Consider the following 69,878-nt stretch of genomic DNA (forward strand, 5'->3'; position numbering starts at 1 on the left):
TGCTTTGTTCTTACTCATTCAGCTCATCATGTATTATTTGTGTATTTAGAACTTAATATCATATATATATGAGTATTATATTCCTTCACAGTAACATTCTAGACACTGTCGGTCATTTTTGAAGAGTGACAATGACGCTACGTTGTGTATATCAGAAACATTCAATGTAGTATCTTCCCTACATTCTGGATTTAATGTATTAGCGGGCTATTTACTTCATCAGTGGCATAAACTTGGTTGGTCGAAGTGGTTTTCGAGACTGACTATGGACATAGACCCCAAGGTAGAAGAGAACACTGGCGATATGAGCATACATACCAACAGTCCTCTGACCGGTTGGACACGTACAGTAGTAATTCTGTATTGGTGGTTGTTCGGTAACTGAGTACTGGATCCATATGTTGTATTTCGTTTGCGATTTATGACGAGATCGGATTTGACATCGAATCAGGTCAGAAGAGTGTTGGTATGCCATGACTTCATAATCTCCATCTGCTGTCAAATGTTCCGATATGTATCCGGGGGCCAAATTCACATGGTACGTCCCACATCCCAGAGTTTCTAGATATTCTTGGTCAAGACGTGGGAACTCGAGCTGGGCTGCCTCTAGCTTCTGCCATTGGGATTTGGCTCTCCGTGATAGGTCTGGCTCTTTCTCAACACGCTCTGCTAGGATGTTGGACTTGTTTAGAAGCGACTTCATTTCCAGAGCAAATTTTTCATCTTCGGCTGCTTTTGTTGATGAAGGCTGATATATGGGTCCACGTAGCCAATTCAGACATGCCGTGACACTTTTCAGAAGACCTTCGAGATTTTTGATGAAGTAGTTTGATGTGAGTTCAGTTTAAAAAAAAATCTGAATTGCTTGAAACGAGAGTGATAACTTTCGACCACCAATCTTGTTTTAGTGATACACCTGTCTGTGTTTGCCTTTATACCATCATGCTGACTCTGTCCAGGTTTGAGAAATGTCGGCATGTGAGTCTCGTATCCCTCGTCTGATAGTTTGCTCAAAATGTCTCGGAAACCCCTGTCTACAATTACCGGATCATCTTCCTCTAGGATACCTGACAGACTTTGTAATGAGGTAAGTATCTTGTCAGTGATTTTGGCGTCATTATCACTACCAAGAAATGGGCCGACAGTGTCTAGAACGTAACCGTTAGGGAACACAATACTCATAAACTTCACGTAGTTGCGGTTTTTTTTTTGACCGCAGTAACTTTTCCACTGAAACTCATGTTCTTCACTTTTGCCGATATATATATATATGTACCATCCAATATTACAGTGACTTTGTTGCCGAAGAATGTTTTTGTGAAAACGGTATTGTGATCCAACGCTTGCGCCCTAGACACGTGATCCGGACCAAGATGTGTGGGAACTACGGCTTGATTTAGAGCATCTGTAACGATCTGGAAAATTCTGCTGACGCTCGATTTGTGAATGCGGAAAAGAGAAGCCAACTGAGTGAAAGATATGTCTGTTTTGAGTTTAACACAAAACAGCAGAAGGGCATTCTTAGATGACAATGCTTTTGTACCAGTAATATGTTCGGAACATGCATCGTGTATTTGATTGAATTGATTACAATCCCAGCCTGTCCAAGCTTGGCAATCTTCATCATCCATGTTGTCGAAGTTTAATACAAGCGGTGACAAGTTATTGGACATGTTCTGTATGATTTTGAGTAAATCGTTGATAACAGCTGGTGACTTGGTGACTAAGTGATTAACAAGTTTATCCCTCCCTGTCAAAACCGGCTCAATGTCAGGACTGATATCCTTACCAAGAAGATGACTTGAACACACCCTGGAATTCTCAGGCATGTACAGTTTGATAAGCAGCTGGTGTCTTGCTTTCTCACTGATGCAGCTAGAACTCTTCATGTTGTAAGTTCGACAAATGCTACATTTTCTGTTCGAAGAAGGGGCATAGTATAAATTATCTACAGAAAGATACCCGTCCAGAGTGTCAGATTCGTCAACAGAATCATCATTGTCTACGGAAGCTTTTTTCCGTTCCGGTTCATTGGCATTCTCGGATGCAGGACGTTTCTTGAGGTATCTGAGAAAGCATTTTGGACACATCTTTGCTTCTGTTGATTCAGAAAGTATGACACCTTCAGAAAGGTGAACACCTGATTTTTTCGGGGATTTTTACCATCGCCAACCTGGTTGTACTTGAACTTAACTTTACATCCCAACCCAACGCAGGAGTTCTCCATTTTCCTATTTGAGACAAAGACAACTTTACCACAGAATAACTGAACTACATAGAATTGTAAAACGTAACAGCAATTATAACAACACGCCGAGCACCATTCGCGGTGAGTAGTCAAAAGACCAAGTGGCAAAGGGAACTTTTGTGTGGCACACTCCAACGGAGGAGAAGCTTTGAAGAAGTACTGAAGACGAAGATGGTTAAGTGAGAAAAATTATGAATCATACGTAATACGGAACTACTATAAGTATGTTAAACATAGTAGAACATAATACATTGCCATGGACATTGTATCAAATCATTTTCATAATAAATCAATACGTTGTATTATTGTGTACAAGGACCACTTGTACCGCCCGTGCATTTTTTCCACATACATTTTTCAACATTGAATTACTGCCCTTATCCAGTGATTCGGCACGACTTTCTTTTGCTGGTATACAGGGATAGTCAAATATGTTTTTAAAACACTAACATCGATAGTACTCGCATATTATCGTGCCGAATTTGCCGCTTGATTTTAAAAATGGTATTTTGAATTTGATGAAACTTTTCGAATTTTGGTTTTCTACGTCATCTTGTACTAAACTCGTTTGTTTTTTCATGGTCAAGCTGCCCCCATTGCATGATCGTAAGAGGCGACTAAATTTGGGATCTTATCTTTTCTCTTCTTTCTTAACAGCTTTCTTCTTCCTAATGTCTCCCTTGACAATGCCTCACTTTTGGCCTTTAGTTGAGCGTTCGCCTCTGTGAGGAAGGCTTTGGGTTCTGTCCCCTAGCCGAGACATACCAGAGTCTTTAAAAATGGTAGTTGCTACTCCTGCTAAACGCTCAGCATACTTGGAGTGGGACGACTGGTTCGCCCGTTGTCAGTATAATGTGACCGGGTGGGTTGTCTTCGGCAGTATGCTTCAGTGAGGTAGCACTATAAATCGGCAAAAGTTCCGGCCTATCACAAGGAGACTTAACACGAACATACCGCAGCCTCCAAAAACACACATACGCACTCACCACACGCATGCATGTCGCACGCACGGGAGGCCGTCCTTAAATGACCTTAGCTGTTAATAGGACGTTAAACAAAATAAACCAAACCAAACCAAACCAGCTAAGCAGGAGTAGCAACTACCATTTTTAAAGACTCCGGTATGTCTCGGCCAGCGGACAGAACCCAAAGCCTTCCTCACATCGGCGAACGCTCAACTAAAGGCCAAAAGTGAGGCATTGTCAAGGGAGACATTAGGAAGAAGAAAGTTGTTCAGAAAGAATAGAAAAGATAAGATCCCAAGTTTAGTCGCCTCTTACGGTCATGCAATGGGGGCAGCAGGTACAATTCTTACGCCCTACCTGCAGGGCAGCTCCGGTCAGTGGTGGTAAATAAGATAGATGAAGGACTGAGTCGGCCTGTTGTCAAACTATGCAGGAGAATGGTAGGCGCCGAGTAATGACCGTTATATCAAGACTATGATGATGATGATGATGATGATGATGATGATATAGTGATGACGATGATGATGATGATCTAGTTCCGATTTCCTATATATTCCTCCTCCATTCCAACTGTAGAGGAATCTCAGATGCTCAGGTCAAAATTATTCCGGAAATAGTTTTGTAACAAAAGTTTACCAAAATTCCCAGCGGAATCGGCTTGGCACCTGATGCCCCGAAGCACATCATCACTAAGCGCAATTCGTCAGGAACTCCCGACTCCAGCCTGTTATTGTCATCTGGTCCTGCAATATCCATGGACATGGACATGGGTGGCATGGCAGCGTCCAGACGATGCAATATATCCAGTGTCTTGTCTTCCTTGGCCTCTTCAATGTACTTATGCCTTGCAAAATGTTTTCATCGTTGGATCACTGCGGCAATCATCTCGAAAAGTTACACGCCGAAAAGGTGTTAACGAAGGTGTATCTTGTCTTCGATGATTATGAGGTGGCACTTTGTCATCAGCAGGTGGTAATATGTCACTGGTAGGAGGCACCAGGTTATTTGCATGTTGCACCAGGTCATCTGCAGATGGCACTACGTAATTAACAGGTCGCACCATTAGGTAATTGGGTGGCTCCAATGTTGCCATTCTTGGTGGGGACCCTCTCGAAATGACTAGGGCTAGTGGCTTTCCCTGGTTAAGGTAAAAAAAAAAATCACGGTATCAATATAAGATTTGCAACTGTACAATTAGTGAAAAGGGGCAAAAGCAACCGTAAATCGCCGGGGTCCTTATTAGACATAGTCGAAATTTTGACAAACCATTACATATGTAAATTATCAATGCCGTTTTTTGTGTTCATTACACTAATACGAATATTAAAAATATAACTCAAGAATAATCTGTAATACTACATACGAAAAACCTCTGTGTATATAGTACATGTACATGTACATTTCATTAAAACTGTCAATGTTCCAACCGAACAAATATATAGCACGAAGAAAGAGGTTGTTAAAAAGCATAACATTTTACACAGGAGAAACGGAATTATGAAATATATTAGTTATCTCATACAGTTTGCCCATAATAGATCGGCTAGCGCTAGGCAAATTCTCTCAGACTCTGTTCCCTTAAGATAATACAACATTGCTGTGACGTATCCTGGTTCGGGCTCCACACTACACACACAAAATTACAAAGTTATGACGATTAAAAAAACACTATGATATTCAAAACGTCAGAAACGCCATAATTGACGTTAATTTGAGTATGCCATGATATACATAATTTGTAATCGACGATAAAAATATATATGAAAAAAAATGTTTAAATTTACCACATGAAGTCCCGGTAGAGAACAAGGAGCTGGTGCATGGCACTCATTGTTGCCACATTCATAAGAAAAAACTGCTATCCATCTCATTGTTTGTCCCATTTGGAGATAATCTATCAGCAGAATACCGTCTGCATCCCAGAAAACCGTGGCCATAACCTTACCGACAGTCTTTGCTTTCTTTGGCGGGGAGAGCCAGGATGCTCTCATTGTTTCGATTGTTGTTTGGCCTCTGGGGTAAAATGATGGACCCATGCTTCGTCTCATGACAAATCTCTGAACAAAGTTGGCAGGATCTTCCTCAAAAAGGTTAAGATTAACACGCGCCTGGTATGCTTCTGATCAACTGTCAGAGGTCTCGATACCCATCGGGCCGAAATCTTTCTCATTGCAAGATCCTCGGTCAGGATGGAATGAACGTTTTCTTGGGAAATACCAACTCTACTGGTTATATATCTTTCTGTGACTCGTCTGTCAGTCATAACAATATCATGAACTTTATAGACCATTTCTGGGGTTGCAACATTGACAGGCCTTCCAGGACGGGGGGTCATCCTCAAGGCTCTGTCGGCCGCACTAAAATTCCGCCACACACCTTTTCTCTGTAGCATATGAAGGTGCATCTTCCCTAGTGCTCAGCTACCATATCATTATGGATATCCTTAGGTGTTAAACCTTTTTAATGCAAATATTGGATCACTGCTCTTTCACCGATTTTGTCCATTTTGCAAAAGCCACTTGTCTTGCTTACTTTAGAGTGCTACCTCGTCGACATAAACTAACCAAATGAGACCTATCCTATATAGTCATAGAAGAGTAAGACTTAAAAAGAACATCATTGAGTACTTCCTTCGATATGAGACTCACAACATATCAATCATCCCTTGTAAATTTGTTTGTCGGAAATGTAAGAAAGATATATGTCATTTAAAATTCCATTTTATATTGATTAACATCGCCGTCGCTACAATGCTCAACGAAAGACAACTCTTGTTGCAATGGGCTGTTTTCATGCCGTATCTGCTGTATTGCATTTGGATATGTAATAAAACTTGAAACCCAATTATATATGGAAATCACAGAAATCGACCCATGTGTCGGTGGTCGACAGGACCACAATTTTGTATCGACCATTACGAAGCTTAATTAATTGTGATCATGATTGTCACAGGGACTTGACACTCAAAACTGACGATCTATGAGTGTGTCAAGAACCTGTGACGCCTTATTCAACGTATGTAATCCCAGACCAATGTTTGGTTGATTGACACACACGATGATACTGTGCATTCATAGATTTATTTACCGCAATGTGAACGCTCCACGACTATATGACTAAAGATACAAAAAACAGTCCATCTATTAAAGATATGTCACAGTGTTGTAGGTAGATAAGTAGCACATGTAATTGTCTCATGCATGTACTGCATCTAACCACAGGTGCCTGACTCGTTTTGTAAAATAATAACATATAAGAGTACATACATCTCTAATATGTACTCATATGTTATTATTATTTTATAAAACGAGTCAGGCACCTGTGATCTGACGGGGGGGGGGGGGGGTTACATGTAGTGTTACACATGTCCGTCCCGTCCCCGTCCCGATCCAATGTAACTAGCTAATCTCTACTGAGCTTTCGCCACGTTGTCAAGTGGCAGCGGGGGCATTTATGTCTTACAGACATTTCTAGTTTAATATGAACTTGCAATTAGTATTTATTTTCACAACTACAAAATTATATTATTCTGGAAATAAGCTCTATGTTTGGTTTAGTTTAGTTTAGTTTAAACATTATTTTATTGCCTTCTGTGCAATCGGGATTGGGCACAAGTTATACAACTTATCTAAAGCCCTCTCCCTTAAATATTACAATCATAAATTACACAAATAACAAGATGGCATAAAATATCGCAATCACACAATTACATGTACAGAGCATTTGGAAAGAAAGAAATCGATATATAGGCTTACATATTTATTTATTCTATGCGTGCTTGCGACGATCTTTACCAATACCGGCGGCAAAAGTTGAAGCTTTCCACTGTTCAAAACTCACTGCTTATACTAATGTCCATATAATCCAATCCATGGTGAGCGTTCTCCTGGTCATTCCTTTCTTTCTTTGAAATACGTTTCTCTTATGCCGTCGGTATTGGAAAAGATATAACCATACACTTGAAATAAGTAATTTGTACAAAAGTCGTAATTTAAAAGGGATATAAGGAAGATCAAAAGGAGGGGGGAGGGGTGGAGTTAGAATCTATTTGAATCCTGAATGAATTGCTGAGTTTGCATGAAAATGAGTTCGTTTTCTCGATCAGACAAGTTAGAATCTCCAGAGAGCAATAGATTTACGGTAAGGGGAATATATGTATTGAGATTACGAAATAGTGTTATTCTTTGTTCAATATAGGAATTACAAGAAAAAAAGAAATGATAGGTGTCTTCAATAGGAAATCCACAGTGACAGTGTTGGTCTACAACTAAATTGGCCCTAAATAAGTGATTTCTTAATGTACTGGCACGGTTCCTTAAACGAGTATGTAAAATGTTATGTTTCCTTTCGCTATAGAAGAAATAGTTCTGTAATTTATGTATATCTGTGTTGCGAATGGCATGTTTAAAGGCTGAAAGTGAAACAGTATGTCTTATGTTAAGGGGGAGCTGATTCCATTGTCTGATTGTAGAAGGAAAAAAGGATTGATTGGAAGATTCTAGTCTGTTGTTTGGCAAAACATAGTTTTCGGAATTTCGGAGATTGTGTGTGGAGTTATCAGAAACAAGACTAGGGAGTAGAGTGTTAAGGTAGCTAGGAGTAAAGTGATTATGTATTTTGTAAAACAGTAGTAGTTTTCTACTCCATGTTTAAGGTCACAACTGGTCGTGCGTGCTTCTACGGGTGATCTATTGCATGACACGCAACGACAAAAACCACCCGTAACACGCACGGAATCTGTTGGGCAGTGGATTCAAGATTCACTTATTTCTCGTCCAACTTAATGGCACAGAGATAATACATTAACATAATATAATATACATATATTTGTGTGTTCAGAACAGCATATATACTGTATTTTGGATTTTGGAGAGGACTTGTATGGGCTTGCCTGCTGTCCAATCCATTTGTTTTATAGCAATAAAATTTGTTGAAATGAAATGAAACATACTGTGTTGTAGCTTTTGGTTTACACATAAGAACAGACTTTGTCATTAATACATTTCATAAACTTACATCAATTTCTGAGCTTTCTTATACTTGAACAGTTCATAACAGAAGAACATTTCAAAATATTAACTCTTTCATAGTAGCATTTACCAAGTAAATTTCAAGTAAAATTGTATATTAAATTCTGTACACGACGCACGAATCACACTAAGGAAAACAACGTACTTGCCTAATAATTAAGGGTGTCGGTTAGGTTGTGCGTCCTATAAAAGGAGTGCACGTGTTACAGTTCTTGGCTTCATTCTTTAGATAAATGACACAAGAGTCTGGGTGGGTTCTCTCGACGTTTTATTCCATGCTACCATAGAAATGTACAGAAAATCCACCTGCAGCTATGGAGCAGAGAGGTTCCCGAAACATGGGTCCATATAATAGACATTTCTAACATAGCCTCGGACGCGAACACCGAGACCGACTTCGACTGTTTGTGGGGTCATCTCAAAATGCTCAAACGACGAATACGTTTTTTTTTTATCTTCAATTGAAATTATAATATTTGTGTATTTCTTCCAATCCGCCTTTTGATGCAACTCCAAGTGTTCCAAGCATACCCAATAGGGTTCTGTTAAACCTCTCGCACACCCCATTTCCCATGGGGTGATACGGGGTGATCCTTGATTTCTCTATTCCTGTGATCCTGCACAATTCCTGAATCAATTTTCCAACGAAATTAGCTCCCTGGTCCGTATGAATCCTCTTAGGAAATCCATAATTCACGAAAAAGTTGTTAAATAATATCTCTGCGGTGGTCCTTGCTGACTGATTACGCGTCGGATATGCTTGCGCATATCGGGTAAAATGGTCTGTCGCTGAGTAATGGGCGTTTTCTCCGGATCACCTGGAACAATTCTGAACCCAGGTTTCCACATCCTTCGAAATCCCTTGCAAAAAGAACCGGTCCAGCACTAGAGATAGATAACGGTCCCTCCCAGGGTGGCCAACGTCGTTGTGAAGTGATTCTAATACACGTTGTATCATGGATGCGCTGGCAACAGCCGTTGTTTGATGGTTTCTCCAATCCCGACAAGACAATTGTTCCAATCCCTCTATATCATCATCCAGATCATGCATAGTAAACTGCTCTCTGGTTGCCCTGGATACTCGTGCAGACAGCTTTCACAGATTCCTCATCCACCTCCAATGTGGTTTCCTCAGGTAAACGGGACAATGCATCAGCATCCTTATTATTGCGTCCTGCTGTATATTTAATTGTGAAGTCAAATGAAGCAAGGGGAGCCAACCATCTATGCCCTGTTGCATCTAATATAGCGGTTGTCAGAACATAGGTGAGTGGATTTTTATCAGTGATGACAACAAAGCGAGATCCACCAAGGTAATCTTCAAACTTGTCTGTAATGGCCCATTTCAATCCAAGAAACTCCAGTTTGTGAGCTGGGTATTTCCTTTCAGCTTTGCTTAGACCTCTACTGGCATAACTGATTACTCGCTTAAGTCCACCCTGCTCTTGATAAAGGATTGCGCCTAGTCCTCGTCCACTAGCATCAATGTGAACCTCGAATGGTTTGGTTGGGTTAGGGTATCCCAGTATTGGTGGTTTTGTCAACACATCTTTCAGTTGCTGGAATGCCTCCCTTTGGTCCCTATCCCATCTCCATTCAGTAGGTATCACTGGTGTCTTCTTTTTATATGACTTCCGAGAAATTGTCGTAGCTCATCCGAGTTCCCCGATGTTTTCCAGTTTTGTATCTTTTCAATCTTGTCTGGATCAGCCTGAACACTGTCCTCCAAAACAATGAATCCAAGGTATTTCACTTTTGTCTGGAAACGAAAACACTTCTTCGGAGAGAGCTTCAGTCCATTTTCACGAAGACTTTGCATCACCTTCTCCAGGCGTTCAAGATGTTCTTCAAAAGTACTGGAAAAAATAATCAGATCATCTAGGTAGATAACACATATGGATCCTACATAATCTCCCAAGCAATCCTCCATCAGTCTTTGATAGGTTGCAGGGGCATTGATGAGACCAAATGGTACCCTGTTGAACTTACACAATCCTAGAGGACCCACTGTAAACGCTGTCCTTTCTTTGTGTTCTTCGAACACCTCCACTTGGTGGTAGCCGCTTTTCATGTCTAGGACTGTAAAGTGCTTTGACCCATGGAGAGAATCCAATATATCTTCAATCCTAGGAAGGCCATAAGCGTCTCGCATGGTCTTCTGATTCATTTGTCGATAATCAATACACATTCGTAGTGAATTATCCTTCTTGCGAGCTAATACCACACATGATGACCATGGCGAGTGAGAACGTCTGATCACTCCACAGGCTGCCAGTTGTCTCAAATGGTCACGTACCTCCTCAAACATGGCCGGGGGTATTCTTCTGAAACGTTGACGAAATGGAATAGGATCTGACAACTCTATCCGATGTTGAGTAGAGGTGCAATGGCCTAAGTCCAAGTCGCCGGATGAGAATACATCTGCGAAGCTCTGTAATATCTACTCAGTCTGTTGTTGTTGATCCTTAGTCAAAGTAGCGACATCTAGCTTCAATAAATCTTTGAAGTTTGACTTAGCCTCTGGAACTCTGTAATCTTCCAATGTACCTTCCACAGATACTGGGTGTAATTCTGCAATAATGGCTTTCGATGGCAATGTAATATTTCGTACGCTGACATTGGAAATTGTAATAGGCACCAACTGTCTAGACTCCTGGTAATCATAGTGTACTAATACAGGCGTTATGTCCAAATCCTGTGTTAGAGTTGAATTAGTTGGTTGTAATAGGGCACAAGTGGGGGATATAATTGACAGCTTTATCAATAAAACCATTAATAGTCATCTTTGAGTTCGAAGGTATAATGGTTGTATCCATCTCTGCTATTTTCGCCACTCCAAGACACCAATTTCTCCTTTGCAACTCCTTAGTTCGCAGCTTTAGACAGCGAAATGTCAAGTACCAAGGTGTTGATGTCTTTGTGTCCTGAAGGAAACGAGATCCATAATTACGTCGGCTTCCATTTAATGCCTCAATCAGAAGATTAGTGCCTAGAAGTAATGGTACTGTCCTGTTGTACCTACTGTCTGGTACTATAAGAAATAATCCTGTTGTCTCCTGTAGTCCTGGAAGGTTACTTACCACCGCCTCCACACAGCCTATATAAGGTAGAGATGTACCTCCTGCACATTCTATATCTAAAATATCTGTAATCGGTTGAAGTTCTAAGTGTCCCAGTTGCGTCCTATAGAAGGTTTCACTAATGGTAGACACAGTTGATCCTGTGTCCAACAATCCCATAGCTTCTACTCCATTGATAGTTACAGGCGACTCATTTGACTCGCCAATCAAATGTGTAGACGTTGACATAATTTTGGGTCGAAAAGTATCTACGCAGTCTACGGTTGACCTGTCCCCGAAGGCTGATTGTTGTTTAAATGTTTCTTCGAATGGTCCAATCTAACTCGACATCCTAACTTGAAATGTCCAGTTTGACCACATCTCCAACACACAGGTTCCGGACGATCCTCGTCTTACTTCTTTTGTTGGTTACCTCTTTGTCTGCTATGATTAGAATTATTAGCACCACTTCTTTGGTTTCTGTCTCGTTGATTTTTCAGTTTAGCGACATCTGTGGGGCCGCGGTGGCCGAGTGGTTAAGGTGTCCCGACACTTTAACACTAGCCCTCCACCTCTGGGTTACGAGTTCGAAACCTATGTGGGGCAGTTACCAGGTACTGACCGTAGGTCGTTGGTTTTTCTCCGGGTACTCCAGCTTTCCTCCACCTCTATCAATGAACAACGCATTAGAAAGGCAATCATTTGTTCCGACTCTCTATCTGTCCTTCAGAATTTAAAGTTACGAGATCCAAAAAATATACTCATACAAAACCTTGTTTTACGAATATCTCGTATCTTAAAAAAATGCAAAATAGCATTACTTTGGATTCCGAGCCATGTCGGAATTAAAGGCAACGAACTTGTTGACCGCCAAGCAAAACATGCTCTAAATCTGCAACAAACAAATATCAAAATACCATATACAGATTTCAAACCTGTAATTAGTTCTGCCATTCGGAGTAAATGGCAGCAACGCTGGTCTCTCGAGACAAGCAACAAACTTTTTAAAGTACAACCGAAACTTAAAACATCAACACCAAGTCGTAAGGTTCGTAGAGAGGAAATAGTCCTCTCTCGGCTCCGTACCGGGCACACATATCCTACTCATTCGTTCCTTTTTAAACGAGAGGATCCACCGGTGTGTTATGCATGTGATGCTCAATTCACAGTGGAGCATGTTTTAATAGAATGTTCCGATTTCAAGCACATTCGTGATAAATACTTTCGAGTCCCGGATATGAAAACCCTTTTCAGTTCCGTGGATTCGAAAACAATATTTAGCTACTTGAAAGAAATCGATCTATTTTATAGACTTTGATGTCTTTGCGTTGCTCTCTTTCACGTTCTATTTATATCACAAAGTTCACATAATCTATTCGTACATGTATATATTTTGCCATTTTTAACCAACTTTTTTGTCATGGTGATCTAGATATACAGTTCGAATGCTTTTAAGACTGACGGATTGTGTCTGATTTTAACGTTAGAAATAGGAAAAACGATAGTATATTGTTTGGCCCTGAGCAACAAAAAGCACGCCAAACTTTCATAGGTTTTATTAGGTCATCTGACCCAAAGGGTCAGGATGACCTATAGTCATCGTGCTTCGTCCGTCGTCGTCCGCCGTGCGCCGTGCGCCGTCCGTAAACTTTTTCTTTCAAAACGCTACTCCTCCTTAACGCTTCGGTGGATTACTTCCAAATTTAGTTTGAAGCATCATTGGGGGAGGGCAATCATATTTTATATAAATGAGGCTGGTCTGACCCCTGGGGCCAGAAAGGCGGGGCCCCAAAAAGGGAACTTAGGTGAATATTGCTATAAAATCCTACTCCTCCTTTACCCTTGGGTGGATTACAACTAAATTTGGTGTGAAACATCATTGGGGGAGGGCGGTCATATTTTATATAAATGAAGTTGGTGTGACCCCTGGGGCCTGAGGGGCGGGGCCCCAAAAGGGGAACTTTGATGAAATTTTGCTATAAAATCCTACTCCTCCTTAACCCTTTAGTGGATTTCAACCAGATATGTTGTGAAACATCATTTGGGGAGGGCGGTCATATTTTATATAAATGAGGCTAGTGTGACCCCTGGGGCCTGAGGGGTGGGGCCCCAAATGGGGAACTTTGATGAAATTTTGCTATAAAATCCTACTCCTCCTTAACCCTTTAGTAGATTTCAACCAGATATGTTGTGAAACATCATTGGGGGAGGGTGGTCATATTTTATATAAATGAGGCTGGTGTGACCACTAGGGCCTGAGGGGCGGGGCCCCAAATGGGGAACTCTGATGAAATTTTGCTATAAAATCCTACTCCTCCTTAACCCTTTAGTGGATTTCAACCAGATATGTTGTGAAACATCATTTGGGGAGGGCGGTCATATTTTATATAAATGAGGCTAGTGTGACCCCTGGGGCCTGAGGGGTGGGGCCCCAAATGGGGAACTTTGATGAAATTTTGCTATAAAATCCTACTCCTCCTTAACCCTTTAGTAGATTTCAACCAGATATGTTGTGAAACATCATTGGGGGAGGGTGGTCATATTTTATATAAATGAGGCTGGTGTGAGCCCTGGGGCCAGAGTGACGGGCCCAAAAAAGGGAACTTTGATGAAATTTTGCTATAAAATCCTACTCCTCCTAACACCCATAGTGAATTATTACCAAATTTGGTGTGAAACATCATTGGAGGAGGACAATCATATTTTATATAAATGAGGCTGGTTTGACCCCTAGGGCCAGAGGGGCGGGGCCCCAAAAGGGGAACTTTGGTGAATTTTTGCTATAAATCCTACTTCTCTCTAACCCTTGGGTGGATTAATACGAAATATGGTGTGAAACATCCTTTGGGAAGGGTGGTCATATTTTATATAAACGAGGCTAGTGTGACCCCTGGGGCCTGAGGGGCAGGGCCCCAAAAGGGGAACTTTGGTGAATATTTGCTGTTAAATCCTAATCCTCCCTAACCTTTTGGTGGATTACAACCAAATTTGATGTGAAACATAAGGTGACGGCAATCATATTTTTTAATGAGACAGGTTTGACCCCTGGGGAAAAAAAGATGGGGCAAAAGGAGCGCTTAGGTTAAACATTTCTTAAAAATGCAATTCCTCCTTAATGCCGTAATTGATTACAACCATATTTAGTATGAAACATCATTGGGGAAAGGCAATCCTAATTGATATAAATGAGTCTTGTCTGACCCATTGGGACAGAGGGGCATGCCCCAAAAATGGGAACTTGGCTAAAATTTTGCTTTATGGTGCCGCTCTTCCTGGACAAGCTAAATGGATAAAAACCAAATTTGATCTAAAACATAACTGGCTGCGATAAATAATTTATGGTAATAATGCTGGATTGGGGTGTGTGTCCTTGCTGTAAGTGTAAGTGTTTGTCAGATGACCGTTAAGGCCCATGGGCCTCTTGTTTAGATCTATAGGATTTTTTTTATGGATCGATTGATTTCTTATGCAAATGGCATATGGATTGGCGATAACTATAGATCATATAAAATATCGGTCTGTCTCGGAGGAGAGTAATGAAGACGTCAAATGTTTTATCGATATAATACAAATATCCAGAGGGCGTTTGAGTTCCGCTAACCCCTGTTCTAAACTCCGCAACGTAACAAAGAGGTATGGTCGTTTTCCGCTTATCCTGACCTAGGCCACGCGCAGCGATAGTCTGGGCTAAAAATACAGGTAAAATATCACGTGACCCTAGTGATGCCCACACTACCAAAATAGATCGTCATGGTCCATTGGCGCGATGTGCGTTGTGAACGAATTAGATCGTATGTAGTCAATAAATACCATATTGGTTTGGTGTTATTTGTTTAACGTCCTATTAACAGCTAGGGTCATTTAAGGACGGCCTCCCGTGCGTGTGACATGCATGTGTCGGTGAGTGCGTATGTGTGTTTTAGTAGGCTGCGGTATGTTCGTGTTGGGTCTCCTTGTGATAGGCCGGAACTTTTGCCGATTTATAGTGCTACCTCACTGAAGCATACTGCCGAAGACACCCAGCAGCACACCCCACCCGGTCACATTATACTGACAACGGGCGAACCAGTCTCCCACTCCTACTATGCTGAGCGCTAAGCAGGAGCAGCAACTACCATGTTTAAAGACTCTGGTATGTCTCGGCTAGGGGACAGAACCCAAAGCCTTCCTCACAGCGGCGAACGCTCAATTAAAGGCCAAAAGTGAGGCATTGTCAAGGGAGACATTAGGAAGAAAAAAGTTGTTTAGAAAGAAGAGAAAAGATAAGATCCCAAATTTAGTCGCCTCTTACGATCATGCAATGGGGACAGCAGGTACAATTCTTACGCCCTACCTGCAGGGCAGAAATACCATATAAAAATAAAGTAAAATTGACATGTTAAATATGAATTTTACACTACCCATCCATGTATGCCTGTTGTCAATGCTGCAGTTCATTTACATCTTACTTTGAATGATACGGGGTAAATCGGTTATGATAAAAAAAAAATGTTATCCAAGTAAAAAATTTCTTTCTCAACATTTTTATCTCGATACTACATGTAAATATTTTATTAAATATGTATTAATGTTGCAAATATCTTTCAAATACGACCAAGAAAAATAAAATGGTATTAAGAAACATAACAAAATATGAAAAAGATACATCTTGGTGATTCGAACTCAAAACTTTTCGGTCGCTAAGCGATGGTTCTACCATATGAGCTATGCGGACTTATGGGTGTGTGAAGTTTATGTTGTCAGTTATAGTCAGTCCAGTTAATGCTAAATTAAAATATTTTATCAACTACGTTTTTTCAATTTTTCGACACAACCGCATCGGAGGGCCACTTTTTAAGAATAGGATTTTAGTTGTCTTTTTGGTACATATAATAAAATAAGACATTGTAAAAGTTGGTCTTCTGATGCGCTATAGGTCAAAAAATGATATGAATGCTGGAAACCCCCCCCCTCGAAAGTTCCAAATAGCCCGATGATACAACTTTACGGTCATTTAAGGAACTATCCATTGTAATGAACAAACACACTTTTCGCAAATAAGAATATTCATATGTTATAGATTTAAGGTTTGTATTCAAAAACTCAGCTTTTAACATTTTTTTTTTCTATTTTGAAAACGGCCACCGTTAGGTCAAAACAGGCCAATATGCGCCATACCTCTGTATGCATGTGAATTAATCAAGTATAGTCGAACTCCTTTGCGAAGTCCTGGATCCGCCCTTGAAATCTTAAACCTTATCTTGGGTAATCTAAAACCAAGCCATGGTGTCAGGGCCAGAGGAAACTCGGGCTAATGTTACTATAGTTTGTTTTTCATGAGATCATCAAGAAATAAAATTGGCGGTATTTGTGTTAACTCTTTATAATATAATAATGTAACCCAACCCCTCCCTTTTATACCCCCGGACCCGGGGGTATACTGGAATCGGGTTGTCCGTCCGTCCGTACTCACTACGATATACATATCCTTGTGGGGTGAATTAACGATTCATTCCGTGCAAATATCTTCGTCGCCTATAGGAGATGCAATTTAATGTAATTTTGTGTTTTTCCTCATCATAAATCTCACTGTGCATGTGTTTTTTAGCGACGGAATGAACGGAAATTAAATGTGATGTCCATAGCTCATTAAAACCTGTGCGTTGCACCCCACAAGTTCACAGACACCCTATAACTCAATCTTGTCTGTATGTCCGTCCGTCTGTCTGTAGACACATCTTGTCCGGACAACTCCTCCTAAACTGGTGGGCCGATTCCAATGACACTTCACACAAATAGAGAGGACCAGATGTAAATGTGCATGCAGCTGTTAAAATTCCAACATTTTGGGTTGCCATGGTTACTGGTTACTATTCATAGATTTTTCTTGTCCGGACAACTCCTAAACTTGTGAACCGATTTTCACAAAAAAAAGTACGGGAATGTTAGGGAACATGTGCACATGTGCATGCACCTGTTTAAATTCCAATTTTTTGTTGTCATAGTAACTTGTCAGTAAGTTGTCACTATAAACAAGTTTTAATTGTCCAGGCAACTATTCCAAAACCTGTGGACTGATTTCAACAAAACTTATGACTAAATTCTCTTTATTATGAACAACACATATTCCAGACATTCTGAATTTCAGAAATAGGGGCATGCACAGGTTATCTTAGTTAGCCTCTAAATAACAGTTCCAGTTGTCCATTGACTCATGCGGATTGCGGGGGTATTAGTCAACCATCCTGGCGACAGTTCTAGGGTTTTTTAGTTACAATAAATACATGTACAATGGCAAGGTTCGCGTGCGTGATCTATACTAAGTAAATAGAGCTGTGTTTTTCTTCTTCTTTTTTTTTTTTAACAAGGAAGGACCTGTACATCGTCAATGTACAAATTCATATTTATGAGCAATTTATGGACGTAATATTTCGCCGATTGGCCATAATTGGCGAGGGGCCGCGGTGGCCGAGTGGTTAAGGTGTCCCGACACTTTATCACTAGCCCTCCACCTCTGGGTTGCGAGTTCGAAACCTACGTGGGGCAGTTGCCAGGTACTGACCGGTGGTTTTTCTTCTGGTACTCCGGCTTTCCTCCACCTCCAAAACCTGGCACGTCCTTAAATGACCCTGGCTGTTAATAGGACGTTAAAACAAAAACAAACCAAACCAAACCATAATTGTCGACATCATATATATGTAACTGAAGGGAGACAACTCTCGCAAAATAAAAGACACTGTTAGGGTACATGTAGCTTTAAGTACGTCCATGGTGGGACACTGTCCAGAAGTAGTTTAATTGATTTTTTTTAAAACTTGAAGTGATTGAAATATTTATTTATTATTCAAAACGGAAAAAATGTATTCAATTATTTTTTTCTCTGCATTCCAAATCCAGTACTAAATGCTAGTAGATCTACATTTTATTTGACCAGTGTATGTTAGATATCTACGTAGTGTTTTCTATTTTGTACATTAATTGATCCTATTTATGTGTATATTCTTTAAATCTTACAGTATGCATTGAGATTAATCAAAATGATACCGGTCATAATCAGGGACGATCCTAAATCCCTGTCATAATGCTGGGCTAAGCCGATAGGTGTGAACCCCGAGGTCCAATATTAGCTATGTGAAATTACTTCGTGACGCTGACCAGTGAAAATGTGAGGCTGATTCATAAAATACGTCATTTGGATCTATTTATAGAAAGACAACCATGTGACCAAACAGTTCATTTTCAAGATGGCGGTGTTCCTAGCTGTCCCACTGAAGCAGACTCAGGAAGTGGAACTTGTTAAACCATTGAGGACATTTATTCAGAACACTTTCACCAAAGCAGATCCAGATGATTATAACCAAGCGCTAAATGAATTTAGCAAATTACGAAATTTAATGATATCGAAATCAGTGGACAAACATGAATCAGCGCTGGAAGTCCTCTACCGGTAAGTCGATGGATACCGTCACAGGTGATAGTGATTTTTCTGTATGGCAAAGTAAACATGTCAGTCTTGTATAGAATGACTAGGCACATAAGATATACCTCTTACAGTTTGTTTAAGTTTGAATCGTGCTTGTAATTTAAAAAGACTATCCTGTTAGCATAATATACTGAAACCAGTCCCCACCTGTGTAAACAGATAGAACTACATATTACCCTCAAGTCGGCCCCTCCAAGTGGTTATTAAAGCACATACTGTCATGATCATATGACTGTCATCCCTTACGGCTTTGCCATTTTGGAATTTGCAGAAATATCCTTTATTTCAACAATAATTATACAGTGAATGTCACTTTTCATTGCATTATACAATGAGGTATAGAAAATGTCCCCTTGCATTCCATAGATTCCCCGGTAATATGATTCTGTGTTTACAGTTTACATAAAGAAATAATTATCTAGCCAGATATACAGAATCCTGATATTCTTATGCTTATAGACCAATTTTGTAACGACACCAAATTTTAAATGTTTGAAGAAACAGAGGGTGTTATAATGTTGAACTTGGTGGCTTAATATGCCCGTCCTGTGATGCAATACATAATAATAATATGTTTTATCAGTTTCTGTACTATAGATATAAAAGGCAAATCAAAATATGTAGAGATATTTGACAGTGTATTTAAACAAATTATGGTATTGATATAGCTCATAAAAAAATAACATTACCATGGCCTACTTTAAATAGAGATTTAATTTACTTGTCTGTACTGTCGTTATTACTACTTGACATATATCTATTTTTAGTTATATTATATACGCATCCAACATTTGTTTGTTAGGATCCAGTACATATATTAGTTTATACCGTCGTTATTACTTACTAGACCCTATATATATAGAGAATACATGGTCAGTGTCTTAAAATATAAGCTGTATTTTGGCGAGGGTAAAGAAAGACAAAAGTGTCGAGCCTTGGCGAGCCACTTTTGTCTTTCTGTCCCGAGCCAAAAATACAGCTTATATTTTAAGACACTGACCATGTATTCTATTTATCCTGCAACATACATCAAAATAATCATCAAAAATAATTATTTTGAAGTGAAACGGTGTCAAAAATGACAGAAATATATTCGCCTTTTAAACGTAGTTTCACTTTGAAGTAGGTCAGTCGAACTGACGCACGTGCTAAGATTCCAAAATACAGCTGTTTTCCGTCACTGTCGTATACAGCAAAAATATATACGGTGGGTGTATTCCGACAATGTGGTGGCAGTTGCAGGATAAATATATATATATAGTCTAGTAAGGATATAGCTCCTGTACATGTACCGAACAGCATATTACCACCGGATGACAGACCATGATTGACACTATGCACTTTTGATAAGTAGATTTTAAATTCCTGAGTGGATGAAATGTGTTAAACCAAGATAGAGTTACTTAGTGTATCAATGGTATTAACTCTATTGTTTATATATATAGAAAACTTTATTTAATGTGTGTTGGATATTAAATAATTTCTTCACATATGTTTTAGGGGTATTTTTGATTCCTTACTCTGTAAAAGCAAACAGAAAGTTGCTAGTTAGCTATAATAAGATTGTCAATTGTTAGACAATCCCCTAACCCTAGCTATACCACCTGGGGCAGATACACACTCTTACACATTGCTTGTGTAGTCACTGTCTGAATATCCTTTGACCCACATGCACAGACTTGACATGTTCCTATACGTATACCAGGTATATGACCTAGAATGAATTATCAACCCCAGGGTCCATCCCACTTATTAGGGGTTTGCATATTGTATTGAGTAATCCGGGAGACAGACCCTGGAGTTAATATTTCATTCTGGGTCATATATGAATGTGTCAGGCCCCTGTGTATTAAGCATGCATACCACCAGACTAGCTGTCACACTACTGAGAGTCTTCTGTAGATATTTTTATACACAGGGGTGGGCCGCGGTGGCCGAGTGGTTAAGGTGTCCCGACACTTTATCACTAGCCCTCCACCTCTGGGTTGCGAGTTCGAAACCTACGTGGGGCAGTTGCCAGGTACTGACTGTAGGCCGGTGGTTTTTCTCCGGGTACTCCGGCTTTCCTCCACCTCCAAAACCTGGCACATCCTTAAATGACCCTGGCTGTTAATAGGACGTTAAACAAAAACAAACAAATACACAGGGGTACGGTACTTTTTGTATATTGAACCTGTTCTGTTTATCATTTGTTGATCAATAATTTTAAGATATTCACATGTTACAGATATAAACTGATTGCAAGTTTTTGCGTCCCCGACATGCATCTTCACCCACATAGGAACTTGGGGGTCGATGATTGTGTTCTGTCCATTTGTCCTTCCGTTTGTCCTTCTGTCTATCCTTCCACACTAAGCTTGTCTGGGCTCTACCTAATAGAATACTTGTCAATGGAACTTATAATTGGGGCATGTGTCACCTAGGTAACATAGTGCATCATGTACCACCTGCCCTGTCGATACTTTCCAAATTTGAATTATTGTAAAATATCATTTCACTAGTTTGGACCACATTCTCTCTCCCTCGCTCTAACCCAACAGGTAGGGCGTAAGAATTGTACCTGCTGCCCCCAATTGCATGATCGTAAGAGGCGACTAAACTTGGGATCTTATCTTTTCTCTTCTTTCTTAACAACTTTCTTCTTCCTAATGTCTCCCTTGACAATGCCTCACTTTTGGTCTTCAGTTGAGCGTTTGCCCCTGTGAGGAAGGCTTTGGGTTCTGTCCCCTGGCCGAGACATACCAGAGTCATTATAAATGGTAGTTGCTACTCCTGCTTAGCGCTCAGCATATTTGGAGTGGAACGACTGGTTCGCCCGTTGTCAGTATAATGTGATCGGGTGGAGTGTGCTGCTGGGTGTCTTCGGCAGTATGCTTCAGTGAGGTAGCACTATAAATCGGCAAAAGTTCCGGCCTATCACAAGGAGACTTAACACGAACATACCGTAGATAGCCTCCCAAAACACACATATGCACTCACCACACACATGCATGTCGCACGCACAGGAGGCCGTCCTTAAATGACCTTAGCTGTTAAATTGTTAATAGGACGTTAAACAAAATAAACCAAACCAATCATGTACCACAAGTAGGTCACTCTGACATATTTTGACCTTTGATCTACATCTGATGGAGAACTGTGATACACAAAATTGTCTAAATAGCTTGTTTGTTTGAGACATTTCAAAAAGTTGAATCTGCAGTTTGAAGAGCATCTTTAAAATATCAGAATATATGATTATAAGGTACCGGTACATTAAAAATTTGAAAATGTATGACAAAATATAAAAGTTTGCAAAAATCTGGTTATAGAATTAAAATTTTGGTATTACTATCATATAGACATCTCTATTATTTACTATTATATCTATTTTTCATTTTCTATATTTGTGTTATTGACCTTTTCTCTTCTCTGTTATACTTTCTCTTCAATACATTATCTTCTCTACTGTAAAGTAAAACTTTCCTCTCAATTATGATCTTTCTTTTCCTCCATTAACTGATAATAAACATATATACATATAATATATACATGTATATATATCTTTACATGTATTAGAAATACAACTATATCACTAAGATTATTTATAATATTTATGATAACGGAAGTACGGAAAGGACCTGTATAGGCTTAGCCTGTTGTCCAATCCATTTTTATATCTAAATTCTATCTCTATTATGAAATATTGTATGTAAATTAATTCAAATGTTTGATTGAAGAAAATATTTTGAAATGAAATCATATATAGACTGGAATCTGTTCCCATTGGTATCATTGTATTTATACCAGAACTCTGGTAAAAACATTTCCCCTGATTGCCATCCTTAGCTTCAGGCATTATATCTAGATACTTAAATTCGTGAAGAATATTTCAGCAAGTATACAATGCTTTTTGCCAACACCAGAATGAAAATGTATATTAATATATATGTTCTATATCTTACAGGTATTATGATCAGCTTGTTGCTATAGAAGATAAATTACCCATCGCAGAAAACCAGGTAACATACATGACCGGGAACAACTGTATTTGTTAAATACAGTCCTGTAAAACATATCAGTTTTGAACTCCAAGGTGTGCATCATGCATTCATCAGATATGTTTGAATGGAGCTTTTTGCTGACATTCCTATCATAAAAAGTTTAAATGTAATATATCCTAAATTTTATATGAGAAGAAATGTATGAAACTGTTGTGATGATCATAAAGGGATCTGCTTTATCTTCTGTACTGCATTGATCCTCAAATATTCCCCTCCCCTTGTGTAACAGTCTATAGTACCATATTATCTTCAAATAAGCCCCCTCGAGCTCCCCTTGTGTAAAAGTCTAGTTCCATATATTATCCTCAAATAAGCCTGTTCCCCTATCGTAACAGTCCAGTACGTATACCATATTGATCCTCATATAAGCCCCCTTCCATAGTGTTAAAGTTTAGTACGATATTTATCCTCCAGTAAGCTCCCTCCCCTAGTGTATAAGTTTAGTACTGTATTTGTCCTCCAATAAGCTCCCTTCCCTAGTGTAAAATTTATCTTCACATCAGCCCCTCACCTAGTGTAAAAGCTTAGTATCGTATTTATCCTCAGATAAGCTCCTCCTCTGCCCTCGATATATATTTTGTTGTTAATTTTGATTACAGATCAGAGTCCAGTTCAAATGGAGGGATGCTTTCGACAAGGAATCCTTGTTTTCAGGGAAAAGAATTTTGGGTATGATATACCACCTAGATAAAAGTACATGATGTTTTGTATCTCAGTTGCCAACAAATAATTACAATTATAGAGAGTCTGGAGAGGAAAAAAACAGCCAAAGCTTTGGTGATGATTTCTCTAAATCTGTCAAACAAGCATTGGGCCGAATAACTAAAATCATATATAAAATTTTCTGGTCTGTTCTTCATAAAAACATACATCAATGAAATTAAATCTTGTCATCAATAATAAAAAATAATTTTAATTTTAAGTTGTATAATTGGTTCTTTTCTTTAAATATTGAAATTGGAATTTTCAAAATTTTGAAGTGAGAACTATACATATAAAATTATTCTTGAATTTTCTATTATAGCTATAGCGTCAGGCAGTTACGAGAAGGTGTGTATGTTATTCAACATCGCAGCTCTACAGACGCAGATCGCAGAAGTACAGAACCATGATAGTGATGAGGGCCTCAAAACCTCGGCCAAAGTACTTCCAGGTAAGACAGATATTAAAATAGTTGTGTTGATCGCATTTTGAACAAACAAAATCTTAAGTAGTTAGAAATAATGCATTGAATATTCTACAATTCGGGTAGATCATCAATACTTCTTGATTATTTAGAAATATCTGAAGAATTCCTGATATCTTCTGTTCCACGTGCACTACATACTCAATACTCCAGGGGTTACGTTCACATTTGCTATCTACGTATACACCTCTAGAATATGTCATGGCGAAAGTCGAAGGCTCGGTCATTGCCATCTTGTGCATAAAACAGGAAGATAATTTTTTTACACATTTTTACGTACATGAAAATTTTTAATGGATCACTGGGTCACCATACCATTAATTAGTCCCCTGCCGTTTGAAAAACAGGGGGACTATAGGTTTACCCTCCGTCCGTCTGTCTGTCTGTCTGTCACGCAATAGTTGTCCGGACAACTCCTCCTAAAGTACTACTCCGATCTTAACGAAACTTGGTATACATGATCAGTATAACGTGTAGTTGTGCATCCCACATTTGGTTTTTTTCGAAAAACCTTTCTTCTTTTTTTTTAAATGGGAAATGAATAGGTGCACTTCTAGCTCAGGCAGGGGACTTTGTATTGCTGTTGCAATACTATCCATCCTTGTTCCTTCTGTACTCATGACGTCACAAAAAAAGGGGTTACTGTACATGTATCCTTTATGACATCTTAGCGATTAGTCAGTCAGTCATTTGACACCATGGAGTCAAAAAGTGAAAGTGAACATAGCCCCATGAGTTCCTCTATAATCCTGATTATTACTTTTCATTACAAACGCCACTAAAGAATGCAGTAGAATTTTTTAAAATCTAAATTGTTTCAATATGATGATGATAGATGTCAGAAATAAGAAACAGCTGTTTTGAGGTGCTTTTGAGCAATCCTGTTTATTTATTTAACCTGTTATGGAGTAAGAATCTCTAATTATCTAACCTCAAAATTTCGATACTGCAATTTCTATAACTCCTTAATTAAGAAGTGTTAGTATCCGTAGAACTACAGAGTGAAAGTCTCTAATTTAAACGCTCTACTCTTGAATTTCTACTTTAAGAACAAGCTGTTGATGATGTATTGAGTGTCCCATATAATTATTTAACATGTTACAATATAAGTAAATCCATTGTAGCCAACATAGTTCACTGGGTACAAAACGTCTTGCAGTAGGAGTGTTGGATTGCCAATTCTAAATCTATTGTTAAATTATTCTTGAGTGACATTTCTCAAAAATTCATAAAATATCAAAATTATTTGAAATCCCAAATGGAGTAAAATTTGAGTATTGCTAGTTGAGGTATGTTGTTGGACCTTTACTCATTGTGGTCTAACCTTGACCCAAAATGTTTTTTGACTTTGAACTTGTATGACCTTGACCTTGTAGCAAGCGGCTGGAATATATGGTCACATGAAGGACGTAGTGTTGTCCCATGTCCAACAGGATCCAACCCCAGACCTGAATCCGGACACACTCAATGCCTTGGTAGCCCTTATGTTGGCCCAGGCTCAGGAGGCTATCTACAGGAAAGCAGCTTCTGGTGAGTCATCTCAAACCTATTGTACATGGTCAAGCCACCTCTGGTGTCTTTTGAAGGCAAGAAAATTAAAAAGTACCCCAATTATTTTCAGGAAGTTCATTCCAATGATTTTTGGGACTCTGCATACCAGTCTTGGGCTCATGCTTTAATTTGAAGACCCTGCTAGGGATCAACCCTATGACCTCTGGCTTCCTAGTCTTGATCACACAACCAATCAGGCTATAGACAAGTTCTCTCTAGCCAAGCAGTATGTTGTGACTGATATTTCCTACAGTTGCAGTATTTTGACTCACAAAATTCTCGTGTTCTTGGCTTACATTTTCTGTTTAAATGATCAATGTAAATGTTTTTCGAGTCATTATTGTTTTTGCTTTTAGACAAGATGAAGGAATCTATGGTGGCTAAGATAGCTTTCCAGCTGTCCGACCTTTTTGCTGATGCCATGAAGCTCATGCAACTAAACTCTCTTAGAGAGTTGTGGCCCAAGGTGAGTTATCTCCCTTCCCCCATCACATAACTAGATAGCATTACTTAAGAAATAATTAACGATGATTCGTGTATTGTTGCAGGATTTACAATGAGGACGAGGATATTTTGCAATTAAATTAATAACGAAGGCCGCAGGCCTGAGTTATTAATTAAAATTGCAAAATATCCGAGTCCGAGTTGTATATCCTGGAACAATACACGAGTCAAAGTTGATTATTTCTATTCTACCATGTACTGTTTAGTTCTGAGATCGACCTCTTTCTAATAGAAAATACAGCAAAGAAACCACGAGAAAACCTTGTAATTTATTTCTTGAGTATTGCATTATTTGTTGATGAAATATACAGGCAATACAGTACTACGATCAAAAGCATCTATCATATGGCATTGATTTTGAAAATTCAAAAAAAAAAAAAAAAAAAAAAGGGGGGGGGGGGGGGGGGGGGGGGGGGCGGGGCCTCCGTAGGATTCGAACTGGCGTCGTGATAAACATTTATTGAAAGACTAACCCATTAACCCACTCGACTACAGTAGCCTTTTATGAAACGGGTGAATTTTAGATATATAAAATTGTAACAGCCCTGACTCACGAGCGTGTATTATTGGCACGAGCGTGTATTATTGGAAAATAATACATGGTTTTAAACCAATCAAAACTGGCGTTGCATAGCAAACATGGTAGAACGACTGTTAAGCTAGGCAACATTCAGCTGGGTGTGGAATTCAATGATCTAACTAAAAAAACTCCCAGATATAATTTGGAATTGGTTTGGTGATTCCTACAGGCAGGTTGTGTATGTAAAAGATGTTTGTATGCTTTATGTGTACTTGATGTGTGACATTTTAGTTACCAATAGATTACTTTCAGTTGTCTATGTCAATGCTACTATAGTTTACTTGGAAAGGGAAATGATTACTCAAATTTTTTTAAATGAGAAATCATCTGTGCTTTATATAAGCTATTATTTCAGTATAGCTCTGATTTAGACCACTCAGACTCTGTTCATTGTTAATTGTCTTTTCAACATAATTTTGATGATGAACTAGAGTGAAAATAAACAACCCTTGGCACTGTGTTTAACATTTTGGAGATTTAAACTTCAATATTGATTAAACAGTTCATACAGTTTCTCATTATAAGCTGTATTATACAAAATTATCTTTGTGGGGTTTGTAGGATTGGATAGCCACAACGGTGATGAAGCAAGCAGCCTTCCACGGGATGGCTGAGTATTACCAGAGCTGTGTGGCAGCCGAGAAGAAATGTTACGGTGAACAGATCAGCAGGCTTCAGGTCAGTGTAAATAAAGAGTGACCGATGGTCAGTGTAAATGAAGAGTGACCGATGGTCAGTGTAAATGAAGATTGACTGATGAAGAGTGACTGATGGTCAGTGTTAATAAGGAGTGACCGATGGTCAGTGTAAATAAAGATTGACCAATGGTCAGTGTAAATAAAGAGTGACCGATGGTCAGTGTAAATAAAGAGTGACCGATGGTCAGTGTAAATAAGGAGTGACTGATGGTCAGTGTAAATAAGGAGTGACCGATGGTCAGTGTAAATAAAGAGTGACCGATGGTCAGTGTAAATAAAGAGTGACCGATGGTCTGTGTAAATAAGCAGTGACCGATGGTCTGTGTAAATAAGCAGTGACTGATGGTCAGTTAATAACGAGAGTAGTGGATATATCTCAAATTCATTTTCCAAGTCTGCTGTAAATCTCGATAACTTTCAGTGTTATTTAGTGAAAACATGATCAGTAACAGAAAATCGTGATAGATAAGTCGTAGTCAGAGACCAAAGGACTGAATCATTAGATAAATCAATTAATCGAAACAACACTAGTGGTCAGTGTGATATTCAAGTTGATTTTTATATAAAAAACTGTCTTATAATCAGCCTGGTATCCAGTGATTATGATAATTTGTAATAAAAACATTTTATAAAAAGTTATTGTTTCTGTCGGAACACTACTTTCTGTCCTTGTTACTAAATGTTTTTACGATTTTTTCTGTTCACAGCATGCTAATGAACTGTTATGTGCGTCCCAGACGAGAGGAGGGAGTGTGTTCTGCTTTAAGAATGAGCTGGCTCGCGTCAATCGAGACCTGCAGGCAGCCAAGAAAGACAATGATTTTATTTATCATGACAAAATACCGGACGTGAAAGCCTTGCCCAGCATCGGCAAGGCAGCCATTGCAAAACCTAGCCCCTTCACAAATAAACCAATGAGTGAAAGATTTACCGGTAAGTCTGAACATTTAATTCTACCATTTTAGTACCGTAAATATTCACGTATAGTGCGCACTTTTTTTCAAAAATTGACAAGTGAAAAAGACCACTGCGCACTATACGCAAGTACAAGCCTTTTCCCAGTCAGAATGAATGTGATTTGACTGAGATTTGTGATCGTTTCCTTTCACAGCAGGATTGATTTAATACTTATATATATATACAGTGGACCCTCGATAATCCGAACACCTTCTTTCCCAGTCCAAACCGTCCGGATTACGAGTTTTCCGGACTACCGAATTTCATGTACCAGGTCAAAAAAAGTGTCGTGTAAGAGTTATCTCCCTTGATTATATACAATCCGGGACGTTTCATAAACACGTCTAATTGTCAGACTTTTTAACAATAAATATACTTATGTTTCTGATATGGTTCTTGTTTTTTTTTTGTAGAAAGTAAAAAATAAACTATGTTTTTAAAAGAACATGTAAAGTGAAAGTTGTTTTATTTATAGCGGGCATATGTGACCTACAAACAACACACATGTGTCACGCCCCGGAGGTTCACAAACAAGTAGAAATTACAAACGTTAAATACCTTAAATAAAATACCCGGATTTTACAACTTACCGTCAGTCCATGTTTTTTTATGATTTTTACGTACCAGAAACCCCAAGCTATCTATTTAAAAGTACGCGACACCAGCGAGAACTACCCAAGATGTCCGATAATTATTCACTTAACCATGTGACGCTTAGTTAAGTATCAGACGACTATTGACTCATTTGTGTGTAATCAACCCAGTTCTTGTGATCACTGCTTAATACGTAAATGTGTATGTAATTAATAACATGCATCTTTCAATGAGTCGTCGTTTCACGTAACGGCGGTGTTCCAAAGCCGATATCCGTGTTTACCCAATAAAAGTGATAATGATGTTAATTACCGATCATAAATTTATTACATGTATTTGAGATTGATTAATTATCGTATCACGTACTGTATGTTTGTGCATAAATTCTGTAACATATAGGTCGTAAAACAAAAGCTACACATGTACATTGTAATACAGGTAAACACCCGGGGCTATGACCTGGCAGCAGTCGCTATGACTACGCACAGTGTCAAGCGATAGTCTGTACAGCTGTCGACACGGGTGACTTGCCCCGACATTTTTTTCTCCTCGCGGTGAAAAAAATCGTCCGGATTATTGAGGTAAATTTACTAATGAAAAGTACGTTCCGTTCCCAAAATGGGCTTCCGGAATCGGAATCCGAATTTCCGGACTGGTGAGTACAAATAACGTTACGGAAATCCGTTCCCGTGCATTTCCGTCCGGACTGTGAGTTTTCCGGACTATCGGCGTCCGGATTATCGCGGGTCCACTGTATATAACATATATAAAGCATTAAGAAAGTAATAGTTAACAAATAATCAAAGAAATGAATAGTTATTTTAATGTTTAATTCCTTGAAATTGTGTATTTATCAGCAATTACGTGGATTTATCTAAGTCGATCGTGAGCCACATGTTCCGTACACATACGATCTCACTTGAGCATGTTCCCGTATTCAGGTCCAAAACGATGTATAACATCTCAATTAACATCAAACAAAACTTGAAATGATATAGCAGTACTTAGTAATTTTATACTTCTAAACTAATCACCTTATAAATCCAGAATGTTGCCAGAAACTGATAACGTTCAACTTGTTTATTTACGGAAGCTGTAACAGCACGCATGCGCAATTAGCACGGGTAACACTAATGCCTTGATCTCATGCGGCAGTCACTGACCAACTGGCCATATAAAATACGATATGACTGTGAAAACTACCGGGGTACTCTTATTTATCGTCTGCACTGTAGATTTATCCTTTACACATGTTAATTCATTGATATAAAAGTTGTGACCAGCACGACGACTGCAGACCTGTTTCCGTACTGTATACAAAATGGCGGCCTGTGTTACATTACGTAGCAGTCAGCTTACTAGTCAATCTTGTTATAATTGAGCTTAATTAGCTTTGTATGTTCGTGGACAGATACAACAAGAGATCATACCTGCGTGAAAAACACAAGGTAATTGAGGGTAGGATTAATTATTTTGTTGGTACAACAGCGTAGATGGGGCCGCTACAATTTGCAAGCTGACTAGGCCTGTGGCGGTATAATGTAAACAACCTGTCAATCTAATGTGTCAAATCTGACCGGTGATTCCAATTAAATGTGGTACATTGTAAATAAGCTTTCATAAGTTACAAATTCCTATCATCTTATGCTTAAGAATTCATCTACCGCTCAGTTGAAAATTGAATTTTTTTTTTTTTTTTTTTTTGAAAATGAACCTCAAAAACGTACCTGCGCACTATACGTGAGTGCGCACTATACCCGAATATTTACAGTAATTCTAAAAGTCACATATTGGTATTCGTTTCCCATTGAAACTTAAGGAAATATATTCTTGCCACTGTAATCAATACTCGAGGTACAGATTCACCTAGGTCATATACCAAAAGTAGGTCACTTTGACCTCAATTTTGACCTATGGCCAACATTAAAACGTAAGTTAATTTTTGACATATAATTTCACAATGGGGTACTGTAATTTGTCAAATTGTCTCGTTATATAATTTAATAGTTTTGCCCTTTTCTGATTGGTCATCACGTATTAGTAAAGTTTTCCCAAAACACAAATGAATGAACTGTACATGTATGAGGGGTTAATATAACAAAATCTTAATAACTGATGTCTAAATAAAATGTCGACTTTATTTATTTTAAAACAATCGCGAAACAAGTAATATACTTATATTGATCAAAGCTTGTTGGTCTGAATTGAAGCATGTGTCAGGTCTTACTGCGGGGAAAAAACGGAGAACCCTGGGAAAACCCTGATGTCTATATCCTGTACTGAAATGATAGGGAGGGTTTCCCTCGCCTTGTCAATATAAGTTAGTTGTAAAACATTTTCTATCTGTGAAGTGTGTAGATGATGGCTTTAATATACACAGCCAGACGTACAGCCTGTTTGAGTTTGTGGTCGATGACATTGAGACGTACAGCCTGTTTAATTTGTGGTCGATGACATTGAGACGTACAGTCTGTTTGAGTTTGTGGTCGATGACATTGAGACGTACAGTCTGTTTGAGTTTGTGGTTGATGACATTGAGACGTACAGCCTGTTTAATTTGTGGTCGATGACATTGAGACGTACAGTCTGTTTGAGTTTGTGGTCGATGACATTAAGACGTACAGTCTGTTTGAGTTTGTGGTCGATGACATTAAGACGTACAGCCTGTTTTTAGTTTGTGGTCGATGACTTTTATTAATCTCCTACCAACAGATCTGTTTAGCAAACTGGTACCCATCCCCGTGTTTGAGGCAATGACAGCGTTTGACAACAGGAAGGGACTTATCGTCAATGCTGAGATTGGCAGGTTAAGAGAAAGCACACAGCTCATGAACAGGTAGGGCTGGTCATCAGTAACTGTTGTTGTTGTATTAGATAAATACTTGCTTGTCAACTTCCTGGACTTTCCATGACAGAGATTTTCGTGCTTCATGTGTCAGAAAAGTACATTTTTAGACTTACCCTTAAATAGGGAGAGATGTCAAGTATATAATCAAACGTAATTGCATATAATTGTCTATCAAATAGACATTGTTTCTGTGAAAAGTAGTGGTAAAATCAGGGGTTGTATTGTTTTAAAAAGTTAGGAAATACATGTTTCACATTTTACTCTTGGTATTGTTTATTCAACAGTGTTCTAGCATCCTTAAACCTGCCTGCTGCTATTGAGGACTTATCTGGTAACAAGGTTCCACAGTCTGTGCTGGACAAGGCTGCTCAGATTAAAAATGAGGGAGGCATGCAGTATATTGACAAGTTGATGAGGGATCTTCCTGAACTTTTACAGCGTAACCGGGAAATCCTGGATGAGGTAAGATACTAAATTCACCCAAAATCGTCTCAGAGCCAAGAAAAGGGATTCTGGGAAAAGTGAAATGATAAACCTTCTCGAATTCTTACAATGTAACCAGGAAATCTGGGATGAGGTATAAGATACCAAATTCACCCAAACTCGTCTCAGAGTCAAGAAATTCAAGGGAAAAGTAAAATGATAAACCTTTTTGAATTCTTTCAATGTAACCGGGAAATCCTGGACGAGGAAAGATAATAAATTCACCCAAGTTCATTTCATAGTCAAACCAAGAAATTCTGGGAAAAGTAAAATGATAAACCTTCTCAAATTTTTACAATGTAACCAGGAAATCTTGGATGAGGAATAAGACAATTAATTCACTCTAACTCATCTTTTATCTAAACTGAGAAATTCCGGACAAAATAAAAAGATAAATATTCCATAAATCCTGGATGAGGTAAAACCTTCCTAAACACGAGAATATTGCAGAAGGTTTCACAGGTATGTTATTAATGTTACTGGCTATGTTGACCAGCTGTCAGGTCTTACTTGGCCAGTAGGAAGTTTTGACCAATCACAAAAGCTGTTGCCCTTCTTTGTAGGCAGCACATGAGTTTTAGACCAATCACAATTTTAGAGGTTTTATCTCTCAGCACATGAGTTTTAGACCAATCACAATAACTGTTACATTTATCTGAAGAAACTAGAGGTTTTATCTCTCAGCACATGAGTTTTAGACCAATCACAATAACTGTTACATTTATCTGAGGAAACTACTGGTTTTATCTCTCACAGTCAAGATTATCTTTGTTACACTTTTTCTTTCCAATCACAAAATCTGTTTCATTTTCTTCTTGATAGGCTACACGGGAATTGGAAGAAGAAGAATCGTCGGACAAGAAACTACGTGAACAGTTTAAGGAAAAGTGGTCTCGGACGCCATCTGACAAACTGACAAACACATTAAAGGAAGAGTGTGCCAAATACAAGAGCATCCTGGACGCCGCCATTGGAGCTGATCGTATAGTACAGGAGAAATATTCCAAACACAAAGAGGCCATTGCTTTACTCTCCAAACCACAGGTAAAGGCCATCACTATAATCTCTAAACCACAGGTAAAGGCCATTACTGTAATCTCGAAACCACCATACTCTCTAAACCACAGGTAAAGGCCATCACTATAATCTCTAAACCACCATACTCTCTAAACCACATATAAAGGCCATCACTATAATCTCTAAACCACAGATAAAGGCCATTACTGTAATCTCAAAACCACCATACTCTCTAAACCACATATAAAGGCCATTACTATAATCTCTAAACCACCATACTCTCTAAACCACAGGTAAAGGCAATCACTATAATCTCTAAACCACCATACTCTCTAAACCACAGGTAAAGGCCATCACTATAATCTCTAAACTACAATACTCTATAAACTAATGATAGACCATTACTGCATGAGTTCTCTAAACCAAAGGGAGATTTTCAGTGTACTCTCTAAACCTCTTTACTCTAGTCTAAACCAAAGGGAGATTGTTAGTGTACTCTCTAAACCACAGGTAAAGACATCACTATTCTCTCTAAATCACTATAATCTCTAAATCACTATACTCTCTAAACCAAAGTTAAACCATCAGTACTCTAAACCACCATACTCTCTAACCTAATGATAGACCATTACTGTATATTTACATTTTGGTGGCAAAGCCACAATATAAACTAAGTAAAAAGATTTGCAGTCTATGTGACCATAATTGACACCCAAAACATGACATCAATCCATGCCGCGCATGAATATATTCACCCACCGGAACTACTTGTAACTAACGTAAATCGTTTTTTATGTTAATTAAAAAGTATCAAAAAGACATTTCATACAATATTGTTACACAAATAATAAAAAAAAAAGAACAGACTGTGTTTTTTTCGTATTATTTCAATGCACTTTTTTGTTTGCCAATCTAAACGTGACAGTTGAATTTTGTAAAAATAGGCTGTTCTATTTGTCGAACCCCATTGACGAAATCGCTGAATATTGGTATTTTTTATGCTAACTCAATTTTAATTTTCAAAATTAACAAAACGAATATGTCTAGAATGTAAATATAAGCATTAAACTGTCTTTTTTGGTGTCTATGGTCGATATAGATGCCAGAGCTTTGCAAACAAACGTGTCATATTGTGCTAGCGCACACGCACAATATGACGTTTGTTTGCAAAGCTCTGGCATCTATATCGACCATAGACACCAAAAAAAGACAGTTTAATCCTTAAATGAACTCTCTATATAAACCGAAGGGAGACCATTAGTGTACTCTTCAAACCACCACGTTGTATGGTCGTTTTATGGATATTTTACTTTTGTAATCAAATTATTTGTCTTTATGATAAAGGAATTCCCAGAACAATTCTCATCATGCTGTGAAAGAAAGGTTCATTGTTATATATATATGTACATTACAGGCTGAGCTTGAGAAGTCGATTCCTTCGTCTGGAGCAGGGAGTGGTCAGCAGAGTAGCCAGGCAGTCCAGAGTCTGAGACAGATGATGGAAGAAGTGGAGACTATGAAGGCCGAACGTGATGTCATGGAGGCCGAAATAAAGGATGCTATGTTTGATATGAGTAAGGCTGGCTGACAGTAAGGTGGCATTCAGATTATACTGGTGCTACTGACACAGTATATAGGAATACTCCTGATCATTTGAGGTGATGTTTTTCCCAGCATACTCAGTACTTTTACAACTGCCAAAGATTCTGTTGACAATATGGAGTTCTTTTTTTTGTTTGCTGCGAAAAATGCCTAGAAAATTTGGTACATATACTTGTGTTTAATTTGTGTTGCAGTCTTCATTCAAAGTTTAAATCGAAGTGTCCTTTGATAAGTAATGTGATACCAGTGGTGGTAAAGCAGTGCTTCTGTTGTGTTTTCCAGCAGGTAGCTATCATCATCAGCATTGAGACTGTGGAAGATTTAATTGTGCATATATTTCTTGTTTCAAATACCTCGTTATTCTTTTGTAGCGGGTAAGTTCATGGCAGCCATGGCATCGGACGGCCTTGTCAATGAGGAGTCGTTATCAGTGGGGGAACTGGACCGGATTTATGGCCCACTACGTCAGCAGGTTACGACCAGTGTCCAAAATCAAGATTTACTTATGGGCAAAATACAGGTAGGTGTCCTTCTAAATTGAAGGATACATTTAGTTCTACCACAATACGCCGTGCTATTCCACTCTCAAGCCATTGTATAAATGTGCCGACTGTTGGATAATATATGTTATATACCACTAGTGGTATATGACCTTCGGTCTTTTGATTGGTCAAGAATTCGAAATTTCACACAAGCTGCAATTGTTATTGACGTCATCAATAATCGAATGACGTCACATCACCGGGTCCCTGACGTCACCGGTACACGTTATTAGTCCCCTGCCGTTTGAAAAACGGGGGGACTATAGGTTTACCCTCTGTCTGTCTGTCTGTCACGCAATAGTTGTCCGGACAACTCCTCCTAAAGTACTACTCCGATCTTAACGAAACTTGGTATACATGATCAGTATAACATGTAGTTGTGCATCTCACATTTGTTTTTTTCGAAAAACCATTTTCCCAAAAAAAATGGGAAATGAATAGGTGCACTTCTAGCTCAGGCAGGGGACTTTGTATTGCTGTTGCAATACTATACATCCTTGTTTGCATAGGCGAAATTATACTTCGCCACGTTTCACTTTGATTCAAGTCGATATTATTGTGGTAGAAACAGGTCACAGGACTCATGTTGTTGGATATGGAATTTATTTCACACTCGTAAGTTTTTTTTTAAAAGTTGCAAAAGACACTCGCTAAAGCTTGTGTCTTTTGTAACTTTTAAAAAATAACTTACTCATGTGAAATAAAATCCAACAGTCACTCGTTGTAACCTCTATATATATTCTGTTAAAGGGTACGAAATGTTAGTGCTGTTATGAGATAAATCAGTCATGTCAACAATATCGTAAATTAACTTATTTTTGAGTTTTCTAGATTTTTGTGTATCTTTAATTGGTACCCCTATACTATTCTGTCTTTTTGTAAAACAGAGTTATCTGCTCTTGTGAGATACTTACCGTTTTCATGCTGTTTTTTCCCGTTTTATAGAATGCCAACACCCAGTTCTGTCACGAGAAGGCGTCTAGTCAGGGTGGTGCCCAGCGCGAGTCCCTCTTGAAGGACCTTGCCTCGGGCTTTGACATGTACATGCAGCTCAAAGGCAACTTGGAGGAAGGAACAAAGGTTGATAACACAGAAATTCTTCTTATCTCTTATTACTGTGTATGGTGTTGATGTCCTTAAGATGCTCAGAAACAACGTGTTGTATATTTTGTATTTAAGAATTAAAGATGATAAATTGGTCTGTCGATTTATAGATTGGAAAGTTCAGTCTAAATAAACTGCAAAGAAGTTTTCTGTAAAAGGTCGACAATGACTTTCAGTCCATACATTGATACAGCAATTTATTATTCAGTTGAATCCTTATAATTTAATTTTAAAACTGAACAGGAGTATTTCTATATCAAAGCATGTTTAACTAATTCACAGCAACATGATTGTTTTTATTTATTGCACGATCATTGTGATGTTGACTAAATAGTGCATACTTCAAATTTTCCACAAGAAATTCACTAAAAAGACATTTGTTAAAATCTCGGTTCCAAGTGTGTTGTTGTATGTATTGGTATATCCCAACAGAAAACAACATGTTTAATAAAAGTCAACACCAAAGACTGTGTAGAAGGTACTCACGGATGATTGTTGAAAGCTCAATATATTTTTCTGAAAAACTAGTCATTTGTGTATGATATCATCAGAACAAGTGTTTAATTTAAATTAATGAACGAAATACATCAACCAATGAGAAAACATGTCACAACTAAGTTTATACAATAAAGCTTGTAATCTCGAACTCTGATAATTCAGAGACCTTGCTTAACTCTGACACTAAAAGTTCTTTATAAAATAATCTCAGTTATCTCGAGTACTTGAGATAGTTTGACATTTTCCATTACCCCACTGAATTCAAGCTAATGAGTACATATTTCATCAGGAGGTATGTCAATATTTTTTTTGCTTTTCATTCACAGTTTTATAACGATCTTACCCCACTTCTGGTGAAACTCCAAAGCAAGATCCACGATTTCTGTTTTGCACGGAAAACAGAGAAAGACGAACTAATGGCCGACTTACAGAGATCTATAGTAAAACAACCCTCTGCTGCAGCACCAGCAGCTCCTAGCTACCAACAACCAACCAGTACAGGTAGGACTTGGTCCTTCACACTGATTGGATAAAGTATCATCCAATCAGAGTGTAGAGATTTTCATCTTTTTACTGGAAGTATATACTATTCATTTACAAGTTTTAGACAAATTAAAAGAATCATTTTAGAAAAAACCTTTCTTGTAAAATAAATTTAACCTAGCATGTAGGATTCAATTAACCTCAAGCAGTAGATTATCACAGTTGATAAACTAGAAAATATAATGTATTCCACTTAAATCACAAGCGTTAATTTTCAATTAAAATTTGAATTCCTTTTTTTCTGAGTAATTTACATTTCAAAATCCTACTGTTAGTTTCTGGTTTTATGATCAAACTTGTTGTATTATTCAGAAAAAAACTTCTCTAATTACAATGAAAGCAAAGGCATTCTTAATTATGTGGAGTTGAATCAGTCGTAAAATCCCTGATGCACAAGCTTTTTGTATTTAATGTCTCTATCACCAATATATCTCAAAGGAAAAATGTTTGATTCTCTTACTGTGTGAATGTTTTAGCTATCATTTCAGTTCATTTGTGAGATATTTTTATCCTTCCAAAGGGATATTTACATGTACTCGTGTAGAAGTTTTGGTATTATATATGAATGCTTGTAAATAAATTAGATTCTCCTTAATATGAAATTTTGAATACTGTTAATTTTTTATGTACATGCTTACTTACCTGGACTTGGAGTTGATCCTCTACCCAGAAAGAATACGGAGTTTCAGAAATTCCAAATATTGCGAGCGTAAATTTATAGTTTGACCCTGTCAGTCCTATACAATCTAAACTCAGTTTGGTTTTGTTATTTAAGGAAATGTAACAACTCTCGGACTGATAAAAAAAATCAGCTATTAGACGAAATATTGTAAAACTGGAGGAAGAAACAAATTCAGTGGGCCGATGATATCTTGTACAATTGTACTTTGTCTTGTCTGTACATGTCTGATGTAGACTTCTGGTATTGTAGGGCCCTATGGAGGTAAAGTTTTGCATGTTGGATGATGTCGGTGGTGTGCCGTGAAATGTTTTGCCAGATATAACTTTTAATCACTGTCATCATTATAAGGAAGCTAGTTATATTGACAGAAACAGTCAGAGCATGTTCTCACAAAACACCCGTTAAACAGTCAAATCTCTGTGAAGTCATTACCAAAGCTTTTCTCATTGTTAGGATTGTAGATATATGTATTTACACAAATGAACGCAACAGGGTTGTTTTTTCTGACATTGACTTTACTGAACAAGAATTCCAAATTAAAAATACACAGGAGTTAGATTCTATTCCTTATAGAACTCAAAACTTTCTCTATACATTTTCCTTTTTATCACTTCATCCAAATAAGAAAATTTTAATATTTTGTTCTCATAGAGACCTGTGTTTTTGTGAGAATGTAGAGCTGTATTTACTTAATATCATAATATTACAATAATAGATTTTTTTTTTTTTTGCCCCCCAAGACAAATCCTGAATACCTCAAATCGCGTAACATATCAAAATCACCATTTACCTGGTAGGGTAAAGGTGGGAAAATTGAATGGCCATGTTTTATGACTTGGGGGCCAGATTAACAGACTCTTGTTATACTTGAAATATCATCCAACATCTTAGCTTTGGAAACATTTAAAATCACAGCTTTTCTATGACCAGAAATGAATAGCCATAGATATGATGTCTTCTTCCTCAATAATTTTGAACATACCTTTAATTTGTTTATCTTTGTATGATTTTTTTTTTTTCGCTTCATTTCTCTTTTCTAATTTTGTTTTTCTTACATTCACAGCGTCCATTATGTAGTCTAGATTTGGCTTCACAGTAAACTCTTGCCTCTTTACACCCTCTGGCCGTGACAAGTTTGTTTAAAATAGTCTTAGTATCTTAATATCTGTAATAATTACTGACTAACATGTGGTCAGAAAATGTTCAGACAATAAAGTAAGAAAAAGAAATAAATTTTGATCGAAAACTTAATAACAGAAGGTGTAAAGATGAGAGAGCGTTGCTTAGTTTTGTTTGGTTTGCTTATCATTCCCTCATAACTCTTCACTTAGTGTTTTTCTTTCTGTCTTTTTTTACCAATCAGACACGTCCACGAGTCGAGTTCCACCCCCACGCCCTCCCCCTCCCTCGTTCTCGTCAGCCCCGACACAGCCGCCGGCCACAGCACCCATGGGTATGGTCACATGACTACTTTTACTATATGTGTACACTAAACTAACAAGGACCCAGATGATACCCATCAACATCAGGGTTAAATGAAAATATTAGAGGAATGTCCAACAGTTTCACAGATTTTATTTCGGAGAACATTTTCTGAGATATCAGTTGGTGCCGAACGAATTGCCAGAGAATGATTGTTAGATATTTAGTAGTAGTGAGATTTGCTTATCATTCATCAAGTTTGTAGTGCATGTTCAAATGATGTACTGGTAGTTTGTGTTACCATCGTCATCAGTTGTGAATTTGTTTGAATTGTATGATTAAAAAGATTTACCCATTCAGGGTGATAATATTACCCATTAGCCACAGTAAACACAGGTACTTAAAATTTTCGGTTTTTTTTTTACAGAGTAATAACCTATTGTACTGGTTGGTGCACACATTTTCTCTAAAATTTAGAACTTCATTCAAAGAGAAATTGTCGTTTAACCTTTCGATAGCAGTTCACTGGACATAGAAATGATAAAAGAACGGGTGTAAATGATATCTGATAAACAGCAGGATTTCCTTTAAATTCTGAAATGGCATGTTTTATCCTACAAGTTTAATGATATATTCAACTGCAGCCTGGTCTTCCATGATTGTCCTAGCTTTCCGTGCATTCGTTTATCAGATTGGTACCAGTTGTAACAGTACAAATCTGCTGTACTCGTATTAATGGAACTCACTGTTCCAGCAGAACTGAACCTGTTCTCGTGGATCGGTTTTTCAATCGTACCACTTGGATCCAAGATGGCCGAACTGTGATTCGTCATTTGTCATGCAAAAGTACTTGTTGTTAAAAAAGGGAAGACTCTCCCTTTGCGATGAAATTTTATGAATTATATATGTCTATTCTTGACAGAACTATTCAGGTATTGAGTTACATTGTAAAAACGAAAAATAATCAGTTTTTGTGTTTGAAGCAAATGACGGCAGCCAACTTGGGAACTTGCTTGAGATTCAGATGTGTTCCGTTATGTGATACCGTACCTATTTGGTTCAACTGGTACAAACCCGTTAAAGGAATGCACTGTATAATTAGTCGCATAACAAATACAGGACAGGATAGAGTATCTTTGGGATGTAACTAACTATTTATCCACTTTAGATTGAAAAGATATAATTAACAACTTTTGGTATTTAATAAAACTATACAACGCCCTATTCTTTTTTACAGTTGATCGTTATCACTCTTTGTTGGAGAACATCTGGTTAGGCCACTAAAATTAATTCCTTGTTTCTCAGCCCAATATATTTAAAAAGAGGATGAGGCCCGAAACACTGATGCAGGAAGGATATTTTATATTTCGGTAAAAGATGAAAACTGGACAAAATCTGCCCTAAAATTGCTACCGATTCAGTAACAAACGTATTCCTGACTCTCTTGAATAGTCAACATACAGCAGGTCAACGATAGGTGTGGGCTGACTTGAGAAACAAGGATTTAATTTTTCACGGCCGTAGTATGGCCTCTCTAAAAAAAGAGGCATCACAATGATAAAAGACTTTCTTCATTGTATTGTAAATTAATAATCAGATGTGTTAAAAAACAGTAAATGTCGCACCTGTTGACTTTGATATATAGTTGTATCATAATATTTGTTTTTAGAAACTGTAAAAGTTGTTTGCATGGCTCAAATTTAAATGATATAAATAAAGTTTGAAAATAAACGAAAATAAAAAATGCATTTTTTTAAGTAAATTATTAAATATACCAGGTACTTTAATTTACTGGTAACTTTATTAAAGATACCTTTATTAGCAAAAACATTATCCCAGGGAAAAAAACCAGCTTTCACAGAATATGAAACCTCCCTTCATGCCTCTGTCTTTGTAAATGTAGATTGTACATGTGTTTAAGATTTTTACACAATACTGTGTTTATACTGTTAACTGATAAGATTTTTACACAATACTGTGTTTATACTGTTAACTGATAAGATTTTTACACCATTCTGGGTTTATACTACTGACTAACATCATGTTTGTTTTACTAGGTACCCAGCCCAGTGGTCCTTCAGCACCTCCCGCCCAACCTCCATCACAAAACTACAGTAAGTCGATGTACAGTTTGGTTTCTTAAGGTTTCTTAAGGTTTTTTTGTTTAACGTCCTATTAACAGCCAGGGTCATTTAAGGACGTGCTAGGTTTTTGAGATGGAGGAAAGCCGGAGTACCCGCAGAAAAACCTCCGACCTACGGTCAGTACCTGGCAACTTCGCCACGTAGGTTTCAAACTCGCAACCCAGAAGTGGAGGGCTAGTGATAAAGTGTCGGGACAGCTTAACCACTTGGCCACCGCGGCCCCTCGATGTACAGTCACCTAGGGATCTAGTGGTTACTACATATACACTAGGATTTCATTCCCATTTTATGAGGAGGCAGAAAGTGGTACCCATATCCATCTGCCGGGTCCGAGCCTGAGTTTCCTCTGGTGTAGGGCCAGAGCGCACTACTATATGAAAACGTGGAATTATCTGACACCGTTTGGTGTTGCTAAGAATTTGGTGCAAATACAATAAAATCGGGTGTGACATAACACCTACCTTACATATATGGATAAATGGGACATTTATTTACCCCAAAACACCCATTTAGTCCCATCTAGGTGTTTTATTTCGTCCGTATAGACCCTCGCTTTACGCTAGTCAAAATTTGGTTTATATTAACACTACGGTATCATTACATCATGTTCATTATGGTGGTCATCGGTCAAGGTTAAAGGGTCACCTTTTACCCCTTCCACACATTGTTGCATATAGGAGCAGGGACATTTTTAGTTAAATTGGAGAATTTTGAAAAGGAAGGCTGGTTCAGAGGACAGGATCTTACACAGGAGTACAGCAGGGCATGAGCTAGCAAGACTGCATCAAAGTACATCGTAGTTGAAAATGGAAAGAAAAAAAATCAATCTTGCTCTGTTAAAGCTTACCTTAATAACCCTTTCACCCCCACTGACCATATTGGACTTCAAATTATAAAAGAATGGCAGAGTCCACTAAAGTTTCTAAGGGTTGAAAGGGTTACAAGCAATATCTCAAAGTAATGTTATTATTTTTTATGTAATAAGATTTATTAACAATAGCATTTTCCCTGAGATTTTGGTGAAGCACACCCAGTGTAGAATATGACCTTTTATGGGTTATCAAACAAGTCTAGGCTAACCTCTGTTTATTGAAGTGTAGAAGTGAGCATATGCCAAAGTCTAATTTGGGCCATACAGTGAACTAGAGTGTAATTCTCAGTAACCCATAGTATTCCTGATATCATAATCCAGACATCAATTTGTCAATCAATATTTTCATTTCAAGAGACCATCTCAGAACCCATTATTATAGTTAATATACACTTTTAATAAGATTTATTAATCATTTTGGTATTTTCCTGAGAAGTTATGTCCCTTTAATGATCGCTATGATTTATGTGATCGTCTAGGAGATGTACAGGCCCCTTTAATGATCTCTATGATTTATGTGATCGTCTAGGAGATGTACAGGTCCCTTTAATGATGTCTATGATTTATGTGATCGTCTAGGAGATGTACATGCCCCTTTAATGATCTCTATGATTTATATGATCGTCTAGGAGATGTGCAGGCCCCTTTAATGATCGCTATGATTTATATGATCGTCTAGGAGATGTACATGCCCCTTTAATGATCTCTATGATTTATATGATCGTCTAGGAGATGTACATGCCCCTTTAATGATCGCTATGATTTATGTGATCCTCTAGGAGATGTACGGGCCCCTTTAATGATCGCTATGATTTATGTGATAGTCTAGGAGATGTACGGGCCCCTTTAATGATCGCTATGATTTATGTGATAGTCTAGGAGATGTACGGGCCCCTTTAATGATCGCTATGATTTATGTGATAGTCTAGGAGATGTACAGGCCCCTTTAATGATCTCTATGATTTATGTGATAGTCAAGGAGATGTACAGGCCCTTTTAATGATCTCTATGATTTATGTGATCGTCTAGGAGATGTACATGCCCCTTTAATGATCTCCATGATTTATATGATCGTCTAGGAGATGTACAGGTCACTTTAATGATCGCTATGATTTATGTGATCGTCTAGGAGATGTGCAGGCCCCTTTAATGATCTCTATGATTTATATGATCGTCTAGGAGATGTACATGCCCCTTTAATGATCGCTATGATTTATGTGATAGTCTAGGAGATGTACGGACCCCTTTAATGATCTCTATGATTTATGTGATAGTCAAGGAGATGTACAGGCCCCTTTAATGATCTCTATGATTTATGTGATAGTCTAGGAGATGTACAGGATACAGTTCTAGGTAGGGTGCTCTATGTCTGATCCTCTTGTTTTGTCGCCCTTACAGATCAGCCTGGTGGTTGGAATGCGCCCCCTTATGGTGGTGGACAACAACCAGACATGAACAGGTCTATGCCTGCCATGCCCTCTGGCTTCAACCCCTACAATCCTTATATGGGACAGCAGTATCAACCCCCTCCGTATTCCGGACAACAACAGCAGTACCCAGGTCAACAACAATACCCAGGACAACAACAACAACAATACCCAGGTCAACAACAACAACAATACCCAGGACAACAACAACAATTTCCTGGAGGACAGCCACCGTATCCACAACAACAACAACAACAACAGTATCCAGGACAACAACAATACCCCGGATACCCTAACCAACAACCTGGCCAGCCGCCCTACCCCCAGAACACCCAGTGGAGATAGGGATAAGTGTCCTGTACCAATGTGATAGGTTGACTTTATAGAAACTCTCGCCTGATTAACTACAGACTCCTGACCTGCTGTTGCTAGAGTAATGGAAACACCACAGGAGGAAAAGATTAGTGCTTTTTTGTGATAGGTTGACTCGGACTTGCACCTTACAGAATACTGGTCGCCCTCTACAGATGATCAGGAGAATTGTCTGTGGAGTTATCTCCCCTGCATCATTTCTCTCAATAGATCTCCCCTGCATCATTTCTCTCAATAGAGCTCTATTTTAAGAGTTCTATTGCCTTTATAGTAGTTTATCTCGCTTCAGATTTTATTTCTGAATTCAAGTCTAGTTGTTTGAAAAGGTTATTCAATAATGTAACCCTCGATACCTGTGGATACCATAACATGTAATAATCCATTCGGAACTCCTCGGGAGAAATCTACTATTACTATGTAATTTGGCGATAATACCAAATGAGTTCAGGATGGTGCTTATCATAACTAAATTATGGAATTCACTTTACATTTTGATGGTTATGGATATTTTAGCAAACCTAACAGTTATATATAGTAACGAGCTGGAGAAATACCAGACATCCTATTTATGATTTGTACTTAAACAAATACAAACTTTTAGTGGCGTTATTATGGTAATCAATACACAAATAACTATTTTTCCTACTAAGTTAGGACGCATTATGATCTTTGAAGATTTATCATACTATATTTTGTGACTTGTAAATGAACACGATGAAAAAGTCCAATGGATTTGTGATTTTTGTGATTATTTAAACTCTTGATACACCGGTTTACCCATAAATCTCGCATATTGCATATTTCCTGTACCCAATTTCCCAACTTACTTTCCGAGGAAGATAAGTAAAGAACTGCCAATAAATATATTTATATCCACTATTTATGTATGGAAATGAAAGCTATTAAAAAAAAAAAAGGAAAATGGGTACATGTTATTAAGGTATTGTTAATTTCTTAAGATTGTGTATATTTTCCCCATGAAGTAATGAGAAGCATGTCAGTAAGTGCTATGAGTTGTGTACTAGGATGAACTAGCTATGTTATTGTGGAAGTAGGCGGTTACAATTTATTCTTAAATTTCTTTTATTCATAATTATGACTGGAATTGGAAATTATTTTTATTTATAAGTCATTTTTCAGATATATGGAAGTAACTGGGATTTGATTTTGATTGACAATATATGAGTGAACGTGATTGGGTTGTCAGATAATGATTAACATATATACCGTATATATCCAACCCATACCTATTATATATCTATATCTATTGCTGTTCAGGAGAATTACGAACCTCCTACCCCCACCTAGGCATTTTTGCATATACATACATGTATACAATGATAGGAGGCTGTTCCATTAACCTCCCTGAAACGTTCCCCAAATCAGTATTTCTAAAATAGTCCATAACATTTCTCAAATAGTTCAAAATACATGTATTTTTTTTGTATTTTTTAATAGAAGTGTTATGTATTCTTTCTGTAAAAGAATAAACAGTTACTATGAAAAGATTATAGTGTTGTGTTTCAAATCAAGTATATTTCACAAAATGCTTCATTGATCGGCTTCCTAAACAAACAACACTGTTAGATGTTGTTGTAGTTGACCTATTTTATGAAAAATTATTCACTTGCATTGTCTACCTATTAGTCATTTTGTTTACTTGCCTGTGGAGTTTTTGCAATTCATCATATCCAACAGAAGTCATATTGCGATTTTTTTGGTCCTGGTTTTAAATTGTTTCAAAGCCAAAAACACCATTTGGCAATAACCCACTGCTGCTGCTAACAGAAAATATTCATCGAATGCTATTTAATTCCTACCTACCTATATCCAGGCCCTGGCTGGGCTTATTACAGGATTCATCATTTAGGGCCAAAATAGTCAGGATACCTATATTATCCTAGCTGGGAAAGCGGCAACCGAGTCTAGGAAGTGGCTGGTATTGTATCAGGGTTACATACTCCCTTGTCGAGTCTGTAGGAAGTGGGTGGTATTGTATCAGGGTTACATACTCCCTTGTCGAGTCTGTAGGAAGTGGCTGGTATTGTATCAGGGTTACATACTCCCTTGTCGAGTCTGTAGGAAGTGGGTGGTATTGTATCAAGGTTACATACTCCCTTGTCGAGTCTGTAGGAAGTGGGTGGTATTGTAGGAAGTGGGTGGTATTGTATCAAGGTTACATACTCCCTTGTCGAGTCTATAGGAAGTGGCTGGTATTGTATCAGGGTTACATACTCCCTTGTCAAGTCTGTAGGAAGTGGGTGGTATTGTATCAGGGTTACATTCTCCCTTGTCGAGTCTGTAGGAAGTGGCTGGTATTGTATCAGGGTTACATACTCCCTTGTCGAGTCTGTAGGAAGTGGCCGGTATTGTACCAGGGTTACAATCCCTTTACTTTCATGATAAAAACTGTCTTTTAAAAGTTCTTGTCCATATATCACAGCTTTGATATAATCACACTTTAAAAACATCAGATAAACAGGAAATTGTTTAAACAAATATTGTACTGATCAATTGACCTATAAATTTAACAAAAATGTATACACTTGTAAATGAAATTACAAGTTTGACAGTAAACACAAATCGGTAACACGCTAATGCTGATGTTAATGATTCCCGGTAAACGAATTTACTTTCGGTGAGGTGTAATTTATTTGTAGCGATCATAGTCCTCTATTACTGGCCAGGTGATTTTTCTTTAATAATGTATTAGTTTTATGTATCTCTATCATAATTTTATGGCTCAACACCATAATTGATTTTTTTTCTTAAATCACCCATCTATACTTAAAGTGCATTGTATGTAAAACTTTTGTAGAACTGCACATAATATTGTTATAAAGTATATTGTAAACAATGCATTGATTAAGCATTAAATCTGGGTTTTTTTCTGATTGTTTGTATGTTTGTCTGTCAATAACTAAAATGTGTATACAGTTGTAAAAGTAGAGAACATAAGGTCACCTTACTAGCTCAGACTAGCGGGAATTTCCCTTTAGTCTAGTGGTAGGATGTTTGCCTTGAGAGCGAAAGGTTGCTAGTTCGAGGTCCAGCACAGGCAGGGTATTTTTCATTACTCCTTCCTTTTACACAGTAAAATTTTACTAATTTTTACTAAAAACAAGTTTCCCAGTATATATAAACTTATATCAATCACTTTTGTTGGCTGTGATGGGAGTGTGCATTTAATCTTACTGCGAGAGGAAACCGAGTGCCTAAGAGACCAGGCACATGACCTTTTCACATTTGACCAGGGAAGCTAACCCTGGTTGTCAAGGTGAAAGGTACATTGTAAGTGATTATGACTGTCCCACTTGACCACTGATATGAATATATTTCTATATATAGCATTTCTACATATCAACATAATGTACACATTAGTAAGATAAATTCACTTACAATCCTGAAAAAAAATTGTACCCGATGAAGGTATTGGTAGTGTTAAAATATCAACTACAGCAAGCTCCTTCTGGCGTACAATATATATGCACATCCTCCAAAAGATAAACCAGCACAATAATTATATAACCTAGAAACTAATTCAGATGGGTTGACAAACATATGAAATGCTATGCCCCCTCCACCTTTATTCATTGAAGGCAGAAGAAATTGAATGATGGACATGTGATAAATAGAATTTTCTATATATGCAACAGTTGAACAGAGCTCAGTCCCCACTCCTGCATATTAATTATACCCCCGCAACGAAGTTAGGGGGGGGGGGTTTACTGGAATCAGGTCTGTCCGTCCGTCCGTCCGTCCGCCTGTAGACGCATTTTGTCCGGACAACTCCTCCTAAACCGATGGGCTATTCCGATGAAACTTCACACAAATATTAATGATCATGTGTAGATGTGCATGCCACTTTATTTTTCTCAAATTATGGTTGCTATGGCAACTGGTCACTATAAACAGGTTTTCCGATAAGAACCATAACTTTAAGTTTGTCCGGGCAACTCCTCCTAAACCGAAAGGCCGATTTCAATGAAACTTCACACAAATATAGAGGACCATGTGTAGATGTGCATGCCACTTTATTTTTCACAAAATTATGGTTGCTATGGCAACTGGTCACTATATTACTGGGTTATCTTAGTTAGCCTCTAATTAACAGTTCCAATTCACCATTGACTCGTGCAGATTGCGGGGGTATTAGTCAGCCCTGGCGACAGTTCTAGTTGGTTTTGGGATATTTGCGAGTACAGATTTCAAGAAAAGCTACCCAACGAATGCAATACTTTACATGGTGATCATTTCACGTAACGATTTAAATTTGTTACACTAAAGATATAAGCAAGTTTTAACTGCTAATAAATTGTGGTTATTAATTGTCAAGTTACCGGTTATTGTCCCAAGAATCATAATTCATAACAAACGATCAGAATTGTTCAAACCATAACAATCTGCATATCGAGCACATGTACACAATGTAGAGATTCAAAATATACACCTTACTCTTGTCAGTTTCTTTCGTCAACTTCAACATTACTGGCTACAATTTATCAATAAATGATGTACTTTCAGTCACAATAAATCCAAAGCTACACTGTGTACTAATGGTTGTGCTCGTTATGTTTCTCGAGCAGAAATACCAAATATGGCGCATAATCCCATTCATGCACCTCATATAAAGTACTTTCCCTTCCAAGGTTTTGGGGACAATATTTTTGTCCCATCAGTCCAGAAAATAATGAAGTTGTCAAATGTCTTTCTGCATGTGTCTTAACAGAAAATACTGCCAATTACTTTTGATAATTTTTTTTAGTGTGAAATAACAAAATGATGTATGGCGTACGAGTTCCAGAAAACTAGAAATTCCTGAATACGTTTTCAATACCCAAACATGTCTGCAGGGTATTACACTGTACAAACCACAAGACATATAAAACTTGTTTTTCCATCATTTAATAAAATTGTCAACATTGTAAATAGTAACTTTATACATGTCATGATTTAAGAATATACCTCCTGTCAATTATCCAAAAATACATGGAAACTAGTCACCAACTCTAGGTAATTCCCTAAAATAGCAGTCAATATTCAATCTTTGTTACGACTAAAATGGACAACAGTATGCATCTGTTCATTTCATAGTGCTGCAACAAATAATTATAAAATAAATCATGTTGAAGCATTTCTGACCATCTTGAGTAGTCCATCCAACGGAACATGTCAGCTACAGGTATTTCATTTCATGGTAGTATACGGAGATTCTAATATTTATACACAAAAAAAAAAAATCCCCTAAACACAAAAAACTTGGATATATACAATCATCAGATAACTCGACTATTAGTTTATTTGATGGTAATTATTTGTTTTGAGGGAGTTGATAACATTGGCCCAATATAGCATTTTCCAGCTTATAAATTTTTCTTGCAGTAGCTCCTGCAAAACGAACCCTGGGCATTCAATTTAACTTGCCCCAAAGCAAGTTTCAATTTAAGTGGACAACTTAAACATCTAGAAATACTCTTGAAAGTGTACATTTTCAAATCTCTTAGCTATTCAACCAATCAAAAATACCACATATTTGTTCAGTCACATTTAGCTATGTACACAGACTTTAACCACATAATTATGTTACATATGCATAGCTTTAAGCATATTAAATCAAAAATTTAGTACATGTTTTGCGAAGTAACTTTACCCATCTCTTGATTTCTGGGGACACAGTTTGCACACAATCAACAGATATTTCAAACACTAACATGTTGAGAACAAAAAACAATGAAAATCTCCATAAAATAAAAATCAACTTTCATATAAAACAAATGCTTGTTTTCAGACTGACCACATCGTACAGGGCATGGGAGGATTGCTCTCCTCTTACATTAAATATTGAGTTACCTCCCTTAGCATACTTGGCAGTGGTGGGCTTGGTCTATAAAGGATTTTTTATGTTCATTGAGAGACCAAATGTTAAGTAAATGAAGAGCTGGATGTGGTTTCTCTCAAGTAGCACTAATTAAGAATAAAAGGATATATTTGAAAAATAAGTTTGATGGATGTAAGTGGGATCTAATGAAATCAAAGAAAAAAATTGAATGGAAGTAAATAGGATGATAAAGTATTCTGTATACAATACAAGTGGATATCAACCTGGACTAAATGAAGTCCAGCTAATTCACAACTTAACTGGTAAATAATATAAACGGATGTTAACTTTTAGTAACATATGTTTATATTCTATTTAATTCTAAACCAGAAGGACCAATTACAGTAGACACCAGAGAATATGTTTCAGCTCCAAAGTGGTATTGCTCTTAGGTTTGAAGGGACACGCATGTTTATTTGATATATATATAGATTTGACTATTAACATTTCTGAAAAGTGATTTTACTTTCGAAGGGGGAGTCAGAAGCTGTGCAAATATCTAGAGCAAAAAAACAAATAAAGTTTAAACTTTAAAACATCATTTTTTTTTTATTACAATATTTTGCTACAACTCCACTGCACCGACGTCAACTATGACAGCGTCGTCTCTATGCAAAGAGTACTCTATTTTCAGTCTACCACTCTGAAGGATTTCAAGAAAATGATGCGGATTTTACAAAGCAGATAGTGAACTGTATCAATACATCAGTAAACATCGTCTTTGACATTAACGTGAATGTTTCCTCGTCCAGCCACCTTGCATTCCTTATAAACATTCAGTGGGCAAGTGGATATACTAAAATCTTTTCTAGTCAGCGATATACAAATCCATCTGTATTCTCATTTTATAGAAATCCTCCAATAATATGCCATTTGTAGTTTTCAGTTCATAAGAGGGGGAGAGGACAATTGGTCTATCTCTATACTGATGTTAGCAGATATTTCCTAGTTCTTTACTCTTTCTATACAATTTGGCTAGAATTAATTAATGTGCTTCTAGTCCAAGTACAATGTTTAAATTTCTTTTGTACATGTATAATATGATACTTTGCTACACGAGCCATGTTTGGTTAAAAATATTAGTATTTTATCTCATTTTCTAATTGTCACGCTTGTTGTAGTAGACTTTAAGACTCTCTGCATTTCAAACCATTAAGATTTATCATCAGTAGATTTACCATATATAATTTCATCTTTATTTGATGAAACTTACTCAACAAAACAGGTTTAAGCATGCTCCAAAATTAATTCCTATATTAAGGAATAATTTCAATGTACATGAAAACTATACCGTACCATGCATAAGCACAAACAAAAAATATACCAAGATGAAATACGAGATGACTTGCATGATGACTTGAAAAAGGAAAGACATGGTAGCATTGAATGTATTCACAAATAATTGTGCAATTGTAATATATCAACAACAAAATTTGTATAAAAATAAATATCTTTGAACAACAAAAAGTGTAAACAATATGCTGGAGTTTTTTTAATGTTATTTTTCACCTACAAAGTTAAATTCAAGATATGAACAAAAAATGTTTTAATAAAAAATCTAATGACCATGACAAGTGGGTGTCTTAATAAAATGCCACCGATTTGAGGGCGTATAACAACCAATTAATCGTAAACTTGTATTCAGCATATTTTCACTTTCAAATCTGCACCTATTTGCTGTACAGTTCATGCACGCTTTCCCTTTTCAAAATTCATTATTACATTTAATACATACATGTACAAGCCTCAACATTTGAACTCACTTTCGTTTTAACACGCGCATATAAAACAAGTATAAAATAATGCCCTTTCGCATTTCAATAACATAGCATTTTTACATGCATCAATTCAAATGAAAATTAAATTTGAACAAAGGTGGATCTCTACAAAAGAGCTCTAGAAATGTTATGAAAATGATGAAAACTTCATTTTAGCACCATCACATAACAAATTAACAAATTGAATATTTCCTAAGAGAGGATCCAGAGCATGGATCTCGCATTGGATTTACATTTGATATAGAATATTTCAAAATGGACTTTCAATCTATATAAGTAAATGTATTTTATTTGTCATTTTGTTTAATGAGTTATCTCCCTTGACAAACTCCATAGGGCTTTATCAAATACAATTGGATTATTTAACAAAGACATATCATCAACCAGAAATCAGTTTTAACTTTACAACTATTGGCAGTACAGGGCTTTTTCTCACTTGTTTGGGACAGGGCCTCTTGGGCCTTATTTTGGAAAGAAAATTGGTAAATTGGAAAAGTTTTTTCAGGAGTTAACTGCATATTTTGAGAATTCGGCTGAAATATGAAATGATTTCAATTGGGAATAATGGGGTCCATTAACTGCCCCAAAAAAAACCTACAGTACAATTGCAATATTGAAATGCCTTTGAAGCTAAAAGTAGATCTGTTTATAACTTCATATATCCACTGTTATTACATCTAGTTTTATTATGCTGAGGAGTGTTGCCTTCAGAATCTCCAAAATAATTACACAAATACACTACTTTAAATATTGAAGACTGGAATTCATTGAAACTACCTTTGATTTTGGAAGATTCTTCAATTATTTAAATGCTATTCTTACTGAAAATTAAAAAAAACAAACTTACTTTTTCTTAAATCAGTTGTTTAAATAAACAGAAAAATGGATTTTTTTAAACTAAGTTAATGTTTTTTATGTTTAATAATGCACAGATCAAACTGATTTTTTTAAACAAAGAAAGTTCTAATTGTTTATTACAAACTCTCAATTTTTTGTCACAAATTAAAACCATTTACCAAAATTTAATTATCTGCATATGAATATAGTGAAAGCATAGTTTAAAATTTTTACGATCACAATTTGCGAAACAAATCTGGTCAAACTGAGGAACCTATCATACTGTCAACTAGTCTATAGATAAAAGTTAAAAAAAAAATAATAATAATTCAACCACATAAAATCTTCAATGTAACCCTAAAACTAGTATGTTAGTTGCTCACGATCATTATTAACTTCAACAAGTGATTATTAGATACATTTTAACATCAAATCTTGAAACTGTATCCATAACCTGAACATGCATTATATTATTTAGACATAGTATGTGGCCCAAGAAACCCAGTATTGAGGCCCAATGTAATACATGGAAGAAATATTATATAATGACACATTCTCAAAAATGTGAGAATTAAATTCTTATAAAAATCAACAAATACAAAAAAAATCAAGTGCCATTTCTCATATTGGTAAAACAAACATAATCGGTCTGCTAGTACATGTTGGGATTGAAACATCATTAAAACTTCAGACATCCACTCAGGATGCAAATTAAAAATCAAATTAAATTTGACAAATATCACAAATAACGCAATTCAGTTCATCATTTTTGTCAATTCATTTTTCAGCTTACAGTTTTCGTCCTTCAACAACTTGTTTTCATCTTCAAACTTCCTGGCTGCATCCAGGTCTACGAATTCCTCTCCCTCGCTGCTCAGTGAAGCAGAACTATTGTTCGTGGACTCGCGCTTTCGTCGTTTATTTTTATACCTTTTTTCTAAACGTTCCAATTTTGCTTCCATCTCTACATAGTCTTTAATAAGTTCGTCTTTACTCATTGTCTGCAATCTTTCCGCGTGAATATTATTATAGGTTTCAGAAAATTCTTTCTCCATGAAATTATTGTCTTCATCTTCGCTTGTAGACGAAGACGTCTCGTCCGAATAATCACTCGACCGTGAACTCCTCGACTCCCTCGAATCGTGTCGATTCAGGTGTTCCTCTTCATCCTCTTGAACGTCTGGTGAATTTAGGGATTCGTTTTTGATGTGGTCCTCCATAAGAAACTGTGTCGTGTTATACGGAGCCACTGGGTGTCCATGAGCAAACGCCTCCTCGCGTTTTTGATTGGCACGCACCGTTTCTCTCTCTTCAAGCTCGCGTCTTTCATTCCAACTAAGTTTATCATAAGGTTTCCATTTCCTATGGTGCTTACCGCCCTTCATTCTCCTCCTCCGCCTTTTCTTGCCGTTTCCGTCATACTGATTCTCGGATTCGCTCCCCTCTTGGGCCTCGCTCTCATGCCTTATCGCAAGGGGTTCCGATGGGGAAATCGGACATCTGTCAAAGTTTTCGCTGGTTTCTAACTCGTCGTTTGAGCGATTTAATTCACCCAATGTGTTGTTGTTGAGTGTAAAATTACTCTCATCCCGTATTGAGTCCACCACCATCATCACCGCTGCACTGACATTCGCTGACATTTAAGAAAACAATCCTTTCACAGTCACTGTATTTGAAGCTATAGAACATTATATGAATAGACCTTGCCAAATGCTGCCTGAATGACAACTAGTGATCCGAAGGGCATCGGCTATTTATATCTGAAACATTTTATACACCTACGCGCAAAGAAATAGTTCACGGAGCAAATATTTTCTAGGAATGCGATATTTTCGCGATTTAATGACACCTGAATCGTGATCATTTTTTGTCTCTGTCGCAAATAGCAATCGAATACAATACTGGCATTGTCTGAACATTTGCATCAATCTAGAAACAAGGTGCCTTGCTTTGGTGTTTATTCTGAAAAAGTAGTTCGCGGTCGTATGTTTTGGCGCAGTCATACATAGGAAGGGACGTTACTCTAAAATTGTCCTTTGTTAAATTGTTATGGTGCAGCCTAGTCTGACAAAAATACACAAATGTCATGATCGTGATAAAATAATACATCTGCAATATTCTTGGCCCTAGCGTTGTCAGACAGAAGCCGGAAAATTCTCTGATTGTAGCACAAATTAAACATTAGGCCTATAAATATTAAACTAGCCTAAATGCATCGATGTTAACTGATTTTACAATAATAGAATTATAATTACATAAAAAGATGAATTGTGAATGATATTTGCAACTTAAATTTTACATATCTATTCGAAAATAAATGTTACATGCTATATATATCCCTCAATATAAGACTGCAGTGACATACGTACGTAGCCCTTTGATACATGTATCTGTGTTTTAGCCTGACAATACATATAAAAAATCAATTGTTTTTTAAGGAAGGGTCAATTATGAGTCCGTCAAACAATGATCGAGTTTCTTCATTGTCGCCGTAATATGAAAAATATGTCTTTATCAGAGTCTATAAAATATGTATGATTTCCGAATCACCGCTTACCGAGCACTAGGTCACTAGAATGTTAATAAAATAACATTATGGTCTGATCCCTAGATTCTGGGTCATAGGAACGTGTCAAGCCCCTGTGTTCCTCATCACCAGTCCTGACTGTCCCGCAAATTCCTCATCCAGAGTTCCCGTTCCTTAATTAATTCCAAAGTGGTTGCATTTGTAAACAAAATACTGTGAGTTTTTTGTTTAAATAACTAAAAGTTAACATATGAATTTAAATACATTTTTTTTATTATGCTTATATATATATTCAACATGGGGACCCGTTTCCCGTGGATAATTACACTGACTGGGGTATGGTTTTATAAGTCCAGAATTCGAAGCCTGCATGGGTATTACATACACGGTGCACGAAAACTGAGTCATGTTTCAATTTAACAAATAAAGAGGCGAATAGATCAAAAACTCGGGTGGGGTGGGGGCGTGGGCTATCTTTTTCTTCCCTCATGCAGATATTATAAGTTGAGTTTGTGTTGTCGCAATCTGAATATATATGACGTACATTTCTTGTAAAGTAACCTTAGTGATATTATCACTATACTGATTTGGTGACGTCATAATATGGCGATCTGCACTGTTCGATTTCGATTCGAAGAATAACTGTTAGAAGCCATCTTATGATGTATAAATACAATTTATCATTTCTAAAGGTACTGTCGATGTAACTTGTGGCCAATCCTTTTGCTTTATAGCCATAAAATATGTTTTAATTTTAATGTCACTAGATCAGAAATAAGGATGTATAAAATAATGTCACTAAATGTTAATGGTCTTTAAATGTATTAACAGGTAGTGAAGCCGTATCAAATAAAATGCAATAAGTGTTTACCATAATAGTTTAATAAAAGAGACGATGAAAATAATGTCAAGAAGCACTTGGCCCTAACCCGAGTTTCCTCTGGCCCTGACACCATGTATGGTGTCAGGGCCAGAGGAAACTCGGGCTAGCTTGACCCGTGATGGTTTACCTCCAGCCGATAGTCAAAAATGTCTCCCTGGGTTAAATCTCAAATATCTGATCATTATAAATGTATGATTTGTGTGTTAAATGTCAAACTCGACATTTCATCTGTTATTCTGTATCAAAGATTGAGAAACATTTTCTTAAAATGATTATATTCTAACGTACCAGCAAATACAAAAGTTCTAAAGAAAAAACAATCTGTATAGATAGTTTTTGTTCTTCTGAGGGTCCTCATTCCCTCCCCATAAATCTTCCTCTTCTACATTTTTGTTTAATTCCCCCTGATTAAGTAGTATTAAGTAGTATAGTAGAGGGGCCGCGGTGGCCGAGTGGTTAAGGTGTCCCGACACTTTAACACTAGCCCTCCACCTCTGGGTTGCGAGTTCGAAACCTACGTGGAGCAGTTGCCAGGTACTGACCGTAGGTCGGTGGTTTTTCCCCGGGTACTCCGGCTTTCCTCCGGCTTTCCTCCACCTCCAAAACCTGGCACGTCCTTAAATGACCCTGCATGGCTGTTAATAGGACGTTAAACAAAAACAAACAAACCAAGTAGTATCTACCGGGAACCATATGTCGGTGAACACAGGGACCTGAGATTTTAATACACATTATCTGTATCTTGATAGACTATCCTACTCTGTAATGAATTTCCTTGTGTATATTTAGGGGGTTTATTGTTCGGCTCAAATAATAACCACAAAAGGTTTATAGAATTCCTATATATAAACACTAGGATATATCCCCAGGTCCCTGTGTCAGTAATACTAATATATCCCCAGGTCCCTGTGTCAGTAATACTAATATATCCCCAGGTCCCTGTGTCAGTAAAGATACATTTAGCCATATTATTACAGAAGACCAAGTGTTTTTAAGTTGATACAATTAAGTGTTCAAAATGTTTCTGAATTGAGTAAGCTAGGAAAATTTCTTTATTTAGCAAAACAAACAACGTAATAACGCCATTTAATTGTTTTATTTGCTATATGTCAGTCTATTTATAACGTACATGAAATATTGTGTACTGCAATAATGACGTTATGTTCATTTTTATAATACATAGTTATACTAAAGTGTACGTATACATGTATGTGTATGTTAGACTATTAAGCGTAATGGTCATGTACTTTTGTAATTGTGAATTGTGTCATACTATATTACATTGTATTGTTTTGTAATGTCTCTCTGATGTGTTGAAAAACACAAGGGAATAAAAAATCTGAATCTGAAAGACTAACGACGAGGAACAACAGAAGTCGCCCTCAATATATGCTCGTGATCGTACATAATCTTGAGATACAACATGTATATATATATCTATCTATCTTACCTGTTAAATACACAATGCGTTCTATTCTTAGATTATATGCAATCTGGCGTGTTCAGCAGTATTTTTACTCAGGGAAATATAAAACCACCTAGTTGTATTCATATGTGTATGCGATCGATATTATGTAGCGACGTGGCGAGGTGGTTTGCAGCTTTAACACACTGATCTATATTTCAACATTATAACTCTGATCCTGTGTGTCGTGTATAACATACGTATATATATATATATACAAGCTGTATATATAAATCTACCCAGTCACGATAAAAATGAATGGCGACTCACCATTCATAATCTACCATACCACACATATATATATACATGTACATGTATCTAGAGGTATGTATACTAACATATTTTCAATTATACATCATTCTGTGTGGACAGAACCAGAGATTTTGTACTATATCACGTGCAAATCATGTGATACATGTATATGTAACTCTGACAGAACAGAATTATTTGTGTTTTAAAACAATCCAGCCGCCACCACCTATGTTCTTTGATGGACTTCGTATCTTTAGAAATGTCAGATTAAGGATTTTCGTTACACCCATATATATAGTCACAGGGACCTGAGAATTTGCTACAGTCTATATATGTGTATTTGGACCTTCCCTAGTGTGTATATAGCACTAGGTAAGGTCCAATTACCGAGAATGTAACAAATTCTAAGTCCCTGTGTATATGATGGAAAGTCAGAGAACAATTATCAGATCCTATTCAAAAGGGCATGTCTTTATATATAGGTATTTCTGGTTATTTTTATAATATAAGACTTGACATGCTCATCTGTCCTATATTGAGTGTTGTACTAAGGTCTTTAAAGGGGACATTCCTTCCTTTGATTAAAGTTTAGATGGTCAAAATTAAACTTCCTGGAAAATACGTATTATTCCCTGTAGTATAAAAGTTATAATCTTTACACTAATAAGGCAGTTTTACTCTCAAGATAAAGCAAAGTTCTTCGAGTATTAAGCCCTGAAAATTCTTAATTCGACCCTGAAGTATCACTAATTACCGCAAAGAGATGTATACGGTATATGTATACTATACGCCCTTTTCCTGTACATTTCGGTATTAATCTTATTACATGTAGGCACAAACACTCATATAATCATCGTTCGGACATAGATTTCATCAATAGAAAGTGTGCATGTTTCTGATATCCGAACGAAGGGATGTCCCTTTAAAATGTTTTAAATCCAGTTAAAATAGCGTTTCTCTAGTCGATGATGACATATAATGTACACCCACTCACTGATACCCTGCAGCCGTTGGTTTATGAAGTCATGACTATATACTCTCCGACTTAGCGAACTCTCCTGCATGTACTCAGTCATGACTTACCAGCTAATTATATGTAATTCGGATTAGCGTTCTATAAATAACGACGAGTATTTCGGGTCATTTCGATCAGTCGTGATGGTGACAGGTGTTGGGAGAGTACCGTGTGATGAAGCCCCCGAGGTGTGGGTCTATAGTCCCCCGGGGTGTGGGTCTGTGTACACCAAACTATGTCCTATACACTCCGTATTGTAATTAAGGATGGACAGATAGACGAATTTCAGCCACAGGGGCTTGGCACAGAGTGCAAACCCTCGGTCCCGCAGTGGCCATGTGGTTAAGGTATCCTGACACTTTATCACTCCCCTTCAACCTCTGGGTCACGAGTTCGAAACCCTACGTGGGGCAGTTGCCAGGTACTGACCGTAGGCCGGTGGTTTTTCTCTGGATATTCCGGCTTTCCTCCATCTCCAAAACCTGGCACGTCCTTAAATGGCATTGGCTGTTAATAGGACGTAGAACTAAATAAACCAAACCAAGGTAGGCTACATATAGGATTTTTATGTAACACAGGCTCTTGAAACGGTATAACCTTGTGATAGGGACCGTGGGGTGGGATTTGTGCCTTTCAACTCGATTTTTCCGCAGTTCTCTTTACAAAACTGCGATGTTCATGAAAAGCACATAAATGGACTTCCTGATAGGGAATTAGTGCCTTTGAACTTGCCCCCACCCCCCGCCCCATTCTCTTTTCAAAATCACGATTTATAGAGAAAGTCAACAACATTCATAAACAAAAAATGCAATATTGTCCATGTAGGATATTTAAGCAAAATTTACAAAGGTTTCTCAAGAAAATAATGTTGTTATTATTCAGAAGTTCTAAAAACCTTTACCTTTAATATTAGGCCATGTAAGATAATATTTTCTATGCAAAATGGACAAGTTCTGTTTTTATGTTCCACGTAAACCATCGCTATGCGGCCATTTTCCACTACATTTTTTTTTATTCGTTCTCGACTTAAAGTAATACTCATTTGAAATGACATCTTATTCATTTTTTACATCAAAATTCAATAACACACATTTCAAGGAATTCAAAACGTCGCTAACCAACTATTGCCAAAACTGAACATAAATATCTGATAGCAGCAGATTTGTCCAACTGTTGAAAGGTATTAATTTGTATACATTATGCACATTCATAAAAGCTTGGACATTGGATTATTTTCATTTCTTACTTATATCTACACTGTATACAAAACATAACATACATTACTAATCAATATTTCCTAATATGCTCTTATGTCACGTGAGGAAGTGCATGTATTATGGTATATGTCACAAGATGGAGTAATATACATGTACTATGTCACGTTTTGAGGTACTGCAGTATACAGTGTATATACCATGTAGTGAAGTACTGTGGTATATGTCACATGAAAAAGTATATGTCACGTGAAAAAGAATATGAAGTTCTGTAGTATATGTCACGCGATGGAGTGCTGTAGTATATGACACGAGATAAAGTTCTGTACTATATATGCATGCCACGCGATGACAGTAAACAGTATACATATGTCACGCGATGAATGACGCTTGTATATGTTACATGAAGATGTACAGAAGTACATGTCACGTGATAAAGTTATGTAATATGTCACGCGATGAAGTACTGGTGTATATGTCGCATGGCAACGTCTGTGGTATGTCACGTGATGAAGAACTGTACTATATGATCATGTCACGTAATGCCGGGCAGTATACTGCATGTGTATATGTCACGCGACGGAATCCTGTTGTATATGTCACGTGAAGAAGTACAGTAGTATATACTGTCACTAAGTCCTGTAAAATGTTACGTGTACTATATATTGTATATGCATTTCACGTGAAGACAGTTTATATATATCACGCTATGAATCATGTTGTATATGTCACATGGCGACATATGTAATAGTATGTCACGTGATTAAGTTATGTTGATATATGTCACATGAAGAGTACGTATACATGCCAAGTGATAACAGTATATATATGCCACGCGATAATGTACTATAGTAAATGTCACGTGATGACGTACTGTACTATGTCACACGATGAACTAATACTGTTGTATGTCACATGCCGACGTCTGTAGTATGTCACGTGATGAAGTATTATGTCACATGAACAGTACGTATATATGCTTGATAACAGTATATATGTCACGCGATGACGTACTATAGTTTATATCACGTGATGAAGTACAGTGTCATGTCACGTGATGAAGTACAGTATCATATATCACATGATGAAGTAAGTGTCATGTCACGTGATGAAGTACAGTGTCATGTCACGTGATGAAGTACAGTATATGTCACATGGTGACGTGCTGTTTTATATGTCACATGTATGAGATCTTGTAGCTTTTGTCACGCGATGAATTTCTTCAGCATATGTCATTCAAGATGTAATATAGTAGAAGTTAGTTATCGCAAGTATAATTGTATTATATTATATTTCTATCATTTTACATTATGTATGTGGGGAAACATGCAACAAAGTGTGAGCAATAACTATACAGAGTACTGTTGACATTTCTAATGATACAAATCCAATGTATATATATACATATGAACTTGGCTAAGGCGTAGGAGCTTGCTAGTTGTCAGGTCGGCAGTCGTTTCGATTGTTCAGTATACATCTGTAGGCTTACCAGGGGTCTGTATTTCATTTCCAAGGAGAACGATGTATTTGTTGACACAATGGTGACAGTATAACTATTGGAACCATGAATGTCACCCGGGCCTATCATTAAAGCTAGGGTGCGTGTTGTTACATGGAGTTCTACATGTAAAACGTAAAGATCGATTTTTCAGAAACAGACTTTAACTTGACCGACTTTCAATCCTATTTATATACTCAATGAGGTTCTTAGGGGAAGGTTGTTGTCGTCCGATATTCATAAACAAAACAAGACCGTTATGTGAACATGTATCTGTATATTATATCGATTTATTGACAGGTACATACATTCATAACAATGTCAGCTAATGATAGAATATGTCAATGAACACTCGACGTGAACGATCCATATCGTTATCGGACATGTATCTTACATGTGTATGTACTAGAGTAACCAGTTGTGGTGTAGAGGATGTGAAGCTATCCTATTGTGAAATACATCGACGGAATGTATTGTAACTTATGGAAGTTATAGGTTCCCCCTTTCATTAATGCAAAGCTACCAGTTGACCAAATTGCACATGCATGTGGTCCCAAGAATTGTTTCACGCACGCTCACACGCGATTTTTAAGACCATCTGTGAAGCAACGGGCACCGAACATGGTCGGTACACACGTGATCATCTGTGAACGTGCTACGAGCACCGTACATTGTACACACGTGATCATCTGTGAACGTGCTACGAGCACCGTACATTGTACACACGCGACCATCTGTGAACGTGCTATGGGCACCGTACATTATACACACGTGATCATCTGTGAACGTGCTATGGACACCGTGTATGGTACACACGTGACCATCTGTGAACGTGTCACGAGCACCTTACATTGTACACATGTGACCATCTGTGAACGTGCTATGGGCACCGTAAATTGTACACACGTGACCATCTATAAACGTGCTATGGGCACCGTACATTGTACACACGTGACCATCTATGAACGTGCTATGGGCACCGTACATGGTACACACGTGACCGTCTGTGAACGTGCTACGAGCACCGCACATTATACACACGTGACTTTCTGTGAACGTGTTACGAGCACCGTACATTGTACACACGTGACCATCTAGGAACGTGCTATGGGCACCGTACATTGTACACACGTGATCATCTGTGAACGTGCTACGAGCACCAGACACGGGGCACACGTGTTCATTTTTGATAGTTTGGATAAAATTGATATTGTGAAATAAATGTGACATCATAATGTCAAGATACTGAAACGAAAATGAAACGCAAGATTAGAAACTGCATGGCTGGTTTACTACAGGAAATAAATAGATGTTATAGAATGTGGTAATAGTGTAATCGATACATAAGGAACCACTTGGTCGTCTGTGAACATTTCACCCATGTACGTTAAGTACCCTCCCTTCAGTATATGCAACGAGTGTATGTGTATTGTTTGAGTTTGCATCTTACGTAACGAGTCTAAAAAAACAGGATATAACATACTAAATATTGAGCCTCTTCGTGACGACTTTCATAAAAGTCATAAGCTGGAACGGAAACCCATGTTAGAGTCCTTTTACATTTTCATTCATGCAATGTGTTTAATGACACTGGTAGCAAGGCAATTACAGTATATACGATAACAGTATATACCATCCCGTTAGGTGCGTCTCGGGCGATGACGTATTTGTAGTGTATTAACTGTGGCATTTGGAACACCTCGCGTGTGTGCATAGTGTGGAATATATAAAATATACCATCTTTGAATACAAATATCATGGTATTTATGTGTTGAATTTCGAACATTTGTGTAAGATTCTTAATCATTGCGTCGCAGTGACTTCACTAGATATGATGAAATTTTGAAGGACGCCTAAGGATTGAGTTTAGATTACAATTCCATTATCATAGTACATGTACATATATATGACTGAATTACTTCATTAAATGCGACTCGTTCTGGCTCTCACGGTATTACTGGTCAGGTTATTGGGGAATATAATCAAGCGTGACCTTGGTATGTAACGACCTTCAGACAGGCAGCGTGTTTAATTTGCTATGTAACATGCAAACAACTACTTGCGGTCCCGTAAAAGTATTACTTTATCCTCTTACGGTATCATTTCAAATGCACGTGTGTGTGTGTGTATGCACGTGTGAGGTTTTGGCGTGAATAACATCGTTCGTGAAGGTAAATTTAGAATATATAGTCATCAGTCATCCGTTATCTTGAAAAATGCAAATATAATATACTTCAGTAGTTCGTCTGGACAGGACACCTCATATGCTAGAGGGGTATAGCTATACCACAGGGGCTTGATATAGTTACACAACATTAGCAACCCATAGGCGTATAAGACGCTCGAGCTCTGCATTCGTCCCGTGCTCAAAATTAACATTTGAGCTGTAGTAAAACTATATAAAACTATGTTAAATTATGAAGTTCCATTGCGGGTTACAGTACTATGAATCGAAATGAGCATGAACATGAACGTGAGGCGAATGTGAGTTACGTTTGGATAAGTTAGAGAAAACGGTATGACTTTATTTACTGCCGTTGAAACTATACGTCTTGTGTCACGTTTTGAACGAAATCAAATAAAGCTGTTTTAAAATGAACAAGAGGCCCAGAGGGCCTGTATCGCTCACCTGGATTTCATGAGATATGAAACAAGAATGATGATTAAGTATATTTGTCACTGGTATTGCTATGTCAATATATCATAGGCATTTTATATGGGTACGTAAGGATTTGATGTCAAAAAATGCATTAATCCATGAAATAAAATTAACTTTTGGCACAACCCCATAGGGATGCTACCACACATATGTGAGTGATATCCATTGCTTAGTTTCAGAAAAGAAGTTGTTTAAACCAATTGATCCCTTTTGACCCCGCCTTCTGCACCCCAGGGGGAGTGAGGGTCAGTTCCTTCCTTTATAAAATTTTGAATCCCTACCCAAAAGGATGCTACCAGGCATATATGAGCGATATCTCTTGCTTAGTTTCAAAGAAGAAGTTGTTCATATCAATTCAGCCAAATTAACCCCTCTTGGCCCCGCCCCTCAGCCTCACCATTTGTACAATTTTGAATGCCCACCCCATAGTGATGCTACCAGGCAAAAATGAGCGATATCCATCGCTTGGTTTCAGAGAAGAAGTCATTTATATTAAGAGAGCCAAATTGACCCCTTTTGGCCCCGCCCCTCAGACCCCTTGGGGGTCAGCCCCACCATTTGTACAGTTTTGAATCCCCACTCTATAGGGATGCTACCAGGTAAATATGAGTGATATCCATTGCTTAGTTTCAGAGCAGAAGTCGTTTATATCAATCCTGTAAAACTGACCCCTTTTGGCCCCGCCCCTCAGACCCCAGGGGGTCAGCCCCGTCATTTGTACAATTTCAAATTCCTACCCCAAGGTGATGCTACCAGTAAAATATGAGAGATATCCATTGTTTGGTTCCAGAGAAGAAGTCAATTATATGAATATATAGTCCGATTGACCACATTTAGCCCCGCCCCTCAGGCCCCTGGGGGGTCAGTCCCATCATTTGTACAATTTTAAATCCCAACCCTATAGTGATGCTACCAGGCAAATATGAGTGACAGGCATTGCTCGGTTTCAGAGAAGAAGTCGTTTATATCAATATAGCCAAATTGACCACATTCGGCCCCACCCCTCAGGCCCCTGGGGGGTCAACCCCATCATTTGTACAATTTTGAATCCCCACCCCATAATGATGCTACCAGGTAAATATGAGCGATAGCAATTGCTTGGTTTCAGAGAAGAAGTCGTTTATATCAATATAGCCAGATTGACCACATTTGGCCCCGCCCCTCAGGCCCCTTGGGGGTCAGCCCCATCATTTGTACAATTTTGAATCCCCACCCCATAGTGATGCTACCAGGCAAATATGAGCGATATCCATCGCTTGGTTTCAGAGAAGAAGTCGTTTATATTAAGAGAGCCAAAATGACCCCTTTTGGCCCCGCCCCTCAGACCCCTTGGGGGTCAGCCCCACCATTTGTACAATTTTGAATCCCCACTCCATAGGGATGCTACCAGGTAAATATGAGTGATATCCATTGCTTAGTTTCAGAGCAGAAGTCGTTTATATCAATTCTGTAAAACTGACCCCTTTTGGCCCCGCCCCTCAGACCCCAGGGGGTCAGCTCCATCATTTGTACAATTTTGAATCCCCACCCCATAGTGATGCTACCAGGCAAATATGAGCGATAGCCATTGCTTGGTTTCAGAGAAGAAGTCGTTTATATCAATATAGCCAGATTGACCACATTTGGCCCCGCCCCTCAGGCCCCTTTGGGGTCAGCCCCATCATTTGTACAATTTTGAATCCCCACCCCATAGTGATGCTACCAGGCAAATATGAGCGATATCCATCGCTTGGTTTCAGAGCAGAAGTCGTTTATATTAAGAGAGCCAAATTGACCCCTTTTGGCCCCGCCCCTCAGACCCCTTGGGGGTCAGCCCCACCATTTGTACAATTTTGCATCCCCACTCCATAGGGATGCTACCAGGTAAATATGAGTGATATCCATTGCTTAGTTTCAGAGCAGAAGTCGTTTATATCAATTCTGTAAAACTGACCCCTTTTGGCCCCGCCCCTCAGACCCCAGGGGGTCAGCCCCGTCATTTGTACAATTTCAAATTCCTACCCCAAGGTGATGCTACCAGTAAAATATGAGAGATATCCATTGTTTGGTTCCAGAGAAGAAGTCAATTATATGAATATATAGTCCGATTGACCACATTTAGCCCCGCCCCTCAGGCCCCTGGGGGGTCAGTCCCATCATTTGTACAATTTTAAATCCCAACCCTATAGTGATGCTACCAGGCAAATATGAGTGACAGGCATTGCTCGGTTTCAGAGAAGAAGTCGTTTATATCAATATAGCCAAATTGACCACATTCGGCCCCACCCCTCAGGCCCCTGGGGGGTCAACCCCATCATTTGTACAATTTTGAATCCCCACCCCATAATGATGCTACCAGGTAAATATGAGCGATAGCAATTGCTTGGTTTCAGAGAAGAAGTCGTTTATATCAATATAGCCAGATTGACCACATTTGGCCCCGCCCCTCAGGCCCCTTGGGGGTCAGCCCCATCATTTGTACAATTTTGAATCCCCACCCCATAGTGATGCTACCAGGCAAATATGAGCGATATCCATCGCTTGGTTTCAGAGAAGAAGTCGTTTATATTAAGAGAGCCAAAATGACCCCTTTTGGCCCCGCCCCTCAGACCCCTTGGGGGTCAGCCCCACCATTTGTACAATTTTGCATCCCCACTCCATAGGGATGCTACCAGGTAAATATGAGTGATATCCATTGCTTAGTTTCAGAGCAGAAGTCGTTTATATCAATTCTGTAAAACTGACCCCTTTTGGCCCCGCCCTCAGACCCCAGGGGGTCAGCCCCGTCATTTGTACAATTTTGAATCCCCACCCCATAATGATGCTACCAGGCAAATATGAGCGATAGCAATTGCTTGGTTTCAGAGAAGAAGTCGTTTATATCAATATAGCCAGATTGACCACATTTGGCCCCGCCCCTCAGGCCCCTTTGGGGTCAGCCCCATCATTTGTACAATTTTGAATCCCCACCCCATAGTGATGCTACCAGGCAAATATGAGCGATATCCATCGCTTGGTTTCAGAGAAGAAGTCGTTTATATTAAGAGAGCCAAAATGACCCCTTTTGGCCCCGCCCCTCAGACCCCTTGGGGGTCAGCCCCACCATTTGTACAATTTTGCATCCCCACTCCATAGGGATGCTACCAGGTAAATATGAGTGATATCCATTGCTTAGTTTCAGAGCAGAAGTCGTTTATATCAATTCTGTAAAACTGACCCCTTTTGGCCCCGCCCCTCAGACCCCAGGGGGTCAGCCCCGTCATTTGTACAATTTCAAATTCCTACCCCAAGGTGATGCTACCAGTAAAATATGAGAGATATCCATTGTTTGGTTCCAGAGAAGAAGTCAATTATATGAATATATAGTCCGATTGACCACATTTAGCCCCGCCCCTCAGGCCCCTGGGGGGTCAGTCCCATCATTTGTACAATTTTAAATCCCAACCCTATAGTGATGCTACCAGGCAAATATGAGTGACAGGCATTGCTCGGTTTCAGAGAAGAAGTCGTTTATATCAATATAGCCAAATTGACCACATTCGGCCCCACCCCTCAGGCCCCTGGGGGGTCAACCCCATCATTTGTACAATTTTGAATCCCCACCCCATAATGATGCTACCAGGTAAATATGAGCGATAGCAATTGCTTGGTTTCAGAGAAGAAGTCGTTTATATCAATATAGCCAGATTGACCACATTTGGCCCCGCCCCTCAGGCCCCTTGGGGGTCAGCCCCATCATTTGTACAATTTTGAATCCCCACCCCATAGTGATGCTACCAGGCAAATATGAGCGATATCCATCGCTTGGTTTCAGAGAAGAAGTCGTTTATATTAAGAGAGCCAAAATGACCCCTTTTGGCCCCGCCCCTCAGACCCCTTGGGGGTCAGCCCCACCATTTGTACAATTTTGCATCCCCACTCCATAGGGATGCTACCAGGTAAATATGAGTGATATCCATTGCTTAGTTTCAGAGCAGAAGTCGTTTATATCAATTCTGTAAAACTGACCCCTTTTGGCCCCGCCCCTCAGACCCCAGGGGGTCAGCCCCGTCATTTGTACAATTTTGAATCCCCACCCCATAATGATGCTACCAGGCAAATATGAGCGATAGCAATTGCTTGGTTTCAGAGAAGAAGTCGTTTATATCAATATAGCCAGATTGACCACATTTGGCCCCGCCCCTCAGGCCCCTTTGGGGTCAGCCCCATCATTTGTACAATTTTGAATCCCCACCCCATAGTGATGCTACCAGGCAAATATGAGCGATATCCATCGCTTGGTTTCAGAGAAGAAGTCGTTTATATTAAGCGAGCCAAAATGACCCCTTTTGGCCCCGCCCCTCAGACCCCTTGGGGGTCAGCCCCACCATTTGTACAATTTTGCATCCCCACTCCATAGGGATGCTACCAGGTAAATATGAGTGATATCCATTGCTTAGTTTCAGAGCAGAAGTCGTTTATATCAATTCTGTAAAACTGACCCCTTTTGGCCCCGCCCCTCAGACCCCAGGGGGTCAGCCCCGTCATTTGTACAATTTCAAATTCCTACCCCAAGGTGATGCTACCAGTAAAATATGAGAGATATCCATTGTTTGGTTCCAGAGAAGAAGTCAATTATATGAATATATAGTCCGATTGACCACATTTAGCCCCGCCCCTCAGGCCCCTGGGGGGTCAGTCCCATCATTTGTACAATTTTAAATCCCAACCCTATAGTGATGCTACCAGGCAAATATGAGTGACAGGCATTGCTCGGTTTCAGAGAAGAAGTCGTTTATATCAATATAGCCAAATTGACCACATTCGGCCCCACCCCTCAGGCCCCTGGGGGGTCAACCCCATCATTTGTACAATTTTGAATCCCCACCCCATAATGATGCTACCAGGTAAATATGAGCGATAGCAATTGCTTGGTTTCAGAGAAGAAGTCGTTTATATCAATATAGCCAGATTGACCACATTTGGCCCCGCCCCTCAGGCCCCTTGGGGGTCAGCCCCATCATTTGTACAATTTTGAATCCCCACCCCATAGTGATGCTACCAGGCAAATATGAGTGATATCCATCGCTTGGTTTCAGAGAAGAAGTCGTTTATATTAAGAGAGCCAAAATGACCCCTTTTGGCCCCGCCCCTCAGACCCCTTGGGTGTCAGCCCCACCATTTGTACAATTTTGCATCCCCACTCCATAGGGATGCTACCAGGTAAATATGAGTGATATCCATTGCTTAGTTTCAGAGCAGAAGTCGTTTATATCAATTCTGTAAAACTGACCCCTTTTGGCCCCGCCCCTCAGACCCCAGGGGGTCAGCCCCGTCATTTGTACAATTTCAAATTCCTACCCCAAGGTGATGCTACCAGTAAAATATGAGAGATATCCATTGTTTGGTTCCAGAGAAGAAGTCAATTATATGAATATAGTCCGATTGACCACATTTAGCCCCGCCCCTCAGGCCCCTGGGG

The 69,878-nt window shown here is 38.2% G+C and overlaps 2 protein-coding genes across 2 annotated transcripts; one reads left to right on the top strand and one right to left on the bottom strand.

Moving 5' to 3' along the window:
* Nucleotides 1-18,497: 18,497 nt before the first annotated feature.
* Nucleotides 18,498-45,690, top strand: LOC117322343 (programmed cell death 6-interacting protein-like). The gene is given in 19 exon segments (XM_033877205.1): nucleotides 18,498-18,728; nucleotides 22,711-22,765; nucleotides 23,407-23,476; nucleotides 23,832-23,947; nucleotides 23,949-23,960; nucleotides 25,370-25,523; nucleotides 25,901-26,010; nucleotides 27,190-27,306; nucleotides 28,034-28,259; nucleotides 31,590-31,713; nucleotides 32,010-32,187; nucleotides 33,031-33,252; nucleotides 34,640-34,799; nucleotides 35,199-35,347; nucleotides 36,315-36,449; nucleotides 37,298-37,472; nucleotides 39,560-39,649; nucleotides 41,676-41,732; nucleotides 44,032-45,690. Coding segments are annotated over 19 exon segments (2,727 nt in total). The 5' UTR covers nucleotides 18,498-18,525; the 3' UTR covers nucleotides 44,406-45,690.
* A 3,630-nt stretch (nucleotides 45,691-49,320) lies between these two features.
* Nucleotides 49,321-54,665, bottom strand: LOC117322345 (protein HEXIM-like). The gene has a single exon (XM_033877206.1). It carries the CDS (start codon nucleotides 54,563-54,565, stop codon nucleotides 53,681-53,683), a length of 885 nt encoding a protein of 294 aa, XP_033733097.1. The 5' UTR covers nucleotides 54,566-54,665; the 3' UTR covers nucleotides 49,321-53,680.
* Nucleotides 54,666-69,878: the final 15,213 nt, after the last annotated feature.

The sequence above is a fragment of the Pecten maximus genome, chromosome 2 (assembly GCF_902652985.1).
Source record: "Pecten maximus chromosome 2, xPecMax1.1, whole genome shotgun sequence".
Taxonomy (NCBI): Eukaryota; Metazoa; Mollusca; class Bivalvia; order Pectinida; family Pectinidae; genus Pecten; species Pecten maximus.

What these genes read in the sequence shown, in the direction of transcription:
- LOC117322345 (XM_033877206.1), bottom strand. Translation starts at nt 54,565, where the DNA reads ATGTCAGCGAATGTCAGTGCAGCGGTGATGATGGTGGTGGACTCAATA.